General features: G+C 44.3%; 1 protein-coding gene across 1 annotated transcript; it reads left to right on the top strand.

Moving 5' to 3' along the window:
• Positions 1-34,132: 34,132 nt before the first annotated feature.
• Positions 34,133-70,910, top strand: HSPA4 (heat shock protein family A (Hsp70) member 4). Its single transcript, XM_077265850.1, has 19 exons — positions 34,133-34,443; positions 49,800-49,857; positions 50,125-50,265; positions 50,773-50,895; positions 51,478-51,577; positions 51,664-51,797; positions 52,662-52,906; positions 53,363-53,439; positions 55,215-55,366; positions 55,580-55,686; positions 55,831-55,964; positions 58,410-58,591; positions 58,674-58,760; positions 59,323-59,475; positions 60,304-60,429; positions 62,468-62,575; positions 62,785-62,904; positions 67,164-67,325; positions 69,441-70,910. Exons 1-19 carry the CDS (start codon positions 34,337-34,339, stop codon positions 69,639-69,641), a joined length of 2,517 nt encoding a protein of 838 aa, XP_077121965.1. The 5' UTR covers positions 34,133-34,336; the 3' UTR covers positions 69,642-70,910.
• Positions 70,911-72,089: the final 1,179 nt, after the last annotated feature.

Here is a 72,089-nt window from a genome sequence, read left to right as displayed (position 1 = left end):
TAATTGACAGTCATTTTGTATTTCTTCCATTTCCTTACTATTGCACCAACAGTTGTCTCCTTCTCGCCCAGCATCTTACTTACGGTTTTGAAGACCATTCCAGCTTTGTGCGGGTCTATCATCTTGTCCCTGACATCTTTATAAAGCTCTTTTGTCTTGCCCATGTTGTAGAGGTTAGAGTCTAACTAATTAATTGAGTCTGAGGACAGGAGTCTTTTATAAAGGTGACTATGTAAAGCTAGTTTCACACTAGCGTTCGGCAGGGCTGCGGACGAAAGCCTTCTTCCTCTGTGAAGCCCCACCCACTGCCGCACCTCTTCCTTCAGCTCCGCCCCCACTTTTGCATGTGTCCTGCTTAGCCTATCTTTAACATTGGGTACACAGGCCATACGGATGTATTCGGATGCCTTCGCATGCGTCTTGACGCTGCGCTGACCTGCGTCAAATGCTGCATTTTGTTGCGGTCGGCGCAGCTTCAAATCGACGTATGCGGAGGCATCCGCATACATCCATATGGCCTGCATACCCAATGTTATGCAGGACGCATGCAGAGGTAGGCAGAGCTGAAGGAAGAGGCATGGCAGTGGGCGGGGCTTCACGGAGGAAGAAGGCTGCCGAACGCTAGTGTGAAACTAGCCTTAGTTGTCTTTAATGCAGGTAACGAGTTGATTAAGAGCGTCTAACTGGTCTGTAGGAGCCAGAACTCTTAATGGTTGGTGGGGGATCAAATACTTATTTCTCACTGCAAAATGCAAATAAATGTGTATAATTTATACAATGTGATTTTCTGGATTTTATTTTTGATATTCTATCTCTCAATGTTAAAATTAACATACTCTTAAAATTATAGACTGTTCATGTCTTTGTGACTGGGGAAACTTACAAAACCAGCAAGAGAGCAAATACTTATTTCCCCCATTGTATATACCGTATTTTCAGACTATAAGACGCACCCAGGTTTTAGAGGTGGAAAATAGAGAAAATATATTTGAAGCAAAAAATGTGGTAAAATATTTAATAACATAAATGATATACTATTATATGTGGCGTTATTATATATATAATAGTATGTTATTATGTTGTAAGCTATGGGTAGAAGGTGGTGCTGCGGGACCAGTGTGGTATCTGTAAAGTACTATATGAAGTCGCTGGGGGCACAGGGCTTATATTTAAAGCACCACTCCAACACTGAAAAATAATACTGGATTGCTGCTTTAAGATCCCATGGGAGAACTATAACTCTCAGCATGTCCTGCCGTTCCCATGGCATGCTGGGAGTTATAGTTCACCACAGGAGTGGTAGAGTGCTTTTTCACGTGTTGTAATTACAAAACTTTTAATTAATTCTTACTTGTACAGGCTGTGCTCACATCAGTGCAGGTCATGTAGCCAGCTAGCCAGCCATGCTACAAAACCGAAAGTATCTCTCTCTCTCTACAGCTTACAGGACCTGTGGTGAGGTAATGAAGGGCTGGAGCATCACATGACCACACAGAGCCCTCCCTCTTATTACCTCACCACGGGTCCTGTAAGAGGGAGCTGTATTGTTTCTACTGCGGTGTATGCGGGACCTGTGGTGACATAATGAAGAGGGAGGGCTCTGTGCTGTCATGTGTTGCTCCAGCCTGCCCTCTTCATTACCTCACAAGTCCTAGAACAGGGGTGGGGAATCTTTTTTCTGCTAAGAGCCATTTGGATATTTATACCATCCTTTGGGGGGCTGTACAAACTCCACCCACAAAGTACATCCTGACTCTGGCACTGGTTTTAGGACATAATCTTTCATTGCATGCCCTTCAGCTCCTAGGGAGGCGCTGCTCCTACTATGCCTACCCTGCCTGCAGTGTGGACTAACAGCCCAGTGAGGAGCTGCAGGCATGTCCCGTGTCAATAAATGGGGAGCTGGTGAAAGGACTCATAGACTCAGGCAGTTTGATGACCCTGGTAAGGGCCACACTACCCCATCAGTTAATCCCGGGAAAACACGTGGGTGTACGCTGTATCCACGGGGACGCCAAGGACTATCCTGTCACCAGAGTGTCAGTTAAAACAAGCAGGTAAAACAAGCTGGGGTACGGCGTCTCAAGAGGTCAGGGTGGTCAAAGGTTTGCTGTACCCCTTGATAATTGGGAGGGATTTCAGCCTTTTTTTGTCAAAGGACGAAGACAGGAGCCAGCTCAACCCTGTTGAAACCCCACCACAGTCGGAGATGGATGAGTTCCCCTTGTATGTCCTGGCTGGGGACGAGGACGAGATGGACATCAGTGAGACTGAAATTCCTGAACTCTGGGTTTCTGGCGGGAATTTTGGGATTGCCCAAATGCAGGGCTTGACTGTGAAAAATGTTTGGGAAAATGTGACTGTGATAAATGTGGTTGCCCAAGAGCCAGGGGCTGACACCAGGTTCCCATACTTTGCAGTCAATGGGGAGTTGCTATATCGGGTCACAAAACAGAGAGGGGAAGTATCAGAGCAGCTATTAGTCCAGGGACCCTATAGACGTAGGGTACTAGATCTGGCCCATGCTCCTGTCTTGGGGGGGCACCTAGGTGTAGATAAGACCCAAGAACGAGGTTTTACTGGCCAGGCTGTCACAGGGACATTGTTAATTTCTGCAGCTCGTGGCCTACCTGTCAACTAACTGCCCCTGTATCCAACTTCTGTAGTGCCCTAGTTCCGTTATCAATAATCGAAGTCCCATTCCACCAGATTGCCATGGACCGGGTTGGGCCCATAATTAAGTCCAGCAGGGATCATGAATACATGCTTGTGGTAATGGACTATGCTACACGGTACTCGGAAGCGGTAGGAGATCCTGATAGACCAGGGGACACCGTTTATGTCCAAGGTAATGAGGGAGTTTTGCAAGGCTCTCCAGATTACCCAACTTAGGATGTCGGTGTACCATCCACAGACAGATGGCCTGGAGGAAAGATTCCATAAGACCTTGAAGTCCATGCTGAAGAAGGTCATGGAGAAGGATGGCTGAGAACCAAAGGCCATATTGGATTCCTGAAGCTCACCGTGAGGTGATCTCCCAGGAGGTGAAGAGAATGTTGAGCCTGGGTGGTATCGAGGAGTCGAAGAGCAGCTGGTCCAGCCCTATTGTCCTGGTGTCGAAGCCAAGTGGAGAGTGGCACTTTTGTAACAATTACAGGAAGCTCAATGAGGTGTCCAAGTTTGACGCGTATCTGCTGCCCCGGGTCGATGAGCTTATTGAGAGGCTAGGGTCAGCCAGGTACATCACCAACCTGGACCCAATGAAGGGGTCCTGGCAAATTTTCCTGTCTCCAACTGCCAAGGAGGAGGAGAGAACGGCTTTCTCTACACCTGACGGGTGCTTTCAATATACCGGGATGCCGTTCAGACTACAAGGAGCCCCAGCCACCTTCCAGAGGGCTATGGACCAGATTCTAGGCCCTCAAAAGAAGTACGCCGGCCGCTGCTTATTTGGACGACATTGTGATTTTCAGCCCGGATTGGGGAAGTCACCTGCAGAAGGTCCAGGTGGTACTCGATGCACTAAGGAAAGCGGCGTTTACCATGAACCCAAAAGAAGTGTGCCCTCGAGAAAGAGGCAAAATACTTGGGTCATATCGTTGGAAGGGGCGTGATAAAGCCGCAAGTAGACAAAGTGGAGGCAATCCAGAAGTGGCCACAGCCGGTCTCCAAAAAGCAGATCAGGGTGTTCCTCGGGATTGTGGGATGTTAGCGGCGATTTATCCCAAACTTCGCCATGATAGCTGCCCCCATGACTGATCTTCTCAAGGGCACAAAGTTGATGATGGTCAAATGGTCCTCTGAAGCGGAGATGGTATTCCAGGAGTTGAAGATCGTCTTGTGCCGACAGCCAGTCTCGGTCGCACCAGACTTCACGAAGGAGTTTGTGCTCCAGACAGACGCCTTCGAAGTCGGCTTAGGAGCTGTGCTGTCCCAGGTAATAGATGTTAACAAGCACCCAGTCCCATACCTTAGTAGGAAACTCTCCTCCTGTGAGAAGAACTCTGTCATTGTAGAGAAAGAGTGCTTGGCCATCAAATGGGCAATCGACACCTTTAAATATTACCTGTTAGGCAGAAAGTTCAGACTAATATCTGATCATGTGCCCATAAGATGGATGAGGGAAAAGAAGGGGAAGAATGCCCGGGTGACTAGGTGGTTTCTGGCGCTCCAGGACTTCACTGTTCATGTAGAGCACAGACTAGAGAGGTTGCATGGGAACGCAGATGCCCTGTCCAGAGTCCCCTTTTTAGCGAGTGAAGGTGCCAAAACCTCCAGCTTTCGGCAGAGGGGGGAATATGTGACAGTGTCACCGGTGAAGTGATGGAAGGGAGATACGTGTCACTGCGCATGATGGCGTGATCCAAAACCAGAATAGTTCCTTCCAGCACACTACGTGTTGGGACGGTTTACTGCAAGTTATATTATGGGATAAGGTTAACCCAAAAAGCGCTATCATCTATTGATAACAAATACCTCTCAATTAATGAATTACCACATATAACCCATTCTATTGGTCAAGTTATAGAAAAAAAGGTCTGAGAGTATAAAAATCTTATAAAGTTTATTAATCAAAATTATTAAAATTGAATCAGGTCAGAGTAACACAAAAAGCAGGAATGTTGGGGGATAATAATTAGAGAAAAAAATCTATCTACGCTGAAAATGGAATAACATATGCATTGCTAATATAAAGAATATATAGTACACACTATGAAAAAGAATAAATCAATATCATAGCTACATCTAAGTATCAAGCGGTCCCATCAGGGGCCCTAATAAAATATTAAAGATGCAGCAGGTTTGCTCAAACATAGTGCAACAACAATATATATTTTGTGAATGTCTCCATATATGTCTGTCCAAAGGGAATCAGACAAAGGGGAGATGCAATAGTGAGTGCAACATAGCAGAGAAAGTGCAATACGTAGTGTGTGCTATGCAAGTGAACTATAGGTGCATACGTACAAGTATAACTCACATGAAGTAAGAGCTGTAAACCCCAACCTGCCCCCTCAACGCGCGTTTCGCTGGTCTTCGTCAGGAGGCATTAACTACTTAACCAAGTTAACTACTTAAATGCCACTATTAATTTCTGACAGCGGCATTTAACTCGCACTTACCGTTAGCGCGTCGTAAATCCCGCCCATCAGTGACCCCATCACATGATCGCGGATCACTGATGGGTCAGCATGACAACCAGAGAGGTCTCCAGCAGGCCTCTATGGTTGTCACTGCCAGATTGCTATGAGCGCTCATAGCAAGTGAACATTTCTGCTGCACACAGGTGATCTGACCATCGCATGTGTGTAGCAGAGGCAATTGAAATACTGCAGCTTCTAGTCTCCCATGGAGAATATTGAAGCATGCAAAAAGTAAAAAAAGTTTCTAAATATATAACAAAATATAAAAGTTCAAATCACCCCCTTTTGCCCCATTCAAAATAAAACAATTAAAAAATCAAATATACACATATTTGGTATTGCCGCGTTTAGAATCGCCAGATCTATCAATAGAAAAAAAGACAATCCAATCGCTATATTGCGTAACGAGAGAAAAAAATTACAAACTTCAGAATTATGTTTTTTACTCGCCGCTACATTGCAATAAAATGCAATAACAGGCATTAACACCACAATAGTGGCAATAAAAATGGCAGCTCAATGAGCAAAAAATAAGCCCTCACTCAGCCCCAGATCATGAAAAATGCAGACGATACAAGTCTCGGAAAATTGCGCCATTTTTTTTCTGTTTACCAAAATTTTGATTTTTTTCTTCACCACTTAAAAAAGAACCTAGACATCTTTTTTTTTTTTTAAATTCGTTTATTAGTAACAAAATCAGTTGCGTTACATACAGTGTACATTTGAGTTTTGAAACATAGCATATAAAGTATACACGTTAAACATGTAACAAAATATATTTTCTACCCACAACCAGTATTATCTTGTATTTGTTATGAGTGGTGAGTTTATTGTAACATATGTATTACATAGGTGAGAAAAACCTGAAAAAACTAAAACTCTTAAATTAAGCCTATACCTACTCTAATTGCTAACTACTTCGCCGCGTAACCTCGTGCCTGTCCCTCCATGCGATGTCCCTGGCCACCACCAAAGAAGAAACCATCATGACTAGTGTTGAGCATTCCGATACCGCAAGTATCGGGTATCGGCCGATACTTGCGGGTATCGGAATTCCGATACCGAGATCCGATACTTTTGTGGTATCGGGTATCGGTATCGAAACAACATTAATGTGTAAAAGAAAGAATTAAAATAAAAAATATTGCTATACTCACCTCTCCGACGCAGCCTGGACCTCACCGAGGGAACCGGCAGCGTTCTTTGCTTAAAATGCGCGCGTTTACTTCCTTCCATGACGTCACGGCTTGTGATTGGTCGCGTGCCGCCCATGTGGCCGCGACGCGACCAATCACAGCAAGCCGTGACGTAATTTTCAGGTCCTCAATGCCTAATTCTAGGCATTCAGGATTTTAAAATTACGATCCGGCTTGTGATTGGTCGCGTCGCGGTCACATGGGCGACGCGACCAATCACAAGCCGTGACGTCACGGGAGGCAGGGAACGTGCGCATTTTAAAATTACGTCACGGCTTGTGATTGGTCGCGTGCCGCCCATGTGGCCGCGACGCGACCAATCACAGCAAGCCGTGACGTAATTTTCAGGTCCTCAATGCCTAATTATTTTACACATTAATATGGATCCCAGGGCCTGAAGGAGAGTTTCCTCTCCTTCAGACCCTGGGAACCATCAGGGATACCGTCCGATTCTTGAGTCCCATTGACTTGTATTGGTATCGGGTATCGGTATCGGATTAGATCCGATACTTTGCCGGTATCGGCCGATACTTTCCGATACCGATACTTTCAAGTATCGGACGGTATCGCTCAACACTAATCATGACATATCTAAAGGGTAAGATGAGAAGAGTTCCAACGGCCCCAGATTTTGTCAAATTTTCCCGGACAGCCTCTATTCTGATATAGCATATACCAAAAGATGAGTACCAAGTACTCACAGACCACCATAACACAAGAAATAAAATCAATAAAGTTTATTGAAAAAATATTATAAAATTGTACATCATACCATAAGAGGATATCAGAAGACTCAATCCAAGTTCCATATTAAGCAGCGGTTATATACTTATTACATCTTATTGAGCATTATAACTGTGTGTATATCTTAGTGCTGGTCCTATATACGGCTCACAAAAGCACCCTTTAAGGTCATTATGCAATGTATTATGCCCGGATGATGAGAGCTCAAATATAATGGACACCCATAAATAGTTTAGAAATTAAATCAATGCTTACCCGTATATAGGACCAGCACTAAGATATACACACAGTTATAATGCTCAATAAGATGTAATAAGTATATAACCGCTGCTTAATATGGAACTTGGATTGAGTCTTCTGATATCCTCTTATGGTATGATGTACAATTTTATAATATTTTTTCAATAAAGTTTATTGATTTTATTTCTTGTGTTATGGTGGTCTGTGAGTACTTGGTACTCATCTTTTGGTATTAGTATATATCTGTCCACTATCTTTTTGAATCTGTGGAGTATTGCTAGAGAAGCAGCCATAGCAATGCTTCTGGCTGAGATTGGATATTTATGCTTTTTGTATCTATATCTTGATTCTGATATAGCGTACGTTCATACGGAATGACGGAATTAACTAGGTCAATCCAGGCTCTTCTAGATGGACAGGAGTTTCCCATCCATCTGTCATGATATGTACTTTTACCCTGTCCTGTATTTGAATAATATGCCATTTGATGTATGTAACTGTTCTCTGGTTTCTATTAGCTGTAATTTATGTATTTTCTTGTGCTGGGAGTTCACCTGTAACAATGTCTCCTTCCCCCAATACTTGCAGCCCTAAGCTATAATGTAATTAAGCTTTGTCAACTAGTGAAGGAATAGCAATTCTTCCTCACAGCAGGTGGCTAGTCAAATGTACATACTACATAGACTAAGCGGAGCCAACCAGTGTAGAATCTTCTGATGGACCCAACCATTGAATAGAAGGTGTGACCCCTACCCCCCTTCATGGGTGGATCCCAGGAGCTCAGACAATCCATTCTTATTTTGAGATCAGATGTGAGTTGATCCTGGAAGGAGAAGGAGTGGGGATTCTTAGCTGAGGCAAGACCCCACGTCCATCTGGGACTGCGGAAGCGAACGGGGCGAGACTTGAGCTGAGGACATATCTCGTCGTTCGTGAGATTGTTTGGGATCCCTTGGACTCGTGTGGACTGCTTTGTTAGCGGGCACAAGGATTATCGGGAGGTGCCCCGAACCTGTTCCGTTGGACTAATTGTGGACTCTGTAGATCTACCTGCATGTGTTGTTCCAGCGTTCTTGATAATAAATCTGTGGAATCATCCCTTGGCCTGTTGTCCCTTCTTGCTCTGCCGTACACCCCGTCACACCATCTCAACGCTAATACCTTACGCGCCATAAAAAGCGTCTCTCGCAAGAAGATACTGATGTAGTCTCTTCCTCCCACACTCCAAATATACAAACTAGTGGGTCAAGGGGAACAGGAATCAGCAGCAATGATGTTAGTAGTAATGTCACCTCTTTCCAGTATTGAAGAATAATAGGACATCTCTATACCATATGTATAAAGTCTGCATCTGACGAGTGACACCGCATACATTCTGACGTTTGGAACCGACCCATTTTAAAAAGACGTATCGGGGTTAGGTATTATTGATGTATTATAAACAACTGGGTTATCCTGTTATTAACTGACGGGGATACTTTAATCGGAGATTCAAGGATATCTTCCCATTCCTCCCCCTGCATATTAGAAAGCAATCCCCCCCATTTCTCTTTAATAGAATTGACGGTGGCTGCGGCTCCCAAAGATAGCATATAGGTGTATAAGGAGGAGATAAGACCTTGGGGGCCTTGCGATTTAAGGATTCCTATCAAGGGTAAAGAAGATATAGCACGACCTGTACCCGCGTGTCTCATATATGTTTGAACGGCTGATCTTCGCTGTAAGTAACGAAAAAATTGGTATCTCGGTATATCATATTTATTTTGCAATTGTTCAAAAGACGCAAAGACCCCTCCATCATACAAATCACCTATTGAGGAAACCCCATGCCCTATCCAGAAATCTGCAGATGGGTGATTCAATAGAGTGGAGAAATAACTATTGTTCCACAGGGGCATCTCTGCTATAATATCTACATATCCCGTTTTTTTTATTTGTCTCCAGACTAAACGTGCCAGACGGAGCAGGGGTAGCAGTCGGGGAACACTAATTTTCTCCGCCTCCAAAAAGTTTAATGGGCAATCAATTCGAGCCGAGTGAATTAAATGATTTTCCGAGTTGGGGAGGCGATTATTGGGCATCCACTTATTAAGAGCTCTTGCCTGACCGGCCAGGTAGTATAAATAAAAATCCGAGAGAGCCGCTCCTCCCCCCTGCTTTGGCCTCTGTAGTGTACATAATTTAAGTTTGGGCCTAGATTTTCCCCATATGAAAGTGGTAAGTTGAGAATTCAGTGTTGCGAAAAAGGACTTAGGTATTGGCATAGCACTGTGCTGGAGGCAGTAACTGAGCTTGGGAAGTAAGATCATTTTAATTAAATACGACCAGCCACAGATAAAGGAAGTTTGCTCCAGGTCGCAAATTTAAATTTAACTAATTCTAACAGTGGGAATATATTGAGTTGCAAATCAGATCTACTATACTGAGATATGTATACCCCTAGATATTTAAAACTGGACACAACAGGAAGGGGGGATAAAGTTTCGAGACCGGGTGTTGGAGAGTGGGAAAGGGGCATCAACGCGGATTTGTCCCAGTTTATATATAAACCTGAATATCTACTAAAGTTATCTATGGTGGCTATTACCCGCGGCAATGTTTCCTCCACCTGATCCATGAATATTACCATGTCATCAGCATATAGGCCAATGGTGTCTACACGACCAGCTATGTGTATACCTTTAATAGCAGAAGAGGACCTTATTTGTATCGCCAACGCTTCCAATGCCAGGGCGAAAAGGGCCGGGGAAAGGGGGCATCCCTGGTGCGTCCCTCTGTACAAAGAGAAGGGTTTAGAGATGGAACCATTTATAATGATACGGGCTCTAGGCTTCATATAGAGCAGTCCCACCCATTTTAGGAATTTATCACCAAAGCCGTATTTTTTCAAACATGCTGATAAAAAGGGCCATTCAAGAGAATCAAAGGCCTTGGCCGCATCCAACGAGGCCAGTGCCCAAGAGTTATCTGACACCAATGAGCTGTATTGGACTACTGATTGGACTCGTCTAATGTTAATAGAGGTATTTTTACCCTGCATGAAGCCTGTTTGATCTGGGTGTATGAGATTTAGTATAATCGAGTTCAGCCTGGTAGCCAGGATTTTGGTGAAGATCTTATAATCTACATTGACTAGTGATATAGGCCAATAAGATCCACAATCCAGTGGGTCCTTCCCCTCCTTTTTGAGTATGATGATATTCGCCTTGTAAAAGGTGTCCGGCATAGAGCCCTCTCCCTGCATCCCCTGGAACACCCTCAACAGGAGTGGCGCTAAAATATCATGGTATTTCCTATATAATTCAACAGGAAATCTGTCTGGACCAGGAGCCTTCCCAGAGGCCATATCCGTCAAGGCTTACTCGACCTCCTCCAAGGTGAACTCAGCATCCATAAAGGCACGCTGAGCTGGGTCTAATGCAGGGAATGTCACATCTGATAAATAATCTAGGTTTCCCAGAACATCAAAGCCACACTTAGATGTATATAATGACTCGTAATAGTCATGAAAACAGTGAAGTATTTCCTCAGTTGAGGATACTAGTGAGCCGTCTGGTGTTCGAATTTGCAATATAGTGTTGGACATGTTATGTTGTCGTACCACGAAAGCTAAAAATTTGCTAGCTTGGTTTCCCATCTCAAAGTAGGATTGGCGAGTAAAAAATAGTTTACGTTTAGATTTCGTATCTATGTGTTGGTCATATAATCTCTGGGAAGTTTGCCACGCAAGTCTATTACTGTTGGTTGGATTAGATACAAATACAGACTCTGAATCTTTCAGCCATTGTTCCATCTCGTCGTCCTCCCTCGAGGTCTCCCTTTTTATGTATGATATTGTAGAAGATAGACATCCTCTTAAATATGCCTTAAGGGCATCCCAAAATATATTGGTGTTTTGGGGTCCAGAATGGGATGAAATGAAGAATTTCAGTTGGCCTACAGTTCTATCACTCGAGTCAATTAGTTTAAGCCAGAATGGGTTCAGTTTCCAGGCTATACTGTCTCTGGACTGCCCATATTTGAGTTTGAGAATGATCGGGCTGTGGTCAGATATTCCCCTATTACCATGCTCAATGCTGTCTACCCATGTTGCCAACTCCCCCGATCCAAATATGTAATCCAGGCGGGAAAGAGTACGTCTGGTAGATGAATGACAGGTGTAGCCCTTTACCCCCAGGGTGGCGCATTCTCCACAAGTCTAACCATCCACTCCCCTCCATAAATAGAGCCAGTTGGGATGGGGCCTGAAAGGATGACTCCCCAACCAGCTCCTCACCCAATCTCAATTGATCTAAGTGACCATCCATAACTAGATTGAAATCTCCCATACATATGACATTTGCGTCTGGGAAGCCTAGGGCAAAACTCATTGCCTTTCTAAGAATAGATATATTAGCTGGCGGAGGGTTATAAATACATAATATGACATATTCACGAGAGTTAATTGATGCGTGAACAAAGACGAACCGACCTTCAGAATCTCTCCTGGCCTCTTTCACCTCCGACCTGACGTCTCTATGGATTAGTAGTGAAACCCCTCTGGAGTAACTAGTGTGAAACGCGTGTATAGACCATTGTACCCATGGTTTTTGTATACACCGAGCCATATCTCTAGTCAAGTGTGTCTCCACAAGCGCCACTATGTGGGGGTGGTAGCGTTTGATCGTCGAAAATACTTTGATCTTTTTCCGGGGAGACTTAATACCACGCACATTCCAGGTCATGCATATCATTTCAGACCCCATACTCACTCATCAAGACATAATAAAACACAGAAGAGGAACCGCTATCCGGGCAAGGCCTAGGAACAATACGCGGAGGGCAAGAGGACCATTGGCGGTGATTTCTACCTATAGAACAAAATAAACAAACATAGAAAACATGGAAAAAGGAACAGAGCAAAAAAATAAACAGTGTAGGAGTATAGTCCAGTACTCCCATTGGTAAATAAAATCGGGGATACCCTCGCTAGACTCAGCGTCCGGTATTGTTATTAGGTTAACATCCACATCCACATATCTGCACAGATATATTAGGGTTTCTTTGTGTTAGGGATTTTGTGGACCCGTAGCCACTCAGCCGCCTCCTCCGGATCAGTGAAAAATATAGATGAGCCCTCGTGAACAACTCGCAGGTGAGCCGGATAGATCATGGAGTATATGACATTTTGGTCTCTCAGTTGTTTCTTAATCTCCATGAACCGTGCTCGTTGTTTCTGGAGCTCCATTGAAAAATCTGGAAAAATTGATATCATGGCGATGTGAAATTTGATGGGGCTTTTTTGCCGTGCCAGTAGTAGAATGGTGTCCCTGTCTTTGCAGTTGAGAAGACGCGCCAAAAAGGGTCTCGGAGGAGCTCCGGGAGGGAGGGGCCTTGTGGGGACTCTATGGGACCTCTCCACAGCAAATGTTGAGGAGAATTCGCCTCCCAAGGAAGTTTTAAGCCAATCTTCCAGAAATTCCTCCGGTTGCTGACCCTCCGATCGTTCCGGTAAATTGATAATTCGGATGTTATTCCGACGCAGTCTATTCTCTAAATCATCTGCCTTCTGTTTCCAAGCATTTATTGAGCCAGCCACTTTTGTCAATTTAGTCTCCATAGGCACGATGGTATCTTCTATTTGTAACACTCTCGTTTCCACCTCTGTGATGCGTCCTCCCATAGTTTGCATATCTTGTCTAAGACGACCCACCTCGGTGTGCACATCCTCTATTTTTTCAGTGAGAGAGGACCTAGTTAGGGAGATGGCCTGCATTAGCTGTTCAGAGGCTTGCTTAAGGGTTAACTCATCCTGTTCCCCCTCCTCATTACTATCAGAGAGACGGCCTTTACGTTGTGTCTGTGAGGAACTACCCCGAAGGGTCCGCACGCCCTCCGAGGGGTCCTCTCTGGCGAATTTTTTAAGTGTGTCAGCCGCTGCTGACCCTTTGGCGTGCTGCATAACTGACAAGGATGAGAGGGGCAGGAAAACGGCCTGATTTATATTATGGAGTGGTGCCAAAGTCTTATTACAGAGATAGAGATAGCAGGGCCCGCAGGCAGCTGTATATGCGTGAGGTTGTTGTTGTTAGGCAGTCTTAAAGACACTGGGTATGTCCAATATGTCTGGAGAGAGGGGGGGACACCACAGCGCCGACAGAAGAGGCTTATAGGAGGGGGGCCAGACCCTCCAAATTTCAAGCACCAGTGGGACAGATGTCTCTCAAGCAGGGGAACGCAGGGCCCAGTCTTTAAGAGCACTCACTGCTCATCCCCTCAGTAAAAGACCCAGGATGTGTGCTCACCTTCCCAATAGCACTGCAGATATAAGCTTCTGCGCCACGTCTCCACTGTCAGAGAGCGCGCTTATGGGTGAGTCGCCTCCGCTGCCAGCACCGCCCTGTAGTCCTCTCCGTCTGACACACCGAAGCCTGCCGCCTGCAGCATGCACACCGGAGATCCCCAGAGCGCCGGGGGAGACTCCGGCACTGATGAGAGGCCGGCGCCGCTCCGTGCTATCAGAGCACGCGCTTGCAAGATGGCCACCGCTTCACTCCGGTCCTCATGCTCCCTCAGACTTCGCCGACCTCAGCTCTCCTCCGCACTCCTCCCGAACTCCACGGCAGCCAGATATCTTCCACGGTCCAGAGGGACCATAAATCAGTCCAAAGACCCACGCTAAAGAGGGTCTAAATAGCAGGATTTCCACAGGATGACAGGAGCTCTCCTAGGGTGCGTCTGCTTCCCTCAGCTACATAGCCACGCCCAAACCTAGACGTCTTTGATGTCTATGAACTCATAATGCCCCGGAGAATCAAAAAGGCAGGTCAGTTTTAGCATTTAGTGAACATGGTCAAAAAAAAAAATAATTAAAAATGCAACTGTGGAATTGCTCTTTTTATTGCAATTTCACCACACTTGGAATTTTTTTCCCTTTTTCCAGTACACGATATGTTAAAACAAATTGTGTCAATCAAAAGGACAACTTGTCCCGCAAAAAACCAAGCCCTCACATGCCCATATTGACCGAAAAATTAAAAAAATTATGGCTCTGGGATGAAAGGGAGCAAAAAACGAAAACTCAAAAACGAAAATACCTCTGGTCGTGAAGGGGTTAATAATTTCTTTAATGTGGTGGACAACCCCTTTAGCATAGTTTCAGTGTCATGGAGATTCCCTCCTAGCTAAGAATAGCAATTTCAGTCATGAATATCACAAGGAATAGTCACTATACTATTCCAGGATGTTCACACGTTGTATGGCTGAGATCCAGTACATGACTTCAACAAAAAGCATGTGACATTACAGAATAATGAGGGTAATAACTATTTATCAAGGCAGATTAACAAGCACTGTCCTAGATTCATATGCTGATAGAGATTTAGCACAGCTCCCTGTGATGGTACATACTCACTATTTAATTTCTATTTCATGAGCACTTATTAATTACCTATGGAAAAAAGAAAAGTGAAAAACCGAAGATGCACTGAATAAACGAATCTCTTTATCTTGCAAAAAGATCTCCTGAGTGCCAAGTAATTTATTGCTGAAAAACCGAAGATTGTTTTAATAAACAGGAGTTTTCTGAAATAAAAAACACTGATGTAATATTTTGGGAGGATAACTCCTTCACACAGGGCTTCTGTTTACATTTTAAAACACATTTTAAAAGAAAAATGAAACACTTTTTGAACCTTTTTTATGGTGGTTTTCACATGTGGTTTTGACAGTGTTTTTTTTATTTTCTGACAATTTGAACAGGTGCTTTTGATCTGGTTTCTGAAGTTCTACAGAAAAACATATAAATCAAAATTACATAAAAACACAATTTTACAGGCATCATTTTTCCACCGGTAAACTGCCTAAAAAAATACAGCAAAAATATATATGCATAAAAATACTTATTTTAACTAATTCAAGGCTTTTATAAAGCGGTTATAAGGAAAAGCATTTTGATTTTTTAGTAGTTATAATTTAAATTGTAGAAATAAGATGAGATTGGCAGAGCCACGGCATAAAAAACGGCAGAACCGCCAGCTTAGTTTCTTCAGGGGAAATACCGCCAACCTTTTCCTGAAGAGGCTTTGCCTATGAAAACTGGCGTCTTAAAGGAGCCACGTGCACATAATAGGAGATTTCATTTATTTTTAAAAAGATAAAAAATCCTTGGAACCAATAAATGTGCTGAAAAACATACTAATGACGTTTCTACAAATTGCTCAGATTTTTCAATGTGGTTTTCAGCCAAAACGACAAGAACAGGTGAATCATAGGGTGTCTTGTAATCTCAAAGTTAAACAACACCTATCATACATATAACAGTTCAATCTAGTTGTGATGTTAGTCACTATTCAAGGATAAGCCATGAGGCTGTGTAGTCAAGAGGTCAGAGGTAAAAAGCCAAGAAAGTACATCATAAACAGAGGAGACAAAGGCGTAGTCAAGAAACAATCCAAGGTCAATATTTCAAAAAGGTAGCAGATCATGACAAAAGGGCTAGGTAAAAGGATGCTCATGACAAATCCTAGGTCAAGAAGCAAAGATCAGATGATTACCAAAAAGGAGTGCAGAACAAGCACACACTTCAAGAGCAAAGCTACAATTGGCAGCAATCAAAGACAGTGAGCTGGTTAAATAGCCAGGTAATTATTCTGGACAAGAGACTAGGGTTGAGCGACCTTTACTTTTATAGGATCGGGTCGGGTTTCACGAAACCCGACTTTTTCAAAAGTCGGGTCGAGTGAAATCGGCCGATCCTATAAAAAAGTCGGGGTCGGGGTCGGCCGAAACTCGAAACCCAATGCAGTGCATTGGGTTTCCAATGGTTCCCAGGGTCTGAAGGAGCGGAAACTCTCCTTCAGGCCCTGGGATCCATATTTAAGTGTAAAATAAAGAATTAAAATAAAAAATATCGCCATACTCACCCTCTGCCGGGCCCTGGTACTAACCGGGAACCTTCCTTCCTTAGAATCAGCCTTCCATGACCTTGCGGTGACGTCACGGTGACGTCGCGGCTTGTGATTGGTCCGCGGCCGCCCATGTGACCGCTCGCGCGACCAATCACAAGCCGCGACGTCACCGTGACGTCACCGAAGGTCTTGGAAGGGCTGATTCTTAGGAAGGAAGGCTGTCGGAAAGAAGCCGAGGGTGAGTATATTCCTATTATGTATATACTCACCCTCGGACATGCCCTGCTTCTTTCCGGCAGCCTTCCTTCCTAAGAATCAGCCCTTCCAGGACCTTCAGTGACGTCACCAAAGGTCCTGGAAGGGCTGATTCTTAGGAAGGAAGGCTGCCGGAAAGAAGCCGAGGGTGAGTATATTCCTATTAGGTATATACTCACTCTCGGACATGCCCTGCTTCTTTCCGGCAGCCTTCCTTCCTAAGAATCAGCCCTTCTAGGACCTTCGGTGACGTCACGGTGACGTCGCGGCTTGTGATTGGTCGCGCGAGCGGTCACATGGGCGGCCGCGGACCAATCACAAGCCGCGACGTCACCGTGACGTCACCGCAAGGTCATGGAAGGCTGATTCTAAGGAAGGAAGGTTCCCGGTTAGTACCAGGGCCCGGCAGAGGGTAAGTATAGCGATATTTTTTATTTTAATTCTTTATTTTACACTTAAATCTGAATTCCGATACCAATTCCCGATATCTTAAACATATCGGGAATCGGTATCGGAATTCCAATTCCAGATTCAGAAGATCGCCGACTTCATGGCCGACCCCACACAGGGGTCAGGTCGGGTTTCATGAAACCCGACTTTGCCAAAAGTCGGCGACTTCTGAAAATTGCCGACCCGTTTCGCTCAACCCTACAAGAGACACATGGATGAAGCCCTGGCACACTCTGCTCCTGATTGGACAGATAACCTGTCACTCCAGACATTGACAGCTCAGCACGTCCCAGCATCCAATTGGATTGCTTAGCTGTTAATCACCATACTGACAGCTCAGCATGCCCCATTCCTAGATTCAATATGTCCAGACACTCAGATGGGAGGAATCATGATACTAGTCACTCAAAACTTGTGAGATGCTGGATGGAAATTGGCCATTACAATGCCTATTCAGAATAAAGCTTAATGCTAGTTTCACAGCTGTATTTTAATAATAATAATCTTTATATAGCACTAACATATTCCACAGCGCTTTACAGGTTGCATACATTATCATCACTGTCCCCGTTGGGGCTCACAATCTAAATTCCCTATCAGTATGTCTTTGGAATGTGGGAGGAAACCCACGCAAACACAGAGAGAACATACAAACTCTTTGCAGATGTTGTCCTTGATGGGTTAGAACCCAGGACTCCAGCGCTGCAAGGCTGCTGTGCTTACCACTGCGCCACCGTGCTGCCCTAATCGTATTTTAAGATTTATTACATGGCTACAATTTCCATCTTGACCGTGGACCTCCTGACCTGAACGCTGAGCCTCAGAAGCATTTATGTCTAAAGACTCGCTCACATATATAACACAGCTGAGTGCTACACGATGTTTTATCAGCTAGCACTCCGACTAATGTTATACTATGGGGCAATGCAGATCTATTTTTTTCTTATGCTAATTTGGTGTAATTGCAGTAATGCGCATGCCTCCTCAGTGCCATTCTACTTACTGTGCAGTTTCTCACTGGGTCAGGTCATCCCGGTGAGCCTGAGTATTGCAGCGCTGCTGCATTCATCTAGCCATGGAGGGGTATGGCCAGTCTCTGCAGGAATTTAACCCTGCTGTGTCCTGCAGAGATAAGCTTCCCTGGCCTATCCCATGGTAACAGGGCCTTTATCAGGCAGCTCCTCCTACCACTCCCAGCTTAAATGTTTGTTTCTACCCTGGTAGTCCACGTTACTGATCTGTCTAGTGTTGCCATCCTGCCTGACCTCTCCGCTCCTGACCTCAGATACGTTTACTGATCCTGTGATGCCTGCATCAACCTCAGACTCCCTGACTATGCCTCTAATTTGCCCCTCTGTACTTTGACATTCCGGTGAGCTGCTGCAGACTCAGGGATTGCCTCGGCATGACTACAAGTGACCAAGCTTATCCTCACCATCAGAGGCTCTAGCAAATACCCAGTGGTCACTTAGTTATGCCTCTCCTAGGTAAGCATAGCCCATGGCTTAGTGGGTCCACACTCTCCAGAGTTACATTACCATGGCCATGGCCCCTGCTCACTGGACCCAGGGATCCTAAGACTGCACAAGTGAAGCACAAGGAAGTCCGCTCTCAGCTTGAGTGTCAGGAGCAGTTGATGCAGGCCATCAGTGTGCTGGCAACACAGCTGCAGCATCTGTCCACTGCTATTTCCTTCCTACCCTTTGTTTCTACCATGTCCAGCCAGCTCCCTTCTGGACAGTCAGCTTCTACAACGGATCTGCTTTATTCTCCAGTTTCTAGTGGAACTGCTAAGCCCCAGCTACCACTTCCGTCCTGGTTCGATGGAGACCCTAAGGTGAGCCCCGGAGTTAGGATACAAACCCAGCAGCTTCCCTGCACCAGGTGGTAGCCCTTCCCTCTGAGCTATTCAGCTCGCTGGACAGATCCTTGCTAATCCAGATACAAGTACCTTTGTTATTTCTGATTATCTCCACCCTAAGTTCATGATTGCTTCGACCCTGATTGAACACCCTACTTAAACCTGGCATTGCACTTCCACCCTGGCAAGATTATTGAGCTACCAGCCTTTAGTCAAGCTTCCTTTCACCTGCTCCTTCAGTCCAAGAACAAAAATACATTGCTGCTCCTGTGTACCGACCCATGGCTATTACTGACTACGCTACCTGTTGATCCCTTAAACTACATTGCTGCTCCTGTGTACCGACCCCTTGGCTATGCCTGACTACTCTACCTGCCAATGCTACCCCTACTGTTGCAATTCCACTACTCCAACCCAGGCAAGTCCATAACACCCGTTTTCATTAATCAGTGTAAGATCCACTTTAGGGTACCGTCACACATTGAAATTTCCATCGCTACGACGTTACGATTCGTGACGTTCTAGCGATATCGTTACGATATCGCTGTGTCTGACACGCTACTGCGATCAGACACCCTGCTGAGAATCGTACGTCGTAGCAGATCGTTTGGAACTTTCTTTCGTCGCTTGATCACCCGCTGACATCGCTGGATCGTTGTGTGTGACAGCGATCCAGCGATGTCTTCGCTTGTAACCAGGGTAAACATCGGGTAACTAAGCGCAGGGCCGCGCTTAGTAACCCGATGTTTACCCTGGTTACAAGCGTAAACGTAAAAAACCAAACCGTGCATACTCACCCGTCGGTGTCCTTCAGGTCCCTTGCCGTCTGCTTCCTGCTCTGACTAGTGCCGGCCGGAAAGTGAGAGCAGAGCGCAGCGGTGCTGCGATCTGCTCTCACTGTACGGCTGCACTCAGAGCAGGAAGCAGACGGCAAGGGACCTGAAGGACACCGACGGGTGAGTATGTACTGTTTGTTTTTTTACATTTACGCTGGTAACCAGGGTAAACATCGGGTTACTAAGCGCGGCCCTGCGCTTAGTTACCCGATGTTTACCCTGGTTACCCGGGGACTTCGGCATCGCTCCAGCGCCGTGATTGCAACGTGTGACCGCAGTCTACGACGCTGGAGCGATGATTATACGACGCTGCGACGTCACGAATCGTGCCGTCGCAGCGATGAAAATTTCAATGTGTGACGGTACCCTTACACTCCACGCTCACATCATTGCTTTGAACCAGACTAAGATAGCATTTATGGTCTCTTTGCTGTCTGGATAAGCCCTAGCCTGGGCAAACTGTATTTGAGAACATGGTGGTCCTGAGACCCGCAATGTTCAGCGGTTCCTGGAGATGTTCCATTTTGAGGTTCCAGGCTGTACTCTGCTTCCTCGTCTCTCTTGAGTCTAAAGTAGAGCACTATACTGCAGCACTGTATGCCTTATGCTTCCGTACCTTGGCAATGAAGCTGGCTTGAAACAAAGAAACTTTGGTGGCAAACTTCTGTCTGGGTCAAATTAAGGATGAGCTGGCTGGCAGAGACTTACCGTCATCGATGGATGCCATTATACACTTGGCCACCAGGATCCGCTCTAGAAAAATTATCAGCGTCTCCTTGTGCCAGAGGACCTCCTGGACTGGCTCTAAACTTCTGGGCTCCTTTGCTACCTCAAGCTTATGAACCAATGAAGGTTGAGTGTATTACATTTTCTGTACAGGAAGGACTGCTGAGGTACAGAGAGAACGTTTGTATGTATTGCGGAGCCAAAGACATTTTGTTCACTAGTGTCCATTGAGATCGGGAAACTCCAGCAGGGTGCTCTCCAAGACTAATGTCTGAAGTTACCTTCACTTGGCACGAGAGATCCCTCTCCATCTCTGCCCATCTGGATTCCGGCTCCGTGGACAACTTCACACATTTTGATTGATTCAGTTGACTTCAGCTCCCTAAACAATGTCTGGATCATCCCCTCACTTTTGCCTCCATAAACGGACAACTGGCTAAACTGGTTTGATTCATTATGCTGCCAGTTACGCTACAGATTGGTGCACTGCAAAAGATCTCATTCTACGTGCTATCCAGATTGGTGAATTCTTTTCTCTTGGGCTTTCCATGGCTGTGTCTATATGCGCCGGTTATTGACTGGTCCTCCGGTCAGGTACTTCATTAGGTACCGCACTGTGCTTCCAAATGCCTAGACAATGTAAAGCCCCAAACTTTGCCTCCAATCTCTGCATACCTTGCCTTGTTGCCCTGCCATTATCATGCCTTTGCAGACATCTTCCACCTTAACCAAGAACAGGGCCAATACCAGAGACTGGTCTGAGTAGGCAGTGTCAGTCTTCCAGCATTTGAACGGGCCCTCGCGAGCTCTCCAGTGCTACGTCACCCTAATCACAACAAGCAGTTTCTCTTGAAAGTAGATGGCTCATCTGTCGGTGGCGGGGCGGTGCTTCTGCAAAGAACTTCTTGTGGGAAGTTTGTCTCTTGCGTTTTTTTCTCCAAACTGTTTTCACTGGCTGAGCAAAATTATACTTTTGGGGAAGGTGAACTTCGGGCTATCTACTCTTGAGGACTGGAGACATATACTGGAAGGTGCCAGCTCTTCAGTGATAATTTGCATGGACCATAAAAATCTGACCTTCTTTCAGCCAACCCAGCAGTTGAATTCCCGCAAAGCCAGGTGGACATTCTTCTTCACCCATTTTAACTTCGAATTGCACTTCTGTCCTGCGGAGAATGTTAAAGCGGATGCCCTGTCTCGATTTTTTAGTATTATCTAGAACAGTAATGCTATTCATATTTACATGCCTTAGCACTACAGAGTGCAACTTTATTTTTTTGTTATGTACAATTATGTACAGAGATGGCTATTCTTAGATTGCACCTGTTCACACCAGTTTTCAGATTTGGAAGTGCCAGTCAGTCTTTTGTTATTTGTATATTTGCTCTCTGATCGGGCACTCAGCCACGATCACTGTAAGGTAACATCACACATTGGGTAGCGCCATGATCGTAAGTGTCAGGACTCTGAACATTTTTTATTACCTTTTTGTGCATTACTGCCCTTTTCCAAGATGGCGTCATTGGTCTCATGTGCACTGTGTCTTCCTGCTATAAAACTCCACCCCAGCCTTCAGTCTGTGCTAGAGTATTCTGCCTTGCATCCAGCTCCTGACCTCTGGTGACTCCCTGGCTATATACCTGCTCCCGTGAACCTGTGGGCTTATCCTGCTACTCTGCTCTGAGTTCCTGCTGCATACACCAGTTCCAGTAATCCTCCTTCATCTGCTGCTCGTGTTTGCTTCCATCTGCATTTGCTGGACATGTAAGCTGTTTCTGCTCTGCAAGAACCTGAGACTATTAACCAGACCTCCCTGGTTGAGCTAAGATATTATTTGAACTGCCTTATAAGCATATCTATCTGTGTTGTGGACTAAGCAAGGACTTATTCGTGTCAAGTATCCTCAAGAATGATTGTGCTTCACAGACTTTCGCCGTGATTGCATTTTCCTCTGAAGTTTCCTATAGACTGCTGAGCTGCATTTGATATTTTCACCAAGTGTTGTGGACTTGAGTTTCTCTCTGCACCTGTTTGAATCACCGTGTGATAATATAGACTTGACCACTTATAAAACTGTGTCCTGTAGTTGTCTTGTTCCACGCAAAGAGTCTCCTGAGTTATCCCCTATAATTATTACAGGATACTCTAGCCTAAAAAAAAAAAAGGAGACTGCTGGAACAATGACTGCAGAAAGCAGACTAGAGCAGGTGTTTTCCATAATTAGATCACTGCAGAAAGATGTGGAAGGTCTGCAAAAGAAATTTGGAAGCTTTGAACTCAATCAACAAGTGTTTGGGCAGACTTTGCAGGACTTAAGCACCCTCATGGCAGCCCAGGAAAACAAACTTGCTGGCATAGAGTCCCAGTATGGACGGGCTTTTCAGGACATAAGCACGCAAATAGCTGCACAAACGACTTTTCCCTCTGGGCAACCGCCACCAGCTAGCCCACCTGAGTTGCCCCCATTCAGATTTAATGGTGATCGCGACAAATTTCGTGGCTTTGTGAATCAATGTATGCTATATTTTGATATGTGCATGCTGACCGTTTTCCTAATGATAGATCCAAAGTATTGTGTGTAATAATGCTGCTGACCGCACCAGCGCTCGCCTGGGCGAATCCGATGATTCAGTCTCGTGACCCACGGTTAAATAACTTGGATGATTTCTTGGCCGCTATGGCTTTAATGTTTGTTGATCCTAATCGCCGTGCAACTGCTGAATCTGCTTTATTGTCTTTACGCCAGGCAAAACGTTCTGTTATTGAGTATGCTACTGAATTCAGGAGATTAGCGGTAGATACCAATTGGGGCAGTTATGCACAATTGCCTATTTTTAAAAGGGATCTGTCTAGCATTGTAAAAGATGAACTAGCTCGCTCTGAGTCACCACAAGAGCTAGAGACATTTATACAGCATTGTGTGCGCATTGACATTCGCTTTACTGAGCGTAGGCAGGAGAAGTTTGCTGCATATAACCGTATTTCTAACTTTTCCCTTCCTTCCAAAGAGCCTGCAGGTAAAACATCTCGGGAGGTGGAGGAGGTGCCCATGCAAATTGATTCCGTTCAGAGGCACGAGATCAATGAGCGCCGGGAGCATCGCCTTCGTGAAAGTCTATGTTTCTACTGCGGCCAGTCTGACCACTTCTTGATCAATTGTCCTAAGTGTCCTAGACGGCCTAACAAGGTGCTAGCAGCAGTAGGGGAGTATGACAACTGTGATGATGAATCTGACATCTCTGAATGTAGCCTGCCTTTAAATGCTGTATTCCATTCACTTTCTATGACTTCACCCCCCAAGGAGCTTAAGGAAAAGAACTCTCACTGTTCTCTCACTATTAAGATCCTGTGTTCAGGACAGTGGATTTCCAGTGCAGCTATGATTGACTCTGGTGCAGGTGGCAATTTCATGGATATCGCATTTGCCAAGGAACATGGTATTGAAATTCAGCAAAGAGCCTCTCCAATTACCTGTCATGTCGGACGCTGTTCAGACCAGGTCGTCCGACAGACAGCGGTAATTCCGCTTTTGTCCACTATGCGCTCATTGGCGTCGGCTAGATTTTATCTAGCTGGTACGGGGTTAATTTACCTGGTGCTCGGATTGGAAGCTGGGCCATGCCCACTGCCTTTAAATAGTTCTCCTGAACATTGGGCGTCGCCGATTATAGCTTCTGTCTTGTGCGTCGTTATCTCGGTCTGGAGTGGTGAGCTAAGTAGTTGGAGTATCGTTGCTGGTGGTGTATTTCCCTTTGTCTTATTTTCTCCTTCCTATATTTGTATTTGTTTTGCCCTTTGCATTTATAGTGTATTCCTGAGTGACTGCGGCGTGGTGCTTATTTTTCCGTTATCCTTGTCTGTGCTAACTGTGGGTATTGGAGTGTGGTCTCTTCACTGGCGGGGGGGGTGGTGGTTTCAGCCTAGGGTTGAAACAGGAGATAGGGCGAGGGTGGAGGCCCAGACATGCACACCATCAGTGTAAACTCTGGGAGAGGGTCAGTCAGGGTTTCCCTAGTCTGAGGGAAATCGCAGGGGCCCGGGTTATTAGCTCTTTCCTACCTAGGTCTCCCGTGACATTATAATCGGCCAACATTATTTCCATGGATCCCATGATTTCCATAACCCGCCAGTTGGAGGCGCTGTCCCTACAGGTCACTGAGTTGAGGGGGGCAGTGCAGCAACAGGGACTAGCAGTATCTAATGTGCAAGCCGGAGTTACAGGTAAAATTGCTGAGCCTAAGTTTCCTTTGCCTGAAAAGTTTGCTGGGGAACGCAGTAAATTTGTTTCTTTTCGTGAAGTTTGCAAACTGTATTTCTGTATGCGCCGGATCTCCTCCGGTAATGAGGCTCAGCGTGTGGGTCTGGTGTTGTCATTATTAAGCGGGGATCCCCAAGCATGGGCGTTTTCTTTGCCGTCTGATTCTGCTACATTTAACTCAGTGGAGAGGTTTTTTCTGCTCTAGGACACATTTACGACGATCCGGACAGAATGGCTCTAGCAGAATCTAAGATACGCACTATTCGCCAGGGGGAGCGTGTTGCAGAGGATTACTGTTCTGAATTTCGCCGCTGGGCGGTCGATACACAGTGAAATGATCCCGCACTGCGGAGTCACTTTATTCATGGTTTTTCTGGTAGGGTTAAAAAAGCCCTCCTGATGTACGAGACTCCTGCTTCACTAGATTCCGCTATAAGTCTTGTTGTCCGCATTGATCGCCGTTTGCGTCAGGGGGATCATGAGATGCCGCCTGTGGGAGAAGGTTTAGGTTCACGTGAGGTTGCTGCAGGTGAGCCCACGGAACCTATGCAAATCGCAGGGGTATCACATGTTAATCATTGAGCCCCTGTACTCAGGAAGCAGGGAGCCTGTTTTTACTGCGGTAAAACTGGTCATTTTATTAATATCTGTCCTCTGCTGTCAAAGAAAAAAGCAACGGCGGAAAACTTCTAAGCTCAAAGGGTGTGGAGGAGTCCAATCTGAGCTTATGTATATCCTCCATGATGGTTTCTCAGTGCATGCTCCCTGCCAAAGTTGTTGTCGCTGGCAGAGAGCTGCCAATCACTGTTTTTGTGGATAGTGGTTCTGCCACAAATCTCATTGATGAGGAGTTTGCGTGCACTGCTGGTTTTAGGATCGAAAAACTGCCTCATCCTATCCGCGTGGTCACCATCAATTCTGCTCCTCTCCCACAGGGGGAGATTACTGAGTTTGTGGCTGAGGTTAAACTCCACATTGGGGTTCTTCATTTCGAGCAGGTTACATGTAAGGTGCTCAAGAGTCTTCCGGCACAATTGGTTCTGGGTTTTCCATGGTTGTCTACACACAACCCGGTTATTGACTGGAAAACTCAGGACATAATTCAGTGGAGTGATTTCTGTCAGGAGAATTGCTTGGCCACATGTGTTTCTGCTGTGACTTCAAGCGTTCCTGAGTCACTTCTGGATTTTGTGGATGTGTTCTCTGAGAAGGGTTGTTCAGAGTTGCCACCACATCGCTCCTATGACTGTACTATCAGGTTTAAACCAGGGGCCAAATTGCCTAAAGCAAGGATGTTTAACATCTCCGGTCCGGAGAGACAAGCGCTAAAGGATTACATTGCTGAAAGTTTGAGCAAAGGGCACATCAGGCCTTCATCCTCACCAGTGGCAGCAGGGTTCTTTGTTATGATCCTTAGTGGCTGAGGATCACGAATAGACCAGCAAGTGAATAAACTAAGGACAAGCTCTAGGGAGATGGTAACTGGACTGATCGCAAATCTGAACCTATCCAACACAACTAGAGGTAGCCAGTGAACGTGCCTAAAAAATTCCTAGATGTCTCAAGCCAGCCTGAGGAACTAGCTACCCCTAAAGAGAAAGAAAGACCTCGCTTGCCTCCAGAGAAATAATCCCCAAAGATATAGAAGCCCCCAACAAATATTAACGGTGAAGTAAGAAGAAGGCACATACGTAGGGATGAAATCAGATTCAGCAAAAGAGGCCCACTAGTACTAGAAAGCAGAAAATAGAGCAGGGGTCTATGCGATCAATAAAAAACCCTTACAAAATATCCATCCTGAGATTTCAAGAACCCACGCACCAACTAATGGTGTGTGGGGAGAAACTCAGTCCACTAGAGCATCCAGCAAGCGAGGGAATCACATTTTAGCAAGCTGGACAAGAAAACATGATAAACACTGCTGATCAAAAAAAAAAAGAAAAAAAAACTTAGCTTGTCCTGGATGGACTGGGAGCAAGGTAGTCAGAAGGAATCTGAGTAGCACTGATTACATCGACAGCCGGCAACAAGTGGAAGTAAAACAGAGCTATATAGGAACCTCCCAGAGGATAACGAACCAGCTGATAGCCACAGACCAGCAGGATAACAAACAAAGCCACCAGGGGGAGCCCAAAGCAAAATTCACACCATACCACCAGTGACCACAAGAGGGAGCCTGAAAACAGAGTTCACAAAAGTACCCCCCCCTTAAGGAGGGGTCACCGAACCCTCATGAAAACCCCCAGGGCGATCAGGATGAGCCACATGGAAGGCACGAACCAAATCGGCCGCATGAACATCAGAGGCGACAACCCAAGAATTATCCTCCTGACCATAGCCCTTCCACTTGACCAAATACTGGAGCCTCCGTCTAGAAACACGAGAATCCAAGATCTTCTCCACCACGTATTCCAATTCTCCCTCAACCAGCACCGGGGCAGGAGGCTCAACCGGAGGAACCACAGGTACCACATACCTCCGCAACAACGAGCGATGGAACACATTATGAATAGCAAATGATGCCGGGAGGTCCAGACGGAATGACACAGGGCCAAGGACTTCCAGAATCTTATAAGGACCGATAAACCGAGGCTTGAACTTAGGAGAGGAGACCTTCATAGGAACGAAGCGAGAAGACAACCACACCAAGTCCCCAACGCGAAGTCGGGGACCCACACAGCGACGGCGGTTGGCAAAGAGCTGAGCCTTCTCTTGTGACAACTTCAAATTGTCCACCACATGATTCCAAATCTGATGCAACCTATCCACCACAACATCCACTCCAGGACAGTCAGAAGGCTCCAACTGACCCGAGGAAAAACGAGGATGAAACCCCGAATTACAAAAAAAAGGAGAAACCAAAGTAGCAGAACTAGCCCGATTATTAAGGGCAAACTCGGCCAACGGCAAAAAAGTAACCCAGTCGTCCTGGTCAGCAGAAACAAAACATCTTAAATAAGTCTTCAAGGTCTGATTAGTTCGCTCGGTTTGGCCATTCGTCTGAGGATGGAAGGCCGACGAAAAAGACAATTCAATGCCCAACTTAGCACAAAAGGTCCGCCAAAATCTAGACACAAACTGTGATCCTCTGTCAGAAACAATGTTCTCAGGAATCCCGTGCAAACGAACCACATTTTGAAAAAACAGTGGAACCAACTCGGAGGAGGAAGGCAACTTAGGCAAGGGCACCAAATGGACCATCTTAGAAAAACGATCACACACCACCCAGATGACAGACATTCTCTGAAAGACAGGGAGATCTGAAATAAAATCCATGGAAATGTGCGTCCAAGGCCTCTTCGGGACAGGCAAAGGTAACAGCAAACCACTGGCACGAGAACAGCAAGGCTTCGCCCGAGCACAAATTCCACAAGACTGCACAAAGGAACGCACATCCCGCGACAAGGAAGGCCACCAAAAAGACCTGGCCACCAAGTCTCTGGTACCAAATATTCCAGGATGGCCTGCCAACACCGAAGAATGAACCTCGGAGATGACTCTGTTGGTCCATCTATCCGGGACAAACAGTCTCTCTGGTGGACAGCGGTCAGGTCTATCCGCCTGAAACTCTTGCAGCACACGTCGCAAATCTGGGGAGATGGCAGACAAAATCACCCCTTCTCTAAGGATACCAGCCGGCTCTGAATCTCCAGGAGAGTCAGGCACAAAACTCCTAGAAAGAGCATCAGCCTTCACATTCTTCGAACCCGGCAGGTACGAGACCATGAAATCAAAACGAGAGAAAAACAACGACCAACGAGCCTGTCTGGGATTCAGCCGCCTGGCCGACTCGAGATAAATCAAATTCTTGTGGTCAGTCAAGACCACCACACGATGTTTAGCTCCCTCGAGCCAATGTCGCCACTCCTCAAATGCCCACTTCATAGCCAACAGCTCCCGATTACCGACATCATAATTCCGCTCGGCAGGCGAAAACTTTCTTGAAAAGAAAGCACATGGCTTCATCACAGAGCCATCGGGGCTTCTCTGCGACAAAACAGCCCCCGCTCCAATCTCGGAAGCATCAACCTTCACCTGGAAGGGAAGTGAGACATCTGGCTGACATAAGACCGGAGCCGAAGAAAACCGACGCTTCAGCTCCCGAAAGGCCTCCACAGCCGCAGAAGACCAATTAGTCACATCAGAACCCTTCTTGGTCAAATCCGTCAAAGGCTTAACAACGCCAGAAAAATTAGCTATGAAGCGACGGTAAAAATTAGCAAAACCCAAGAACTTCTGAAGACTCTTAACAGATGTAGGCTGCGTCCAGTCATGAATAGCCTGAACCTTGACTGGGTCCATCTCAATAGTAGAAGGAGAAAAAATGAAACCCAAAAAAGAAATCTTCTGGACTCCAAAAAGACATTTTGAGCCCTTCACAAATAAAGCATTGTCACGCAGGACCTGAAAGACCATCCTGACCTGCTTAACATGAGACTCCCAATCATCCGAAAAAAAAAGAATATCATCCAGATACACAATCATAAACTTATCCAGATATTCACGGAAGATGTCATGCATAAAGGACTGAAAGACTGAAGGAGCATTAGAAAGTCCAAAAGGCATCACCAAGTACTCAAAATGGCCTTCAGGCGTATTAAATGCAGTTTTCCATTCATCGCCCTGTTTTATACGCACAAGGTTATACGCACCACGAAGATCTATCTTGGTGAACCAACTAGACCCCCTAATGCGAGCAAACAAATCAGTTAACAATGGCAAAGGATACTGAAATTTGACCGTGATTTTATTCAAAAGGCGATAATCAATACAGGGTCTCAGGGATCCATCCTTTTTAGCCACAAAAAAGAATCTTGCACCAAGAGGGGATGAGGACGGGCGAATATGTCCCTTCTCTAAAGACTCCTTTATATAACTCCGCATGGCAGCATGCTCCGGCACAGACAAATTGAAAAGTCGTCCCTTAGGAAACTTACTACCAGGAATCAAATTTATAGCACAATCACAGTCCCTATGAGGAGGTAGAGAATTGAGTTTGGGCTCCTCAAATACATCCTGGTAGTCTGACAAAAACGTAGGGACTTCAGAAGGAGTGGACGAAGCAATAGACACCACAGGAGCGTCACCATGAATTCCCTGACAACCCCAACTTGACACCGACATAGCTTTCCAATCCAGGACTGGATTATGAGTCTGCAACCAAGGTAGACCCAACACGACGACATCATTCAAATTATGCAGTACAAGAAAGCGAATCACCTCCTGATGAACAGGAGTCATGCACATGGTCACTTGTGTCCAGTACTGAGGTCTATTCGTAGCCAATGGTGTAGAATCAATTCCCCTTAGTGAAATAGGGAATTTTAAAGACTCCAAATCAAAACCACAGCGCCTGGCAAATGACCAATCCATCAGACTCAGGGCGGCACCTGAATCTACAAAATCATTAACCGGGTAAGATGACAGGGAACAAATCAGGGTAACAGACAAAATGAACTTAGGCTGTAAAGTACCAGTGGTGACAGATTTATCAACCTTTTTTTTTGCGCTTAGAGCATGCTGAGATAACATGAGCTGAGTCACCACAGTAAAATCACAACCCATTTTGCAGTCTATAATTTTGCCGTTCACTTCTGGTCAGAATTCTGTCACATTGCATAGATTCAGGTGTCTGTTCAGAAGACACCGCCAAATGGTGCACAGGTTTGCGCTCCCGCAAACGCCGATCAATCTGAATGGCCAGAGTCATTGACTCATTCAGACCTGCAGGCGTAGGGAACCCCACCATGACATTCTTAATGGCTTCAGAAAGACCTTCTCTGAAATTTGCAGCCAGGGCACACTCATTCCACTGAGTAAGCACCGACCATTTCCGAAATTTCTGGCAGTACACCTCTGCTTCATCTTGCCCCTGCGAGAGGGCCAATAACGTTTTTTCAGCCTGGTTCTCAAGATTAGGTTCCTCATAGAGCAATCCAAGGGCTAGAAAAAACGCATCTACACTAAGCAATGCAGGATCCCCTGGCGCCAATGCGAAGGCCCAATCTTGGGGGTCACCACGCAAAAAGGAAATGATAATCTTAACTTGCTGAACGGCATCACCAGAGGAACGAGGTTTCAAAAAAAGAAACAACTTACAATTGTTCCTAAAATTCAGGAACCTAGATCTATCTCCAGAAAACAACTCCGGAATAGGTATTCTAGGCTCTGACATAGGACTGTGAACAACAAAATCCTGAATACTTTGAACCCTAGCAGCAAGATGATCCAGACTGGAAGCCAAGCTCTGGACATCCATGTCAGCAGCTGAACTCAGAGCCACACCAAGATTAAGAGGAGGAGAGAAGCTAGCCACAGCAGCTAAACACACGGCAAAAAAAAAAAAATTCTCAAGGCTTCTTTTCTCCTGCTTCCGCCATGCAATTAACACTTTACTGGCCGGCTGTACTGTTATGATCCTTAGTGGCTGAGGATCACGAATAGACCAGCAAGTGAATAAACTAAGGACAAGCTCTAGGGAGATGGTAACTGGACTGATCGCAAATCTGAACCTATCCAAAACAACTAGAGGTAGCCGGTGAACGTGCCTAAAAAATTCCTAGATGTCTCGAGCCAGCCGGAGGAACTAGCTACCCCTAAAGAGAAAGAAAGACCTCGCTTGCCTCCAGAGAAATAATCCCCAAAGATATAGAAGCCCCCAACAAATATTAACGGTGAAGTAAGAAGAAGGCACATACGTAGGGATGAAATCAGATTCAGCAAAAGAGGCCCACTAGTACTAGAAAGCAGAAAATAGAGCAGGGGTCTATGCGATCAATAAAAAACCCTTACAAAATATCCATCCTGAGATTACAAGAACCCACGCACCAACTAATGGTGTGTGGGGAGAAACTCAGTCCACTAGAGCATCCAGCAAGCGAGGAAATCACATTTTAGCAATCTGGACAAGAAAACATGATAAACACTGCTGATCAAAAAATGAGCAAACAAAACTTAGCTTTGTCCTGGATGGACTGGGAGCAAGGTAGTCAGAAGGAATCTGAGTAGCACTGATTACATCGACAGCCGGCAACAAGAGGAAGTAAAACAGAGCTATATAGGAACCTCCCAGAGGATAACAAACCAGCTGATAGCCAGAGACCAGCAGGATAACAAACAAAGCCACCAGGGGGAGCCCAAAGCAAAAGTCACACCATACCACCAGTGACCACAAGAGGGAGCCCGAAAACAGAGTTCACAACATACAACCACCGGAGGGAGCCCAAAAGCAGAATTCACAACAGGTAACATCACACATTGGCTAGCATCACAATTACCGTAAGGTAACATCACACATTGGTACCGCCACGATCGTGCTGACCACAGAATTAAGTGAATGTAAATTATGGCAGAATTTCTGTTCTCTTCATATTCCTCCTGCTAAAGGGCTTATAAACTTTAATACAGGAAAGATATATATCTTGGTACCGTGTTAGCCAGTAGATAGAAAAATATTTAGAATTGAGAGTCCTCAGTGGTTGATACCTTTTAATGGCTAAGGGCTTGTTTCCACTTGCGAGAAACACGTCCGTGTCTCGCATGTGGAAACTAAGCTCTGGCGCCGGCACATTGGAGCGGAGCGTGTAGCTCCATGTGTTCCTATGCGGCCGCACACTCCGCTCTGGAGTGCCGGCGCCAGAGCTTGGTTTCCACATGCGAGACACGGACGTGTTTCTCGCAAGTGGTAACAAGTCTTTACTAAAAAGATGGTAACAAATGGCAAGCTTTCGAGACTACACAGGCCTCGTCATCAGGCATAGTCTAATAGAAATTCTGAAGAATCGCATATTTCTGCACATTTATTTTTTCTGTGCTAGGTTGTGCATAAATATGTGATTCTTCAGAATTTTTAATAGGCTGCCTTCACACTAGCAGTATTTGGACAGTATTTTACATCAGTATATGTAAGCCAAAACCAGGGTCGTCCATCTAGCTAATCATTATTTGGACGTGTCCGCTCTTGTGGCAAATTTTAGGCCACACCTCTGACCACACCCATTCATAACTAGCCACACCCATATCCACGTCCCAACCACACCCATTTAGCACTGCTGATCACACTGTTTCATAAAGAATAATTATAAACAAAAAAATATGGCCACACAGTGCTCTATACTGTATAATGGCCACACATGATGCTCCATACTGTATAATGGCCACACATGATGCTCCATACTGTATATTGGCCACACATGATGCTCCATACTGTATATTGGCCGCACATGATACTTCGTACCGTGTAATGGCCACACATAGCTACTCCTACACACGCGGCTACGCTCCGTACACACGTGCTCTGCTCCATACACCTCGTACACACGCGGCTCCGCTCCGTACACCTTGTACACATTTAGCTCCACTCCATACACCTAATACACACGGCTCCGCTCCGTACACCTCACACACGGCTCCGTTCCATACACCTCATACACATCCAGCTCTGCTCCATACACCTTTTGCCTTTTGAAAAGATTTTTTATAATTTTTTCTATTTTTTCTCTGGCGCCCCCTTAGGGTCGGCGCCCTAGGCGGCCACCTAGTTCGCCTATACGTTCGGGCCGGCCCTGGCTCCAAGACTTCTCCCGTGCTGCGCCAATCCTCTGGAATGCTCTACCCCAAGATATTAGGACCATCCACAACTTGCATAGTTTTAGACGCTCCCTCAAAACACATTTGTTCAGAGCGGCCTACCACATTAACTAATCAAGGTCATTTTATGTTGTGTGTGTAGCCCATTCACTACTTCCATCTATCCCCGCACCCCCTGAAGATGGCTGGACCTTCATTGTAAATACATCATTGTAAATACACCCCTGTGCTTTGTATCTCCCCACCTCATTGTAGATTGTAAGCTCTCACGAGCAGGGTCGTCTTATTTTGCTTTATTACTGTATTGCTAACATTGTTACTTATGACTTGCGTTTGAAACTGTGAAACTGTAAAGCGCTGCGGAATATGTTGGCGCTATATAAATAAAGATTATTATTATCAACCACTGAGGACTTTCAATTCTAAATATTTTAGAAACTTTAATAAATCTTATCTTCTTTCCGAGGACAGATACAATCCCTCCGTGCTATCCAGCAATGCTCGCGAAAAAGAAAATTATGGCGTTTGGAACCCTACAAAAAAAACAAAAACAGAGCTGTGCTTACAAGGGGTTAAGTGCCTATACCTGCGCACACTGCTGCGGCTCTCCTCAGCCTGCTGCAATTAGCATTTATTAGCATAAATTATGCAGATTTACAGCACTCTCGGAAACATCCCCATCACTAGCCCAGAGCTTATTTCTAGCCATAGTTACGTCACGGCCTCGGAAGGCGGGGCTACTCCCACATCCCTGCAGTATCCGTAGCAACTGCATCAACGTGCGCATGACGCACACATCGGCGGCGTCTCCGAGGAAGCTCCGCCCCTTCCCCTTCAAAGGAAAATCAAAGCGTGAGGAGGGAGCTTAGTCACTAGGCGCCTCCCGCTCATTCCAGTGACGTCACGACTTTATGAGACGCTCATTGGTCCAGCTAAGGCGCAGGGAGGAGCCCATTGGTCAGGTTAGAGCGAGGTTATGACGTAGCACGTATCGCGATATCTGCCGGCGCTGTTCTTTCCTTTACTCCTCCTTTGACAGCGAGATCTTTCGAGATCTTCCAGAGCTCCATTCATCTCCCGCGGTGGAGTGTAGTGCGGCCGTCTCCGCATCCCCCGTGCTGTGCGCTGCCAGGGTGTCGGGCTGCAGTCATGTCGGTGGTAGGCATCGATCTGGGCTTTCAGAGCTGCTACGTAGCGGTAGCCCGAGCTGGAGGAATCGAGACTGTGGCGAATGAGTACAGCGACCGCAGCACTCCGTGAGTATAGCCGGCGCCGCCATGCTGCCCGCCAGCCGCACATGTCCGCGCCTCTCCCCGCTGTGGGCGCCGCCATGTCCCCGTTCTAGAGCCGTCCTCGTCCTGCTGCCCGGTACCGGGAGGGACAGGACGTCTGCTGCTGGGCCTCATTGTGCCAGAATGGTCAGTGTGTGACAGCGGGGACCGCCCCCGAGGAACCGCTCCTGACCAATCACAGTGTCTGATCATCGGGGGCCTACAGTCCTGCATTTAATTCTGCACATTGCCCCCCCAAACCCTGGTGGTGAGACCATGGGGTGTCCGGAGTCCTGGGGGCTCTGGGCTTCATACGGAGACCCTCATTTTCGCTATATACCATAATGGGCAGCTATTAGGTTCAAATCAACAAATAAAGCAAGAAAAAATCCCCCCCCCCCCCCTAATAAAGAGGAATAAAAGCTACTGTATGTCTGCTGCTATAATCTTCCTGACCTGGAGACGCCTTCCTGGGCCGTACTGCTGCACAATAAACACTGTGAAGACACAAAGCCCCCAAATAGCTGAATTGTTGTTGTTTTTTCTTCTGCTTTTTTGAATGGCGTTCCTCGAAGCTACAACTTACCCTACAACATCAGCCCTCATCGGTGTGTCCGCAGTGACGGAAGCACAGTGCGGCTCTTGGAGGAGCTGGAGGGGTTTATCCTAGAGAACTTTAGCTTATGGGATTCATCTACTTTTTTTTTTTCTTCTGCAAATGTTCCCTCAGTTGGTGGAAACCATTGTCCAGAGAGTTTTTTAGACTTGGAAGAGGGTTGTGGGGACTGAGGAGGCCATTACTATGACTGGGCGGCAGTGACGGAGCGCCATCCGATGGCAGATCACCGTGGAATATCCTGTGCCTACACCATGTCGGGACTGACCAATACTGGCAGTGTGGGGCAGGGGTTGTATTCCCACACTACAGCTATGTTAACACGTTGCAATTTTTTTTTTTTTTTTGTAGGTTACCGACTGCGGCAGATTACTTCGCTCCACCGCAGCCAGTAATCTACATTCGTACACTAAGACGCACCCCGATATTTATTTTTTTTTTCCCCAAAATTTTGGGTGTAAAGTGCATCTTATAATCCAAAAAATCTGGTATATAGTTCAATAAAAAAAATTATATAGAATTAATAAATGTGTTTTAAGGTGCACTGCATGCTGGGAAGTGAGGGTAAGGAAGTTCCAGCTCCTATAGTTCTGGCACAATGTTATTGAAGAGAAACTGCCCAATCAAAGGTAGTGAGTGGGAAATTATAGAGCATGAGAATAGACAGATCCTGGGCATATTAAGTTAGTATGTTCACCAAAGGCATATGTAATTTGTGGCTGACGAGGGTAGCAAGAACAAGACTTTCTATAGTCTTCAGCAACTGATAGGGATGCTTTAAAAAAATGAATAAATGCATAAAAAGAAGCTAAAGTTTTGCCTAATCAGTTAAGTGTTTGCTACACTGAAGGGTCCCCCCCCCACGCGCACACGCGTTGTTCCTGAAACCATGTCTGATTAAACGCTGAAGGGTTCTGAATGCTGCTGTCCATAGTTGGGGCAGCAGGAATCGGCTAAGTTCCCTCTAAGCTGTGCTGTGCACACTGGCCCACAGTAGAGAACATCTATCTTATCCCGGGCAGGAGCCCCAATGGCTTTCTGGATGGGCTGACCGTGATAACTGGAGCGAACTGGAGAGCACGTTCTTGGATTGAGCCCAGACCAGAGATCGCTCTTCGCTCTCTGAAAGTTCTCATTCCCATGACTCTGTAGTAGAGTGGGAACACGTCTTTGTGGCCTCACAAACTCTTAGGTACGGGAAGAACTAGGCTCTACATAATTGTATTTTTTTTAACAATTTAGATCCTAATACCTTAGTTTTAAAAAAAAAATGTGATATTTAATATATTAATTTGGAGAACTCCTACTTACATGAGAGTCCGCCACATAAAAGAAAATCTTGTACTCTCCTCAAGCACCGTTCCAGCAATGTCTGCACCCGTTCTCCCAGTGCTCACGTGATATAAGGAAATCCTGAGACTGCCGGGAGACCTTATGCCGACATTGATGGAGCGATGCAGGAGCGGAGTATATATTACTTGGAGAGCTCAGACAATTAAGAAATGGTTGCCCAATTAGTTGAAAACCCCTTCAACCCTGGCTCAGTGACATGTATAGTTTATCCGCCATGGATGCTGGTACATTAATGGTCCATGATGAATGTATACCGTAAATCGTGGTTCTTGGGTGTGTATCAGGGATAAAGATTTGCAGGACCCCGGTCTAGTGACTTTGACAATTGTAGTCCATGAGGGCTGTGCCCTGAGCCCTCTGAAGCTCCTACCTGTTGGGAGCCCCCTGCGCCCCATCTGATTAGTTGGTCCGGTATAGAATCAATGACCTGGACTATGGTTTTGCACATTTAGTGGATACTATGTACCATCGCAGTCAGCTGTGGGGACCCCCGACTGGTGTAGACATCTGAACTCCTCCTAAATCTGTAGGATCGGTGGCAATACCAATCCCCTCAAATACTGCTAATGGCATTTAGGGGTTGTAGAGAGGAAGGGAATTCTCTGGGGTACTGACCCATTGTCTCGGCAGTGGACCCCCTAACTACCGTATGCCCCCATGTCTGCCTTATTCCTCCTGTTTGCCCCAGCCAGAGGAAGTATTTTATACACTGCAATACGTAAGTATTATTGTGTATCATATGAAGGCTCAAGCTCATTTACGTTCATGCCCCATAGGAGGATATTAAGTAAAAAATAATAGTAATGATAATCTCACTTTTTACTCCTAAGTTTCTATATTATGTTAAGAAAATTGCCTAATTTGTGTCACCACCTTCATAACAACCCCAGTTTTAATGTTTGTTCTCAGTGATTGCTGTAGGGGAGAATGCCAGAATTAGTTTGTCATCTGCCTCCTAACAAGTGGAATTAAAAGCAATAAAAAAAACCTATCTCCTTTTCAATGGTACAATTGTAGATGTCAACTCAGTCCTCAAAAATACAAGTGCTCACAAAGTGTCAGAGACAGAAAGTGTACATCTCCCAGAATATAGCGGAAGTAGAAAAACCTAAAAACGCCATATATATTTACCTTCATAATAAACTACCAAATAAAGTTTACATGTCACAATTATAAAAGCTTACCAAAGAGTAAATAAATTTAAAATCAATTTATTGAAGAAAACATAATAAAAATAGATATATATATATATATATATATATATATATATATATATATAACTACAGTATATCCTCCAGACAGTACCTCATGGGATGAGCATGGGAAGCACAATGTAAATACGATCCGCATCAAAAAATGGGTATGGATATATCTTTATATTATATTAAGAGCTTCTGCCCACATATGCAAAAAAATGGACCTATAAATCTCTAGGTGCAGAGCGCATCCATGTATAGTAGTAACAACAATATCAGGTTCCAAATACATAAGCAGACTGAAATTATCATACCTATCTGCTCCCCATATGCCTATAATGACCACCAGTGATACATGGCATGACGAAAAGAAAGGTATATTAAAGTGCTCACCAGATCAAGAGATAGATAGTGTGCGTCCTCCCACGCTTCCTCCCAGCGCCCCGACGCGCGTTTCGCCCTGGCTTCTTCCGGGAAGAAGCCAGGGCGAAACGCGCGTCGGGGCGCTGGGAGGAAGCGTGGGAGGACGCACACTATCTATCTCTTGATCTGGTGAGCACTTTAATATACCTTTCTTTTCGTCATGCCATGTATCACTGGTGGTCATTATAGGCATATGGGGAGCAGATAGGTATGATAATTTCAGTCTGCTTATGTATTTGGAACCTGATATTGTTGTTACTACTATACATGGATGCGCTCTGCACCTAGAGATTTATAGGTCCATTTTTTTGCATATGTGGGCAGAAGCTCTTAATATAATATAAAGATATATCCATACCCATTTTTTGATGCGGATCGTATTTACATTGTGCTTCCCATGCTCATCCCATGAGGTACTGTATGGAGGATATACTGTAGTTTTTTATATATATATATATATATATATATATATATATATATATATATATATATATATATATATATATATATATCTATTTTTATTATGTTTTCTTCAATAAATTGATTTTAAATTTATTTACTCTTTGGTAAGCTTCTGTTTGGATGACAGTGATTCTGCTGCCATCTAGTGGTTATCTCACAATTATAAAGGCAGAAAAAGGACCCCAGAATCAAAGCCAATCCGTGTTTATTGTAACATTAGAAAAATTTGGTGCAATTTGCTTCAAACCTGTTTACCCTGTCCCTCTGTGTCCACTGTACCTTAGCTGCAGGGAATTTCTGTGCATCTCACCTATATGGAGCCCACATATGTCACACCCAGCAGGCTACCTCCATGTTGGACAACCCCTGCTTGCCCAACCTGGCAGTGTCATGGCTGCTGATCAACTGTATAACAAGCTGATTGGATCTTGTTTTAAAGGGACTCTGTCTGCACAAAGTGACCGCTCAAACCAAGTACAGACATTCACGGCACTCGTGGCATGGCAAGCAGTTTACTTGCACCTTAAAAAAAAAAAAATTGTTCACACTTTTCACCATAAGCTAAGCCCTCTATAATCCCACCCAACCCTATTCTCAGACCCAAGTGAAGCCGGTTTCGCATGTCAGTGGCCCCGGTACGTGAGGTGTCAGTTTTCTCACGTACCGGAGACACTGACACACATAGACACATTAAAATCAATGTGTCTCTGCACGTCAGCCTGTTTTCAGTGTTCGTGGGAGCGCACGGATCACACGGACCCATTTAAAGTCAATGGGTCCGTGTAAAACACATACCGCACACGGATGCTGTCCGTGTGTAGTCCGTGTGCCGTGCAGGAGACAGCGCTACAGTAAGCGCTGTCCCCCCAGCGTGGTGCTGAAGCCGCCATTCATTTCTTCTCTCCAGCAGCATTCGCTGGAGAGAAGATAATAAAAATCATTTTTTTTGTGTGTGTTTAAAATAAAGATCCCTGTCACCACCCCCCCTCCCACCCCCTGTGCGCCCGCCCGCTGGAAATAAAATACTCACCCGGCTCCCTTGATGCGTCCTCTCAGCGCCGCAGCTTCTCCTGTATGAGTGGTCACGTGGTGCCGCTTATTACAGTGATGAATATGTGGCTCCACCTCCCATAGGGGTGGGGCCGCATATTCATCACTGTAATGAGCGGTACCACGTGACCGCTCATACAGGAAGAAGCTGCGGCGCTGAGAGGAAGCAGCGAGGGAGCCGGGTGAGTATTTTATTTCCAGCGGGGGAGGGGGGTGGTGACAGGAATCTTTATTTTAAACTCAAAAAAAAAAAAAAAGATTTTTCATATCTTCTCTCCAGCGAACGCTGCTGGAGAGAAGAAATGAATGGCGGCTTCAGCACCAGATGCAGGGGACAGCGCTTATCTCTAGCGCTGTCTCCTGCACGGTCCGTGTGGTACCCAGTCGGCACACGGCTGCCGCACGTGTGCCACACTGATGTGCCACGTGAGCACACGGACACGGATAACTCCGGTACCGGAATTATCTGGACGTGTGGGACAGGCCTGAGTGTCCTGCAAAACGATGTTCCAGTAAAGTCCAAGGAGATAGCTATCCTATTCACGGGTGGAGTCCAGGAGGTACCCAACTCTCAATACAAGGAAGCAAAAACATCAGTCGTGTGTACATGTTGTTCAGAAGAAAGACCCAACACACGTGCAACCCCTAGCTTCAGAACAAGGATGTGTCCCCTTCCTCTGGGTATATATCCTTCCATGGCCGACACCCTAGTCTCTAGCTGTATCCTTGGCTTCCACAGAGAGCTTTGAGCTTGAAAGGGAAGGTACCGCGTTTGTAGATCATTTAATAAATCAATGTAATGTAGCATAACATGCTGTTATAACCAAGTTTTGATTGCATTTAAAACATTTTGTGTGTTATAGGAGTTTAAATAAGGCACTGGGGGCTGACATCTTTCTTTCACAGTAGCAGCATGACACTTAGTGTCATAATATGGCACTCCATGGTCATAGGAGATAACAGACCCTATCTATTATAATGGAGCTGTCACTGCTGTGAACTGGGCACGCCTCTGTGGGCAGCACAATTCACAGTAGTGGGAGTGTTCTGCTGCCATATTCATGGAGCCCTTGGATCTGCTAGCAGAACCATTACTGCTTCCAGCAGAGCAGATCCTAGATTGACAGGAGTAAAATGCAGGAGAAAAGTCTGGGCAGAGTATCAGTGACAGCAAAGACGTCAAGGAGGAACAGTGTACAATCAGCATTAACCCAGCAGGAGCTGTGATTAATCCCTCAGTAAAATAAGGAGCTACAGGTCTGCAGTGAATGGCCAGGCATTGTGGAGGGGGTGAGATACATGTAGTCTGGGTGAGAGAGACTGATGGGAGAGAGAAAGAGACAGTAACTGCTGATGATAGCAGAACACAGGGCAGTCACACACAAAATGGCGCTGCCCTGTGATGCTACTTTTCATTCTGCCCCAGGGATACTAAACGGGGAGGGAAATGGTGATGTCACTATTTACTGCCCCAATTTTCCAGCTAACAGTAAAGCTGGGATGTCTCACTATAGCTGCTTGAGGTCTAAAACAGTAAATGCTCTCCCTAGTGGTAAATATATATAATTTGTAAGAAAATATATAAAATAGAAATGTTTGCAAACATTGCAATAATACATTTTTATTACTATTTTAAGCTTAATTTCACAAATAAACTACAAGAAAACTGGTGGCATCTTCCCTTCCCTTTAACCCTAAAGCTTTAAGGGGTATGTACTAAGTTTAGGAGTTGCCAAATTTAGTTATTTTGGACAGTACTAGTCTTGGCCATGTCATGGTTTGAGGAGCAATTCCTTGGGAGTCCAACTATTGTGCCCACACTTCAAATTTGGGGAAAAAAAAAGAACGGGGTGTCTCTCTTGAAATACAAGTTTTTCAAGGGCAAGTATCTTAATTTTTAGGAATAAATTCCTGGATGGAAATCATTCTTTCAATGGAGGGCAATTGATTTCCTCGCCTCGTTAGGATGGACAATTGGCGAGTCTCCTCAGCTGGCAGATCACGAACATAATAGAAAATTGTGTATTATTTCCATGGTCATAAAGTATCAAATCCCATAAAAAAAATCCTTAATCTCAATTATTTTATTTTAGATATGTTTGTTCTGTTTTTCTATTTTAAAGCATATCGATCAATTCTAAATAATCCTACAACCCTAATGTACCCTAGGTAGCACTGTTCTTCTGTGTCTACCTTACTGCAGAGGTTGTCACCCTGTATGATACAACAAATGGCGCCCCCTACTCAATGGCTGTCCCTTTTGAATCCCTATATGACCCTAATTATGGGTTTTAAAAGATCAAGGGATATCAAGAAGAATCAATATATATTTAGATCACCATGTGACAAGAGTAGGTAAAGTGTAAATTCCTCCTATTCCAATAATCAACAGAAACATATATTGTAAGCACAGTACAAAAATGAACACCTCAAAGATTGGAGTACATTTATATCATAGATTTACCTTACCAATACACCTCAATCACACATACTGATAGACAATCTAGCTACTATATGGTTACTTGTCCTCTGTATGGTATCCCAGCAAATAAAGTGCCTGTGCATTATAAATAAGACTAAGGATCAAAGCAGCAGGCTGTTTACATGTCCTATACCGGCTGTCCGAGCAAATCAAAGTGTCAGTGCTTTGCATATGATACAAGGTAACAAGCAGATACTTTTCTAAAATGTCTCAAGGATCGAAATAGCATGTAGTTGCACTCAAATGCATTGGCAATGCTGACCAAAATTTGTGGGATTTGAAGCAACACCTCAGTATTGGGATGTCAGCCTTGTAGCCCATATTGTACAGTCGCACAGGAATATTATACCCTCTGAGTAATGTAGTATTGATACAGCCCTTGCACTTCGCTCATAGAAGCCTTAGGGACTATCTGGAGGACGCACCACCACCTCATTTGACAGCTCTGACACTTATAGAGCTAGAGAGGGGTGGAGATGGAAAACAGGTAGGAAGGTGCACCTAGATGTTTGGTCACGCCCAGGGTGCACTGAGCGCCTGTCCTTAATTTGAACAGTCATTGTTTGCTGACAGACTGCTTTAAAGGGAACCTGTCACCCCCAAAATCCAAGGTGAGCTAAGCCCACTGCCATCAGGGGCTTATCTACAGCATTCTGTAATGCTGTAGTTAAGCCCCCGATGTATCCTGAAAGATGAGAAAAAGATGTTAGATTATACTCACCCGGGGCGGTCCGAGTCCGATGGGTGTCGCGGTCTGGTCCGGGGCCTCCGGGAAAGGTCAGAGAGGCCCTGCGCACTACAGTACTTTGCTCTGCCCTCAACAGGGCAGACAAAGTACGCCTGCGCCGGAGTCGCAGCGTGAAGACAAGAAGAGGACGTCACCGTAAGAAGATGGGAGGCCCCGAACCAGACCGCGACACCCATCTGACCCAGACCGCAGTGGGTCCGCCCCTGGGTGAGTATAATCTTACCTCTTTTTCTCATCTTTCAGGTTACATCGGGGGCTTATCTACAGCATTCCAGAATGCTGTAGATAAGCCCCTGATGCCAGTGGGCTTAGCTCACCTTCGATTTTGGGGGTGACGGGTTCCCTTTAAGCCCCTTTCACATAGGCAAGTCACTGTCTCCATACAGCATGTACAGTGTGGAAAATAAGTATTTGATACTCGGTGACCTACCACATTTTCCCACCTACAAAGAATGGGGAGGTCTGTAACTCTTATCGTAGAGACAAAATCTAAAAATAAAAAAACAGATCATTGTCTGATATTTACATAATTTGCATTTTATTACATGAAATAAGTATTTGATACAATAGAAAAACAGAACTTCATATTTGGTACAGAAACCTTTACAATTACAGAGGTCAGATGTTTTCTGTAGTGCTTGACCAAGTTTGCACACTCTGCAGCAGGTATTTTAGCTCACTCCTTCATACAAATCTTCTCCAGATGTTTCATGGCTGTCTCTGGGCAACATTGAGTTTCAGCTCCCTCCAAATGTTTTTTATTGGGTTCAGGCCTGGAGAATGGCTAGGCCACTCCAGGGCCTCAAAATGCTTCTTACTCTTTAGTTGCCCTGGCTGTGTGTTTTGGGTCATTGTCATGCTGGAAAATCCAGCCACGACCCATCTTCAATGCTCTTGCTGAGGGAAGGAGGTTATTGGCCAAAACCTCTCTATACATGACCCCACCCATCCTCCCTTCAATACGATGCAGTCGTCCTGTCCCCTTTGCAGAAAAGCACTCCCAAAGTATGTTTCCCCCACCATGCGTCATGGTTGGGATGGTGTTCTTGGGGTTGTACTCATCCCTCTTCCTCCAAACACGGCAATTGGAGTTGATACCAGTATGTTCTATTTTGGTCTTATCTGACCACACAACCTTCTCGTATGCCTCCTCTGGATCATCCAGATGGTCATTGGTGATCTTCAAAAGGGCCAGTACATGTACTGGTGTGAGCAGAGGGACCTTGCATGCCCTGCAGGATTTTAATCCATGACTGCGTAGTGTGTTACTAAAGGTAATGTTTGAGACTATGGTCCCAGCTCTCTTCGAGTCATTGACCAGGTCCCTCCTGGGCTGATATCTGAACTTTCTCAGAATCCTCCTTACCACACGATGCCTCCTTTCTTCCATTTACACACAGTCTTCTCGGCACAGCGCTCCTGCGCAGGCTTACTTCTCTGCCCTGTCGAGGGCAGAGCAAAGTAGTGAAGTTTGCGTGCACCGGGGCTCTTTGATCTTTCTCCGCACCTATGCAGTGTAGTACTTTGCTCTGCCCTTAACAGGGCAGAGAAGTAAGCCTGCGCAGGAGCGCGATGCCAAGAAGATGCGTCATCCACACAAAGCAAGCAGGAGGGCAGCATCACAAGAAGATGGGAGGCGCCAGACCAAGACCAGCGACACCCCTCGGACCGGACCGCCCCCAGCTGAGTATAATAAGTTATTTTTCTTCTCCTGCAGGTCGGGTTGGGGGTAGATATACAGTATTATAGAATGCTGTATACCAGCCCTGAAAGGTGATGGCCATATCTCATATGGGCCTAGCACAGTGACAGCTTTTCTTTAAAGGGAACTTAACAGGTCTGTGAGAGCCAGAATTTGCTGGTTGGTAGGTGCCCAAATACTTATGTCATGAAATTTAATTACCGTATATACTCGAACATAAGCCGAGAATTTCAGCCCTTTTTTTTAGGCTGAAATTGCCCCTCTCGGCTTATACTCGAGTCAATTCCCAAGGGTCGGCAGGGGAGGGGGAGGGGCAGCTGTCTAATATTACTCACCTGCTCCTGGTGCGGTCCCTGGATGTCCCTGGTTCTCCGGGCGCTGACAGCTTCTTCCTGTATTGAGCGGTACCATGTGACCGCTCATTAAAGTAATGAATATGGAACCGCATATTCATTACTGTAATGAGCGGTACCATGTGACCGCTCAACACAGGAAGCAGCTGCCGGCGATCGGAGAACCAGGGACGTGCAGGGACCACGCCAGAACAGGTGAGTATGGCGGGGGCAGTGTGCTATATTCACCTGTTTCACCGTCGGCGCCGCTGTGTCTTCTGCGTCCTCTGCAGTGACGCTCAGGTCAGAGGGCGCGATGACGCAATTAGTGTGCGCCGCCCTCTGCCTGAGCGTCAGTGCGGAGGACGGGGAAGACACAGCGGCGCTCGGCGGTGGAACGGAGGACAGGTGAATATACCAAGTGCATCTTATGGGGTCGTAATCAACATTTGTGCAGCATTATGTGGGGCATATTTTATTATGGAACATCTTATGGGGCCCATCATAAACTGCTTGGAGCATTATATGGGGCGTATTTTGAATGGAGCATTATATGGGGCCCATCATGAACTGTATGGAGCATTATATGGGGCTCCTGATTCAATATGGATATTGAAAAACACTTAACCTATTGATGTCTCAATTAATTTTACTTTTATTGGTATTTGTTTTTATTTTTGACATTTACCGGTAGCTGCTACATTTTCCACCCAAGGCTTATACTCGAGTCATTAAGTTTTCCCAGTTTTTTTCTGGCAAAATTAGGGGTCTCGGCTTATACTCGGGTCGGCTTATACTAGAGTATATATGGTATTTAAAAATCATACAATGTGATTTTTTTTTTTTTTTTTTTTTTGGTTCGGTTTTTCAGTTTTAAGTGTACGTATGATAAATTACAGTCCTCTCCATATTTTTTTTGTAAGTGGGAAAACTTGCAAAATGTCAGTGTAACAAATACATGTTTTCCCCACTGTATATACCCCACTTTTCTAAGACTGGCGCTAGTCTTAATGAAAGGTTCTCTGGAGTGCAACGCACCAAATTCATTTCTGTGCACTTTTTTAGTGGCCTGCACCACGGCTTAATAAACACCATCGCTTTTGCTGAATTTGACAGGTGACGGTGTAACCATGCTTTGTCCCACCATAGCTCTGCCCATTATAGCAAGAGCTTCTTCAAATGCCAAGTCACAAAATTGCTGTGCCTTTATAATATGTTCTACGCCAGAAACCTGAAAACCCTTTGCTGACTCGGCCACTTAGTGTTCGTATTTCCTGCAGCAGGACCACAGGAGAAGGACTACATTAGACAGTGCTCATATAAAGCCATGCCTGGTCTGTGTAGTGCAGGACAGGTTATCCAGGGCGGGAGGCCATGTTTGTATGGCTAACAGAGGAGTACCTAACTGCTGACTGTACACCCTAAGGCCTCATTCAGACACCCTTGTTTAAGCGCTTACGTGAAACATGGTACCAGTGTTTTGGATCAGTGCGTCATACATGGATACAAGCTGCAGAAGATATGTAGGGGATTAGGAGGATGGCCATTTCCTACCTCGGTGTCTTTCTAATTCACCATGTGGCTGGAACATTGCCACTCGACAAGTTAGGAATTGTTTCTCATTGTGTCATCTAATAAGCCTTTTATCCCTTAGATATTCAATTCTGCAAGTTGCATCAACACATTCAGGAGAAGCCAGATCTGGGACAGGTCCGTGACTCAATGATATGGCGTATACCTGATAAATTGGGCAGATCTACCTTTACAACTCCAAGTCAAACCGCTAAATGACTGGAGTATTGAGAATATTTGGTCTTACATTCTGATACGACCTGTAACATTTGATTAGAGCTTGTAATTCCGATCACCAGTGGTGGTCATCTAGGTCTTCCAGGTGACACGAATGCAGAGTTCCTGACAGTGTGTGGAACCCAGCTCTGCTCCTGGGCCGTTTGGCCACGAGCTGGACACATTTTCATTGAAATAATGCTGTGTACTGCCCAATGTTCCCAAATCTGTAGCAGAAGTTTTTGCCTTCTGAACATGACTGTTCACACTGGTGTCAAGGCTGCTCTGCTATACAGACATTGTAGCTGACTTGTTGGGTTATCCCGTCCCTTCCGATCAGTGTTAGATTTTTTTTATTTCTACTCTGCTCATTAGCCATTTATTAGATTACTTCTTATGAGATCTGCTGCCAGCAAGCAGCAGATTTTCATGAGCATGGATTTGAGTTTTTGTTTTGTTTTTCTAATCTGACATTTACTTTTGATGTAAAGGCTCTGAGAAATGCCTGTGGCCTGTGGCCAAGTGATTCATTCTACATGCCTGCCTCACCAGATGCACATGAGAAGCACAATTGGTACTGACGAAATGACCGGGCCTGTATAGAACTGTTAGAGATGAGCCAGCATGCACAGATAAGGTGCTAGCCGAATGACTTCGGCGTGCTCGAAAAATTTGTTACAGTCCCCACGTGTGCATGTCTTCCAACCATTCGACAGCCGCAACACATGCAAGGATTGCCTAACAGTTGATCAGTTTTGCAATGGCTTTGCTCCAAGCCATCTAAAATTGGTAACATAGGTGAGCTTTTCACCAAAGATATGGCTCTCATTGAGCCATGCAGGGTTAGTTCAGTGGATCAATTGGGGACTTCTGGGTCTTGCATTGGCATGGATTTCCTAAGCTACATGTGCCTGGATTGTGGCTTAATTTGTACCACAGCACTGTTTTTCACTCTTGAACCATTTTGTTAACGTTCATGCTTGACTGACAGTTTGGACCAGCTGCATCACTGCTGTTTATATAAGACCACCTTGCCTCTACAGCATTGGGGCTTGCTGGATCAGTAGCTAAGTTCTGACTTCAGCAATCTGTGAAGCTTCAGATAATTAGACTGCAAGGTCCTGTCCTGATGTTTATTACAGGTCACCAGAGGAAGTGGAGTAGACTGGTATATGGTAAATGTGTATTGTATACTGTGGGTGGGTGGTGTCACACTGGTTACATAGATTTCAGAAATAGTGCTGCTAGCTGGGTTATTTCTGAAACGAACTGCATGATGTATGAAGCGGTCTGGTAATATTCCCATTGTATCATCTGTGACATTCCTTGGATGTTGTGCGACAGTCTGTTCATCGTCAATTGCATAGCAACACTATATAGTTGCTGTTTGTCCTCGTAAAACTATCACAATCTCAAGTTGCCTTAGATGCACTATTTTGTTACCCTGCTGGTTTTACAATTGCTGCTTTCTGCAATATTAAGGTGAGACCCAGAGGAACCTAATATTAGTTTCCATAATGTTTTATTACAATTACTGCTGAGTTACATAACCCTGAATGAGCTACAAAATTCCCAAGCAGATACTCCAGTATCTGTCCATACAACCACAGTAAGCCGTACACTCCATATAAGTGGCCATTATGGGAAGAGTGGGCAGAAAGAAGGCTTTAATTACTCACACAAATTGTAAGGATCAGTTTGAGTTTGCCAAAGGACATGGAATGCTCCCCATATGTATGCAGGAAGGTTCTGTGGTCAAATGAGACCAAAATTTTATTTTTTGTCCAACTAGGTAAACTGGTGCCAAACCAACACTGCTTCTCACCCCAAGAACACCATCCCCACAGTGAAGCATGGTGGTGGCAGCATCATGCTGTGGGGATGTTTTTCATCAACAGGGAATTGGAAAATGGCACAAGTTGAGTGGAAGATGGATGGTGCAAAATACAGGGATATTCTTGAGCAAAACCTGTTTGTCAGTTATTTCAGACTGGGACAGAGGTTCACCTTCCTAGAAAAGAATGACAAAAAGCATACTGCTGTTGTGACACTCGAGTGGCTTAAGGGGAAACGTGTAAATATTTTGGAGTGGCCTGGTCAAAGCCTACAGAACATCAGATGTTATATACAGGATAATGTGGCTTGGTATGTTTTACTGTGGAGCTGGAGCATCAGATATTTGATCAGTCCCATATAATATGAAATGTCCTGTAGCCAGGTGCTAGATCTCTCCAGTGCTGGTCACTCAGCTGATGTTCAGGGAGTTACTGTAGTAGCTTGAACTTTCATACAGACCGGGTCACGCTGGAGAAGATGAACTGCTTGAAAGATCAAGCTGCTGCTGTAAGTCGCACTCCAGTACGGAATCCTACATTGGTTGGGCTTATAGATGAGCCATCCTGTCACTTCCCTTCTTCACTTTACAGATGGAAGCGTCCTGAGCTGCAAAACTTGCTAAATCACAATGCTTTTATACAAGTGTCTCTCATCTGTCCCACTCCCTGGTTGCTTCCAAGGTGTATTAACCCAACTTTAAAGAACGGAGCAAATAACAATTTCACGATTTTGGCCAAAACCAGAATCTGGCTAAGGAGAGGCGACTAATGTAATCGCTCAGCCCTACTTGTAACCAGATTTCAGAGATCTGCAAAGTTTTCATTTTGCCCTTTGGTGGCATACAAGTGGTAGGACAAATTTAAATTTTTTTTTTTTTTTTTTGAGGAGGTGGGAGTCACCCAAGATGCATAATTTTGAAAGAGCTCATCTCTGAGATTTCATTTGTATGCTATCTTTGTTTATTGAAGTCACGGACTGAGTGACCCTTGTTATGTGATTCCACAAATCTGCTCTGTAGAAGCTGCTAAAAGCTGATGACTAGGGTTCTTTCACACTGCGCTCAGGCACCCCTATCCAGTGGCTCCATTGAGGATGGGCCAGTGTGGCCATAGACTATAATGGTGGCGGCAGATTGTACATGTGCTCTGTGGTGCTTCATTTTCGGGAGTGAATGTCTGAGTGTCCACCTGCAGTAGGTGTATACGTACAGAAATGACGCACGACATGGCACACATTCGCTCTGTCACCACCATTAGTGTATCTTGGAGGCCTTTAAGCATAATCCAAATCTTGTTGTTGGCCTCCTAAATTGGCGAGGATCTCATGTATTGATGGTACTTTTATTATCTGCAGGTCCTGTATTTCATTTGGTCCTAAAAACCGATCTATTGGAGCAGCTGCAAAAAGCCAAGTAAGTAATTTTGTGACCCTGTAGGTACTGCACGTACGCTACATGGTGGCGTTCAGTGCTCCTCTCTGCCTCCCTTCACATCGCACTGGATAATGAGGGCCGTTTCTCCAGGAAATGTAATTATACTACATTGCTTCTCCTTTGTGGCTTCATTTAGTAAAATCTGCCGACTAAGTGCAATAGTTGCCAAATGATCGCCTGCACACGCTTCCTTCTGCTGACGGCTTGGGAGTAAAGTCGCTGAGTAACTTTTCCTCCTTCCTGCAGGTCATTTCCAATGCAAAGAATACACTGCAAGGCTTCAAGAGGTTTCATGGCCGGGCCTACACTGATCCCTTTGTGCAGGCGGAGAAGCCTGGTCTGGCCTATGATGTTGTGGAGCTGCCAACGGGCTCAGCTGGCATAAGGGTGAGCGAAGAAAAGCATACGTGAACACGTTCTGAGCTAGAGAGATGGGGATGGTTCTCCAGATCCTGGTCATATGTGTTCTCTCCCAAATAAAGAGCAGTTTGGTGTCACTAGTCCCTAGAAATGGTCATATGTTACATACTGGATCACTGACTGGAATGATATTGTACATGGACTTGATCACTTCCACATTCTTCACTTAAGGACAGAACTTCTGCTCCCAGCCATCAGTACTTCGGTTATCCATGGCAGGGTCCTGATTGAATAGAAAGCATAGGCTTGTAACCCCATAGAATCCGTACCACACCCTGTGTGCATGCGCACCTCTTGAGTGGGATGGGGACCCAGACCCCCAGTGGTCTACTTGTAGTTAAAGGCCACTGAAATCACCATTTTATTAAGGTTTAGTTGCCCTTTAAGTCTTAATCCAGGGGTGTAATCTTCCATCTCCATCCATGGTGTTAAAATGTGACTAACCGGCTAATTTTTCCGTGCCGTGTCTTCTAGGTCATGTATTTGGAAGAAGAGAAGAACTTCACCACGGAGCAGGTGGCTGGGATGCTGCTGACCAAACTTAAAGAAACTGCAGAGAGCGCCTTAAAGAAACCAGTAGTTGACTGTGTTGTTGCTGTAAGTAATTCCCTGCATTCCCAAACGTTTCAGGATCTTTGTGTATAGGTGAAGAATAATATAACTTAATCTTGGGAAGGCGACTTGTAGCCATCTGTGTAGTCGTGCCCCACAGTAGCCCTGTCCTACCCTAGCTACACTCATTTCGACAGAACTGGGAAAAACTGCCGTGAAGATGCCAAGTCAATTTAGGTGCAGCTTCAAATTTCTTAAAAGCTTTGAAAATGTAGAAATTTTATATGTCAGAATTCTGTCATTTATGCTTTGATATATTGGGTCCCATATATGTTAAATCTTGATTTACACTCATGTTTATTTATTTTTCCCTATAATAGTTTGTGGTTGGTCAGGTAGCTCTGTGTCTGTCTTGTTGATGATTTGTGTCCTCAACTTTTGGACGTTGCAGGTATGGATTGTGAGCATCTTGCTTGTTTGGTAAAGCTCAGAATGTAAATCTAACCAGACAAGCCATGAGGTGTAGAAGTTAACAATTGACTGCAGTTCTCCACCTTAACCCAAGCTGTGACTCTGGGTCAATACAACAGGAGTAGAATGGTTAATAAAGCTTGTTTGTTGGTTCAGGTTCCATGCTTCTTCACTGATGCAGAGAGGAGATCAGTAATGGATGCCACGCAGATCGCAGGGCTCAACTGTCTACGATTAATTAATGAGACTACTGCAGGTAATAAGCATAAAAAAAATCACTATCTCCGATATCTGTAATGATGTACTGCATATTTTATTGTTTGTTTTTTTCTGTTTATTTAGTTGCTCTTGCCTATGGAATTTATAAGCAAGATCTGCCTGCCCCAGAGGAGAAGCCAAGGATTGTAGTGTTTGTGGACATGGGGCACTCTGCGTATCAAGTGTCTGTCTCTGCTTTTAACAAAGGGAAACTCAAAGTAAGCTCCATCCCTCTGCGTGTGTAAACGCCTCTTATATATCATTTATCTATTTTTCCTTCTCTGTAGCAGGTGATTACATCCTACCATGGTCAGTTAGCTTTGTGTCTCTTGTTTTCCTGTAAAAGCCATGTAGCCATTAAATAGCTGTAGCATACATATCTGCAGTTAAAAAAAAAAACTATATATATACTTGTGTTTTTTTTTAACCTTTGCAGTTTTACATTAATTTGTAAGCCTGAACGTGCAGAACAAATGTGCCTTGAAGTCTGCAGAAGGACACCTTGAGTTTGGTGCTGAGACGCAGATTTCAGGAATGTGTCACTCAATTGGCTGTGTGCTGCTGTTTCCATACAATTGTTTTTTGTTTTTTTTAGCAGGAGATTATAGCTCTGCCAGGACTACAGCTCACGTGAGCCCTGGTCCGACCGCCGCCTCCTGTGATAAAGAGCTCACTGTCAATAGAAAATGTACACACAACTGTGTTGTGGGCAGGGCGAGCTGTCTTGAGCTCTGCTACATGTAAAATCTGTGTCCAAACTGCTGCACCCAATAAACTACATAATGTCATTAGAATCGGGGTCTCTTTTCCTACATTATGCTGCTCTTAGACGACGCAGCAACAACCTGTGACTGATTCCCTTTTGTATGGTTGAAGTAATATTTTTCTTCTACACTTTATAGTTTACTTGCCACTTGATTGTGATTTGTGGTACACCAGGAGACATTGCTAAGCTTAAGAGGCAAAGATCAAGCCATTTAGTTCTAATTTTAATGGGTTATATATTATTCAAAGTGAAGGCAGAAACTTTCTTTAATTACAGAAGGATAGCCATGAATTTCTGCTGTTTTCCTGTTCCTTAGGTTCTAGCCACTGCCTTTGATCCAGTTGTGGGTGGAAGGAAATTTGATGATGTTTTGGTTAATTATTTCTGTGAAGAGTTTGGCAAGAAATACAAGCTGGATATAAAGTCTAAGATAAGGCCTTTACTGCGGCTCGCCCAGGAGTGCGAGAAACTCAAAAAGCTGATGAGTGCGAATGCTTCCGAGCTGCCGCTGAATATTGAATGTTTTATGAATGATATTGATGTCTCTGGATCCATGAACAGGTAATGTTGTGCACTTTAGTTGATTTTAAGTTACTCTTTTGTTGAGTATTTTTAAGCTAGGGATAGAAATGACGTATTATTCTTAAGATTGTCGGCAGCTCCAGTGAGAGTTACTGACCATCTCGCCTCCTGTGGTGGTCATACAAGTAACATCTAGGTGCCCATACACTTGGTACAAATAGCTCTCATGTCGTCAACACAAGGAGGCTCATCTGGGCATCTTGTTTATGTTCTTTAAAATATATAATGGATCGAGAAAATCCAACTTGCTCTACCGGTCACTTCCCTTTGTCTTTTGCCATAATAATCCCCTAACATGCTGGATTGGTAACCGATACCGGTGATAACAGCTTGTTCTGCAGACCCTTTCCTTTTAGTTTATGGCTCCATTGTACTATTTTGGAGTCTGTTGTAATTTGCTTTCATACTTCAACCCTTTTTCACCTTCTATTTAAGGGGTCACTTTGAAGAAATGTGTGATAGTCTTTTATCTCGAGTTGAGGCTCCACTCCGCAGTGTCCTAGAACAAGCCAGTAAGTAACCTGGATCCCTAAAGCTATAGAACAAAATTGCTTTTATTTGTAATGAATTAAGTTAAAGAGGTTGTCGGCTACTAAGGTCAACCTTTTCGTAAACTAATTGTTTGGCCCTGATAAAATAATAAAGCCTATACACACCTCCGGTATCGGCACTCACGGTCCTGGGGCAGGGATGTGGTGGAATGACACGTGATGCCTGGCGCCCAGTCAGCGCTGGCTTCGCTGTCTCCACCTTCGGACAAACTGAACATAAGAGGAAGTCTGAGAAGAACTGCTGCCCTGGCTTCCTTTTCATGCTCAGTTCGTACAAAGGCGAAGACAGTGATGCCAGCGCTGATTGGGCGCCAGGCATCACGTGTCATTCCACCGCATCACAGCCCCGGGGCAAGCAAGTGCCAATACTGCAGGAACGGCACGGAAGAAGAGTTTATCGGGGATGAACATTTAGTTTAAGAAGGGGTTATCCTAGTAGTGGAAGACCGCTCTAAAGGTTTCATGCTCCATTGCTTGTTAATGCAATAAAGCTTTTCTCTGTCATTTTTGGGAATTGATGCAATCTTAAAACTTGCGTCCCTATTTTCCTGGTCAGCATGTGTGAGGCTATGCAGAAATATGTAACACATGGATATTTGTTTTTATTATTGGGAAAATTGTTTGTATTCTGCAAATCCTCTATTTATGCATGTCTCCTGCTTTGCAAGTGCCTGATCTTAAAGATCTGACACATCTTGTCATTGGAGAATCAATCAGTCCATTGCTCGCTTTAAAGAGGATCTGATACTTTATACTTTGAAAAGCCATGTCCGAATGGCTGTATAATGCTTATTATGAAAGGTTAACAGATCTGCCCATTTTTAGCTTGGTTGGCATCTCCTCCCTGTTGCTGAGGTCCCTCACACTAAGTATAAGCTGCTGGTTGGATGGGTGGAGACTGACTGCACTTTGTAAGTGAGGGATCTCATGAGACCATGTGGGCACATTAAATGATCATTTACATTTCAGGATTCTATAACCTTTCTGACCTTGAGTACACCGGCTTCATTGGGCTGAAAATTTCTTTCTTAATTATGCAGAGCATGTTTTGAAATTTGAGAACAGATCCACTTTTAGGTTTTTACACAGCTGGAGGGAAGCATGAATCGCTTATTTTAAGTGAGTATAGTGTTGAAACAGCAGGGGCCCACAGCTACTAGTTTCACAGATAATGCATTTTGTTGCCTGTTTCATCACAGGAGGGAGTGTTTCTGCCATGTCTTTAGCCTTTTGAGCTCCTCATAAATCAAGTCAGTGACCTAGGAGATCCGGCAGTCCCTGGGCTTATGTCATTGGTTTGAGTTATGATGAACTCAACTGACTGGTGACTCGGCAGAAACACTTACTCCTGTGATAAAACAGACAAGGCAAGTAAATATATTCCCTTACACAAACACAGATGTGAGCTCCTTCTGTTTCATCTGTATATTCACTTATGGTAAGTGGTAAGTAGAATTTTCTCCCAGGACCCATTGAAGTAACCATGGTCACAAATCTGAGTGGATTCTAAATTTTCCGTAACACTGAATTTCAGTGGATTTTTCCTGCTGTTTTCAAAGGGGGGAAAAAGCAACTGACATCTGACGCTCATCTGAGGAGCTGATTTCCACTTCTCATGTAGTCAGTCAGCATTGAATGTGGTATCCTGACCTGTTATACTAATCTGTATCTTTGCATCCTGCCTTTCAATAGACTTTTGTAGAGATTGCATTTTTTGTTTTCCTTGCCTTGTGCAGAACTGAAGAAAGAAGACATTTATGCTGTTGAAATAGTTGGTGGTGCCACCCGAATCCCAGCCGTCAAGGAGCGAATAAACCGATTCTTTGGTAAAGAAGTCAGCACTACACTGAACGCTGACGAGGCGGTAGCCCGAGGCTGTGCTTTACAGGTGAGTGACCGGCCGCCGAATACATCACCTGCGAATAGTGCTGTCTCAGCTTGTCTGGCTGGGGGTTATCAGATCACCTTGGAATAAGTCATGAAACATATGTAATTATTATTAGATATAAACGGTCTGTTGTAGCCATCTGCGATCAGTTTTTACTCCCACCCACCAAGTAGTATTCTAAAAAAATCTATATATATTTTTTTTACTTTGCAGTGTGCTATTCTGTCGCCAGCGTTTAAAGTTAGAGAGTTTTCCATCACTGACCTGGTACCATACCCAATATCCCTGAAGTGGAATTCTCCAGCTGAGGAAGGATTAAGGTAAGCTCCGAGAGATAATTTGTTGGCATGCTGTTCCACTTCCTCTTAAGCTAAAATGATTTGGACTTTTGAATACCTCCAATCCATAAATGATTTTGGTAAGTCTTGGTAATAATGTGTAATTGACTTTGTGGTTTTTTTCAGCGACTGTGAGGTGTTCCCAAAGAACCATGCTGCTCCCTTCTCCAAAGTGCTAACGTTCTACAGGAAGGAACCTTTTAGTTTGGATGCTTACTACAGCGCGCCCAAAGAGCTTCCATATCCTGACCCTTCTTTAGGCAAGTTTTACTAGTTATGTCTTTAGCACTTGTAATGCGTAGTTGACTTATGAGACTGATAAGCTATGCTAACTTCTGCATTTTTTTCATATAATTTGTAAAAAATGTTAATCACAAATGGTTCCTATAAAGTTTCCCGGACCCCACTTTCTAAAACTCTTGCAGAAAGAACACCCTAAGATCTACAAGTAGAAAGTTTCACTGGTTACCAGAGAATATAGACTCTCACTTTATAACTACACCTCATAGCAATAGCCCTTGGTCAGGCTTTGGATGTCTGTAGAAACCAGCCTAAGCTTCTTTTGGGGACCTACAAATTTGCCGTGCGTTATGTATCCTTTTCTGCAGAATTCAGATTTTCATCTCTTCTAATCTGTGCCATCCAAGTTTAGTATGAAAGTAAGGAAGTTCTGAAAAAAAATTCAATTCATAGGGGCAATGTTCATTAACTGAGCTTGCATATAAAGCCGTGGAGTACATGGCATTCACTTCTACGTATTGCAGGTGTCTATTACATCGGTCACTTAACGCCATGTCTGGTCACACAGCAGAGTGCTGGTAATCCCAGTGTGTGAGGCCACTGAAGTTATCCTTCCCCCTCCTTCTCATTTCTGGGAGTCATTACTAACAGGACTTCCCTCCTCTTTAATTTGCCTGGAAGTCTTTCCTTTTCCATGGGATTTTCTGTCTCTTTCCCTATGTGCCACCTTTGCCCAAGCGGCTCCTGCAAGCAACTGCACACCATACCGGGGCCTTTCACTATACCAGCTTGTGTCTTTGACGTACTACTGGCTTTCTAGATCCATTCGATGATGGGCATTAAAGATGAGCGAATTTGATTGGGTCCCTGCTTATTTGGCAAGCTATAGCGCTTACCGAATAAGCTGCAGAGGGAACCCGGATACCTGGATCGCTCCGGCTGTTCGGCATGGAGAGCCCAACACACAGGCACTCCATGCATGCCGAACAGCTGATCAGCCAGCACATGCCGTGTATCCGGGTTATATATGTATCTGGGCATCAATAGTGAGTTGGTGCAGTGTGGGAGTTCAATAACCAAGGACCCTGATAATTCAATATGTATACTGAAGAAGCGATATAGGGGTGACGGCGTTCACCTTGTTATCAACAGAAAATATTTATATTTTAACTGGTTAGCTGATGCAACTTGGGAGCGCAGCGATAAAATAGCAATTGAATGCATCAGGAGCTATAAAACGAGCGGTACAATGTATTAGTCGTGGGAGGAATTGATGTCTTAGGAATCTTTGTGGGGGAATCTACTTGTCCCACTGTGGCATAAAATTAAAGCTGTTGTAGGGGCAAGTAGTAATAGCTTGACAGTCTGAAATCACCATAGCACATGAATACTGATCAACTCTAGTTTAGGGCTGGGTTGTCCAGGGTTTGAATTGAGGGCACAGTGCAATAAAAAGGACGATATTCTTTGGTATTTTTACATTGAGGATCTCTATATGTGCATACTGAATAGGAAGCTATAGACTGGGATCACTTCCAAAGGATAGTATGCACTAGTTGGAATGGTCTCAGACTACATATACTCTAGTGTTAATAAAGTACCCCACGAAAATACAGCAATACTAACGTGTAGGCTATTGGTTTTAATATTGGGGGGGGCAAAAACGTGGTCAAAAGTAATATATCGCACTTCCTTTCAAACAATGCAGACATCTACACCGCAAATTTCCCTTTAGTTTCCCTGCATTACCCTTTCTGTTGTCCTCCTGGATGGTGACTTTTCGGGGAGGATATTTGCCTCCAATCAGGGTTCTCTTCCCCACTGCAGGGGGTTTAGCTCAATAGCAGAGGACTCAACTGGCATGCAAGATAGTAGGATCGGTGCCTGTCTTTTCTTCCTTCCCTCAAGATAGCAGTCAGCACCCCCTACAATCTAGGCTATGTGCTGGGTGATCCGTAAGGTAATGTCTGATTACTCGCCCTATGGGACTACCTTATCCCATTCTTCTAGAACATTGAGAAAAGCAGGAAGATTTGTCAATCGGAACGTGATTGCAACGATGCATATGGCTTTTTGGTGGTAATGGGATTGCTTGCTTGAGCAGGCAACAGCAAAATCCTAACTGTGCTCATTGTACACTATTAGGATTTCGCAACCTGTTGTCACACAGTATTTTCAGAAATAAAGCTGTAGCCTGGAAAACTCCTTTTTAAATGAGTAGAGCAGTGGTCGAGCGGCCTCACTCGTCTCATTTATTGCCTGTTAGACTGCAGGAGATGGTTATAGACTGAGTAGAATGGTGCGTCTGCTCAACCACAGCTTTGTATTTTGGATCTTTTATCACCCATCCTTTGAATAGGTGATGGCTTGGTAAGTTGGGACAACCCATTTAAGAATGATTCAGATTACCTGTGTGTGAACCTTGATTATCAAAGACTCTGATTTTAACTGTTCGGCTTTAACAGGTCAGTTTCATGTGCAGAAAGTGGTTCCTCAGGTTGATGGATCCAGTTCCAAGGTAAAGGTTAAAGTACGCGTTAATGTCCATGGTATATTTAGCGTTTCAAGTGCATCTCTTGTTGAAGTCCACAAAACGGATGATTCAGAGGAACCTATGGATACAGACCAAGCTGCAAAAGATGAGGAGGTACTACTGTTATGCAGTTTTCTACAATTAGAACAGTCCGTTGAACTTTTCCGTTACTAATGCTTAACACATCTGTTGATAGAAAATGCAGGTTGACCAAGAGGAGCAAAAGCAAGAAGAGAATCAGTCGTCGCAGGCTGAAAACAAGCCTAGTTCTGAAGAAATGGAGGTGATTAATACATTTTGAGATTACACTCAATATAGTTATACCTGGGACACAAGTATTTGGTGTTGGTTGGTAACTTAGACCTAGTACTATGTTGCAATCTATCTCTATTTTAAACTGTTTGTCCTATACTTGCCTTTGAAAAGTCACCTCTTGTTTCCCAATTGAGGTCTTCTGTGGATCCCACCGCTTTTGTTTTATTTTGTCATTGATGCCATTCTTCACTTTTGCATATTACACACAGGTTGGGATGTGATTGGACAGTGCAGTAGAATTTTTAATAGATTCCCACACAGTGTTAAAATTGGCCTTAAACTACTGGATCACTCATCTGTCATCCTTTCATTGTCCAGTATCTTCTGCTTCCAGACTTGTACACGAGAAGTTCAGAACTGATTATTAAAAGGATTTGACGGTTTAGGGAATCTTTCTCTTGCAACATGATAGTGTGACACACTATCTTGGAAAGTCTTTATCTAATGAAGTCCATAACTATGAAATACGGTAATTCAAGGGTGGAAACACACTGTTGTATGCTAAAAGCTTCTGTTTTGCTTTTTCTTAGACAGCTCAAACTTCACCTAAGGAGAAAAAGAATGATCAGCCTCCTCAAGCCAAAAAACCCAAAGTGAAGACCAGCACCATTGACCTGCCCATCGAGCACTATCCTCCATGGCAGATAGGAAGGGACTCCCTAAACCTATTTATTGAGAATGAGGTTTGTGTTTCGTATACTCATCTAACAATGATTTAGAGACCGAACGTGCCTGGAGGATTTGAGTCACCTCAACATACCTGGGGACTTGTTTCTGCCTCTTGGTTATCCTCTTCAGAGCCCGGGAGCTCTGCCATCCTTTCTCGGGCCCTGGATTGAAGAGGCTGGGAGCACATATCTGTATATATTGCTAGTGAGACTCCATAAACGTAGGGACCAGCATGTGTTGGTCATGGTCTGCACCTTATGGTGCTCATGCCGAACATTTAGCAGATATCAAGAAATATTCATTATGGAGAAAGAAGTGCTGCTAATAAATGGGTCTAAAGAAAAATCCCTTTTTAGTCTCAAATGTTTGATGGATAGTGGCTTGTTTTGTTTGGGAGTGGGGGGTTGCGCCAGGATATTGATTTGCCTTGCAAAACTTGTGACGTGGTTCCGTATTTCGAGCTGACAAGTAGTTATTTTGGCTTGTGCACAGGGGAAAGTCTTAGCCCTCAATTTCCTTGCCTCCATTTGTAATATATGCTCTTTTGGGGATTTATTTAGGATGGGTTATAAATGCGTGTGATCGCTGAGGGTCAGATTCCAGCCCCAAAGTCACTTTTGTGAACGGAGCATTGTGCACAACAATGACCTGTGCTCTGGTCTATTCTATGGGATGCATGATGGTGGCTGATCTCATAGATGGTAAATTGTGGTGGTCACCCATACACACTAATTAATGTTGTCTAGAGGAAGAATTTTGGAACTCTTTTCCATTGTTGCACTGTAGAAATTTAAGCATGGACAGGGACCTATGGGGGCTAAATGTTGCTTTCTCTCTCTTAGGGAAAAATGATCATGCAGGATAAATTGGAGAAGGAACGAAATGATGCAAAGAATGCGGTAGAGGAATATGTCTACGAGATGAGGGACAAACTGTGCAGTGTTTATGAGAAGTTTGTCAATGAAGATGTAAGTGCCTTCAGTTATAACTCTGTGCTGGCGATCCACCTTCTCAGGAAATAATCCAATAATTTGCCTTTTATTTATCGAGACTTAAGGCTTATTTCTTGCAGCCATACAAAGTATCAAAGCAGTTTGCAATTGCTATATGCATGTTCAAAATGCTGGGGTTTTTTTTATTTGTTTTTTTCTGACCTTGGGCCTCTTTCACAATTCCGTCTTTCTTTTTCCGTCACAATGTGTCGTTTTGTGAAGAAAAACGGATCAAGCAAATGTTTCTGCTGGATCCGTTTTTTTCTCATAGACTTGTATTAGCGACGGATTGTGACGGATGGCCTTCCATTTCATCCATCGTGCACTGGATTCGTCGTAAAATTGCTGTCCGGGCGGAAACAACGCACAGAGGAATGTTTTTTTTCTGTACGTCAGAAAATCGCTCAGCGACGGATCCTGCGCTGTCCGTCGTTGGCTATAATGGAAGCCTATGGACCCAGGATCCGTCGCTAACTGTCAAAAGCAGGAATCCAGTGACGGATGCCGTCTTTTGAAACTAAGCATGCGCGGAAGAATTTCCAGTCAGGGAAATTCTCTCTCGCTCGCTCTCTTTTTACTGTTGATGCTGCCTATGCAACATCAATAGTAAAAAGATATAATGTTAAAAATAATTTTAAAAAAATCTTGATATTCCCACCTTCTGGCGTGCCCCACAGCGTTCCCGATACTCGCAATGCTCCCGTTCTCAGTAATGCCTTGTGAGACCATGACCTTTGACGTAGCGGTCTCGTGTGATGCTACGTAATCAGGTCATTCTCGCAAGGCATTATTGGGAACCGGAGCATCACAAGCATCGGGAACGCTGCGAGGGACGCCGGAAGGTGAGAATATCAAGATTTTTTTATTTTAACATTAGATCTTTTTACTATTGATGCTGCCTAGGCAGCATCAATAGTAAAAAGTTGGTCACACTTGTCAAACACAATGTTTAACAAGTGTGACCCCTGTCAATCAGTTTTCCAAGCGATGCTACAGATCGCTTGGAAAATGCTACGGATCTGTCGAAAAAACGGATCCAGTGTATCCGTTTTTTACAATCTGCACAGGATCCGTCTTTTCAACATTTTGACGGATTGTGACTGTAAAAAAACGGAAGTGTGAAAGAGGCCTAAGGGCAAGTGGCAGTATAAAACATACATTTTACATGTCTGTTGTAAAACCTACATGAAGAACTGTCTTGTTTTTTTTTTTTTGTTTTTTTTTGGTTTTGTTTTTTAAAGGAGTGCTTAAATTATCCACACGCAGCCTGATAGTTCGTAATACACCTTTGCAAACCATTAATGTCCCAGAGTGTTGATGGGAGATCAATCGAGAGTCTGCAGGCCATGGTATCATGTTTAGGCCACACAAGCTGCTCACAGTAGCACAATGCAGTCTGGCTTTATGTTGTCCTGGGACGATTTAGAGAAATGCCCATACCAATGGTTTCACCACCAAATCCAATTGTAAAGCCAAGCTATTATTGTACTTGGAAAGAAGGCTAGTGGGGTTTTGTTACTGTACATTATGCCACCCCACCCCCTAATCTTGGAAGTTGGGTTAGTGTGACTCTCCTCTTGAAGACCTGGCATTGCCTATGTGGTCTTCAAACCAATCTCTGGTTATCGTTGCATCAAAGACAAAAGCTGCTCTCGTGGCTGAAGAGGTTAGACCTACTTTGTCGTCTTGCTCTGCACAATGATAGCCTTTGACTCAATATCGCATTATGAATACATGGTATAGTTGCCCTTTCAATGTTTTTTTCTGGCAATGCAGCCAATATTAGTTTTCTAGACTGAAGCCTACTGTTCCTCAAACTTCTCCAGCCTTCTGAGATGTCTGCGATATGTCAGCGGATTATAACCCTAGCTTTCAATAGGAACCTCTAGTGTTAGTGCGTTTTAGTTTCCGATAGACCACCCTGGCGTCTCTGAATCTGTCACTCTGATCGTTCTTAATGACCTATCTGTACACTTCCTTTTGTATCACTGTTATATTCCTTTACTATTTTAAGGATCGGAATAGTTTCATTCTGAAGCTGGAAGACACTGAGAACTGGTTGTATGAAGATGGCGAAGATCAGTCAAAACAAGTGTACATAGACAAAATAACAGATCTAAAGGTAATACTAAACTATATTGTACCACATTTGCTTACATGTTCATTATAAGGAAAAAATCACAACTTTAAATTCTGAAGCCTGAAATATTAGTGTTGGTGTAAATCTTGTCATTCAGAATGAGCCTCTTGCCAGCACTTGGAAATGAGCAGTGTTGCCTCTTGTTATATCAAGCTCTAAAGAGCGTGTCAATTTCTTCATGTTACTTCTAGAATCTAGGCCAGCCTATCCAGACACGTTACCAGGAGTTTGAGGACAGACCAAAAGCCTTTGAAGAGCTTGGAAAACAAATTCAACTTTACCTGAAAGTTATTAATGCTTTTAAAAATAAGGTATGTGATCCACTCTTAAAGTTAGACGTGGCCTAGAAATGAATGATAGTAAAATTTAGTACACTTTTATTTTCACAAATACTACATGGAGACAGTCTTATAAAAAATCACAGGGAATATTGTATTAATGTATTGCTGACCTAATCGATCTCCAGTTGGTGACCGATTGATCAAAGGCGCATGACTTAAGTTATTTCACAGCCGGATGCAGGACAGTGATAAAAAGGGAGAGCGGACAACATGGCTGACCTCCTGAGACACACAAGTTTTCTAAATTTAACCCCTCTGTGACCTTAGACGTACTAACCCGTCGAGGTGACCTGGGCCTATCTGACCCTCGACGGGATAGTACATCATAGCCGATCGGCCGCGCTCACGGGGGGAGCGCGGCCGATCGCGGCCGGGTGTCAGCTGCATATCGCAGCTGACATCCGGCACTATGTGCCAGGAGCGGTCACGGACCGCCCCCGGCACATTAACCCTCGGCACACCGCGATCAAACATGATCGCGATGTGCCGGCGGTGCAGGGAAGCATCGCGCAGGGAGGGGGCTCCCTGCGGGCTTCCCTGAGCCCCCCGCAGCAACGCGATGTGATCGCGTTGCTGCGAGGGTCTTACCTCCCTCCCTGCCTGCTCCAGACCCGGATCCAAGATGGCCGCGGATCCGGGTCCTGCAGGGAGGGAGGTGGCTTCACAGAAGCCTGCTCAGAGCAGGCACTGTGAAGCAGCCTGCACTTCTCGCAGATCGGTGATCTGTCAGAGTGCTATGCAAACTGACAGATCACCGATCTGTATTGTCCCCCCCTGGGGCAAAGTAAAAAAGTAAAAAAAAAAAAATTCCAAATGTGTAAAAAAAAAAATCCAAAATAATGAAGAAAAAAAAAATTATTCCCATAAATACATTTCTTTATCTAAATAAAATAAAAACAATAAAAGTACACATATTTAGTATCGCCGCGTCCGTAACGACCCGACCTATAAAACTGGCCCACTAGTTAACCCCTTCAGTAAACACCGTAAGAAAAAAAAAAAACGAGGCAAAAAACAACGCTTTATTATCATACCGCCGAACAAAAAGTGGAATAACACGCGATCAAAAAGACTGATATAAATAACCATGGTACCGCTGAAAGCGTCATCTTGTCCCGCAAATAACGAGCCGCCATACAGCATCATCAGCGAAAAAATAAAAAAGTTATAGTCCTGAGAATAAAGCAATACCAAAATAATTATTTTTTCTATAAAATAGTTTTTATCGTATAAAAGCGCCAAAACATAAAAAAAAATGATATAAATGAGGTATCGCTGTAATCGTACTGACCCGAAGAATAAAACTGCTTTATCAATTTTACCAAACGCGGAACGGTATAAACGCCTCCCCAAAAAGAAATTCATGAATAGCTGGTTTTTGATCACTCTGCCTCACAAAAATCGGAATAAAAAGCGATCAAAAAATGTCACGTGTCCGAAAATGTTACCAATAAAAACGTCAACGCATCCCGCAAAAAACAAGATCTCACATGACTCTGTGGACTCAAATATGGAAAAATTACAGCTCTCAAAATGTGGTAACGCAAAAAATATTTTTTGCAATGAAAAGCGTCTTTCAGTGTGTGACGGCTGCCAATCATAAAAATCCGCTAAAAAACCCGCTATAAAAGTAAATCAAACCCCCCTTCATCACCCCCTTAGTTAGGGAAAAATAAAAATAAATGTATTTATCTCCATTTTCCCATTAGGGTTAGGGCTAGAGTTAGGACTAGAGTTAGGACTAGGGTTATTGCTAGGGCTAGGGTTGGGGCTAGGGTTAGGGTTGGGGCTAAAGATAGGGTTAGGGTTTGGATTACATTTACGGTTGGGAATAGGGTTGGGTGTGTCTGGGTTAGAGGAGTGGTTAGGGTTACTGTTGGGATTAGGGTAAGGGGTGTGTTTGGATTAGGGTTTCAGTTATAATTGGGGGGTTTCCACTGTTCGGGCACATCAGGGGCTCTCCAAACGGGATATGGCATCCGATCTGAATTCCAGCCAATTCTGCGTTGAAAAAGGAAAACAGTGCTCCTTCCCTTCCGAGCTCTCCCGTGTGCCCAAACAGGGGTTTACCCCAACATATGGGGTATCAGCGTACTCAGGACAAATTGGACATCATCTTTTGGGGTCCAATTTCTCCTGCTACCCTTGTGAAAATACAAAACTGGGGGCCAAAAAATAAGTTTTGTGGGGAAAAAAAGATTTTTTATTTTCACGGCTCTGCGTTGTAAACTGTAGTGAAACACTTGGGGGTTCAAAGTTCTCACAACACATCTAGATAAGTTCCTTGGGGGGTCTAGTTTCCGATATGGGGTCACTTGTGGGGGGTTTGTACTGTTTGCGTACATCAGGGGCTCTGCAAATGCAACGTGACGCCTGCAGACCAATCCATTTAAGTCTGCATTCCAAATGGCGCTCCTTCCCTTCCGAGCTCTGTCATGCGCCCAAACAGTGGTTCCCCCCCACATATCGGGTATCAGCATACTCAGGACAAATTGGACAACAACTTTTGAGGTCCAATTTATCCTGATACCCTTGTGAAAATGCAAAACTGGGGGCTAAAAAATCATTTTTGTGAAAAAAAAAAAAGAATTTTTATTTTCACGGCTCTGCGTTATAAACTGTAGTGAAACACTTGGGGGTTCAAAGCTCTCAAAACACATCTAGATAAGTTCCTTAGGGGGTCTACTTTCCAAAATGGTGTCACTTGTGGGGGTTTTTAATGTTTAGGCACATCAGGGGCTCTGCAAACGCAACATGGCATCCCATCTTAATTCCAGTCAATTTTGCATTGAAAAGTCAAATGGCACTCCTTCCCTTCCGAGCTCTGCCCTGCGCCCAAACAATGGTTTACACCCACATATGGGGTATCAGCGTACTCAGGACAAATTGCACAACAATTTTTGGGGTCCAATTTCTTCTTACCCTTGGGAAAATAAAAAATTGGGGGCGAAAAGATCATTTTTGTGAAAAAATATGATTTTTTATTTTTACCGCTCTGCATTATAAACTTCTGTGAAGCACTTGTTGGGTCAAAGTGCTCACCACACATCTAGATAAGTTCCTTAAGGGGTCTACTTTCCAAAATGGTGTCACTTGTGGGGGGTTTCAATGTTTAGGCACATCAGGGGCTCTCCAAATGCAACATGGCGTCCCATCTCAATTCCAGTCAATTTTGCATTGAAAAGTCAAATGGCGCTCCTTTCCTTCCGAGCTCTGCCATGCGCCCAAACAGTGGATTACCCCCACATATGGGGTATCAGCGTACTCAGGACAAATTGTACAACAAATTTTGGGGTCTATTTTCTCCTGTTACCCTTGGTAAAATAAAACAAATTGGATCTGAAATAAATTTTGTGTGAAAAAAAGTTAAATGTTCATTTTTATTTAAACATTCCAAAAATTCCTGTGAAACACCTGAAGGGTTAATAAACTTCTTGAAAGTGGTTTTGAGTACCTTGAGGGGTGCAGTTTTTAGAATGGTGTCACACTTGGGTATTTTCTATCATATAGACCCCTCAAAATGACTTCAAATGAGATGTGGTCCCTAAAAAAAAATGGTGTTGTAAAAATGAGAAATTGCTGGTCAACTTTTAACCCTTATAACTCCGTCACAAAAAAAAATTTTGGTTCCAAAATTGTGCTGATGTAAAGTAGACATGTGGGAAATGTTACTTATTAAGTATTTTGCGTGACATATGTCTGTGATTTAAGGGCATAAAAATTAAAAGTTGGAAAATTGCGAAATTTTCAAAATTTTCGCCAAATATTCGTTTTTTTCACAAATAAACGCAACTTATATCGAAGAAATTTTACCACTATCATGAAGTACAATATGTCACGAGAAAACAATGTCAGAATCGCCAAGATCCGTTGAAGCGTTCCAGAGTTATAACCTCATAAAGGGACAGTGGTCAGAATTGTAAAAATTGGCCCGGTCATTAACGTGCAAACCACCCTTGGGGGTGAAGGGGTTAATGTGGAAACCAAATGGATTCAATGGTCAAGGGAAATGGAGGAGGAATTGCTGCAATTATTTTATTTTTATTTTGTTCTTGGTGTATTTCCACACCGGTAATGTGCAGCAAGTCTTAGACATGTGAACTTGGTCTTAATGATCTTCTGCTTTGTGAGCAGGATACCATCAAAATTGTAAGGAAAATCATGGATGCACAAAATTCCCAGGTCCCTGTCATTGATGTAATAGCATGATTTTCTGTTTCTGGCTGCAGGAAGAAGCATATGACCATTTAGATGCTGCTGACATGGAGAAGGTTGAGAAGACCACAAATGAAGCCATGGAGTGGATGAATAACAAGATGAACCTGCAGATAAAGCAGAACCTTACTATAGATCCAGTGGTGAAAACAATGGAGATACAAGCAAAAACAAAAGTGAGTGGTTTTCTTTGTTTGTTTGTTTATTTTTTTTAAATGAATGTTTGCCTAGATGCATGATGTTCAGCTTTTCTAATGTATGACATTTGGGATATGCCTATCCTGTATATTATCAAGTATTAGTAGGTTAGACATCACGTGCGTAATCGGTGATGCACAGGTTTCTTCTTAAAACCAGAGCTTCTCAATTGTCTGAGACCTCACCAGACTGATTAAGATGAGATTCAGGCCTCACTATCTGTAGTGGAAGTCTATACTAAAATTAAAGGGGTTTTCTGCTCATCATGATATTGATAACAGATCGTGAGGAATAGGCAATCCATATCAGATCGTTGGGGGTCCTACACCCTCACGGATCAGCAGTTACTAGCTCTGGCAGTGACCGGGTGCAAACGGGAGAACCACAGCTCCATCACCTCAGTTTCTAATATCTGATCCCAGAAGTGGCCACTAAAGCGATCAATATCCTACCAGTGGAAACCTGCTTTAAAGGGAACCTGTCACCCCCAAAATGGAAGTTGAGCTAAGCCCACCGGCATCAGGGGCTTATCTACAGCATTCTGGAATGCTGTAGATAAGCCCACGATGTAACCTGAAAGATGAGAAAAAGAGGTTAGATTATACTCACCCGGGGGGCGGTCCCGCTGCGGTGGGTGTCGCGGTCTGGGGCCTCCTTTCTTCTTATGATGACGTCCTCTTCTTGTCTTCACGCCGCAGCTCTGGCGTTGGTGTTTTGTTCTGTTCTTTTGCATCCTGAATTTAGTAGATCAGTAAAATAGGAATAAAATTAGTTATGGATGTTGCTCAACTTTAGATTTCTGCAGCCATCTAACGGACTGTGCAGCATATGATCTCTTCCATAAAAACCTGCCTGGACTACTGAGGTCCATCTTAGTCTACGTTCACATTTGTGGTCTGCGCCGCAGCGGCCGCATGCGTCATGCGCCCCTATATTTAACATGGGGGCGCATGGACATGCGTCGCACTTGCGTTTTGCGCCGCATGCATCACTGCGGCGCACACGTCCGGGCGCAGAGGACGCAGCAAGTTGCATTTTTGCTGCGTCCAAAATCAATGAAAAAAAGGACGCATGCGGCGCAAAACGCAGCGTTGTGCATGCGTTTTGCTGCGTTTTTGTTTGCGTTGTGCGTTGCGGCGCTGACGCTGCGGCGCACAACGCAAATGTGAACGTAGCCTTACAGTTTGTGAAGTACTGCTGTAAACCATTGAGTGAATAGATTCTTAACCTTTTCATGAATATGGTGCAGGTTAAAGGCTTCAGACTGTTTTTAAGTTTACACCTATTGGCTGGATTCCTGTCAAAGCCAATTGTTGAGTGGGACAGATAGTGTCTTATACATATGATTAAGGTGGTTAAAGATGTGGTCATACTAAGCCAGAATTTGGCTTCATATATCTGCCATATTTTATTTCCAGCTCTCCAGACAAATTCAAACCTATGGGTTTCCCGTGGGCTAGAGACCAAATTCAGAGGGATCACATCCAGAGTCCACTGTCTTGGATATTATCAACTGAAGTGTTAACTTTTTACTGTGCAAATGCTGCAAAGCAAAAACACGAACATGGTCCACTATTGTAAAGCACCTGCTTAATGGTAGGGGTACCGAGTAGTGATGAGTGAATTTACTTGTTACTCGAGATTTCCCGAGCACGCTTTAGTTTTCAGCGCCGCAGCTGAATGATTTACATCTGCTAACCAGCATAAGTACATGTGGGGATTCCCCAGCAACCAGGCAACCCCCACATGTGCTTATGCTGGCTAACAGATGTAAATCATTCAGCTGCGGCACTGAAAACAATCTCCGAGCACTAAAAAATACTCGGAGGACACCTGAGCGTGCTCGGGAAATCTCGAGTAACGAGTATATTCGCTCATCACTACTACCGGGGTTCCGGTATTGTGCATGCAATGGGGAAAAGGCAGAACAGGCCATAGGAAGCTACGCAACCCATAAATGAATTTGTGTGGATTGATAGTGTGACCAACTCTAATGGCAAGGATTGGCAGTGATGAACGGTGAGCGGGTGTGTAGGGAAAACAGGTTTTACAACAGTTTATTTCAAATTTTCTCTCTCATCTATTTATTTCAGGAATTGCTGAGCACATGCAACCCAATTGTCTCCAAACCAAAACCCAAAGTGGAGCCTCCAAAAGAGGAGCAGCCAGCCGGAGAGCAGAACGGACCAGTAGACAGCAACGTAAATAGCAGCACGGGGCCGCAGGGTGCAGAACAAAATGCAGATTCAGCTTCCGATGCAGAAAAGAAACTTCCAGAAATGGACATTGAATAAATTCCATAATCAATTTATATTATCAAACAGTATAACAAAGCTTTAAGTTGTTACCTTCATATGGCTTGGAACATTGATCAGAGAAAAAGTGATGACTGAAAACTTCTCATAGTTGATTAGTATATCCCTATGATTTCCTGCATTTTTTTATTTTTTTGTTAAATCTATTCCCTTTGACATTTGTATTGGTTTGACAGTCCTTCTTTTTCTGTTGTACGTTGCTTTAGAGTAAGTCCTTGTTACTACAGTTTTAGCGAAGGCTGTAACTTGCACATTTTCCGATAGGCTTGTGTCTGGAGTTACGCCGGGTCTGTAGCTTACCTTAAATAGTACTCAAGGTCTACCAATAAATTGAATAGCTCTGAATAGTATTTTATTACGATCGGAGCAACACTTCGGTATCATCTGCTTTTCGGTTCCTCAGAAGATGCTTTGGTTTGCATCGGTTTCTGTATGCTGCGTATCTTCCCCATTGACAGCTGGTTACTGGCAGTAATCTCAGCCTCTTGCATGGAAGCCTGGGTGCTTGTTGGGGCTAGCAAGAAATGGGTGTCCTAAAACCCAGCACTAGCTGCAAACTTCTGATAGTAACGTTTCTGTGCATTGTCCTAAGAGCCTAACTGGTTTGGTCCACAAAGTATTCTATTTTTTCCATACATCCATGTAAAGTCATAGCCTTGGTAAGTTCTGTCCACGATTCAACTCTGATGATCTCATAATGGTAACAACTTTCTTTACGAGAGCTTTCTATGCGGATGCGAATCCCATACTTCGCCAAGAATCCTCCTTTGCAGTACTGTTGCGCATTACGTCCCCATCTCTTCTTGTGTGCGGCAGAGTTGCTGTAGAATTGCAAATTAATTTGGTATTCACTTGAAGGGTACGTGCGGATTTCCTTGCACCCATGCAATGCAGCTTGTTTGTCAATCATCCTTCATGTTATTTTAAACATGGGACAATATTTCGTATTTGTTTTGTGGTATACATTTCTAGTAACCATTACAGTCCCAGGAGAGAACTGGATCCTGTACGAAGCACATGAGGGTTGTGCAGCGATGTTGTACTACTAGGGGATTGCCTCCAGATCACTTTAGTGCAACATTTAAGCATAATTTTTATGTTTGTTAAAGCTCATATCCCATAGAAGAAAAGACAACTTGTATTTTTTTTTTTATTATTGTTGTTAATGTTGTTATAACTAAATCTCTTTAACATCTGCAGCGAATCCTGTCTGGAAAAAGAAAAAAAAAATAAACTTGCTGGGTTGCAGTTGTGGTGTTTTATTCATTGTACGCTTTGTTACTCCACCATGATGAACGTCTTTGGATATTTTGATGCTTTGTTGTCGCCCTACACGGCACCCAGACAAGCATGCGCCCCCACATTTCCAATCTCCCTCTGTTCACATGTCTGTGTGGGATTCTCTTCCAGTTCCATTTTAGGAGCAGAGAAATGGAGTTACTGATGCAAACAGGTTATTAGGGCTTGCTAACATACTGCGGTTTTTCCTACATGTGCTTCACAGGTTAAAAAAAAAATGCTTTTCACAATATTAACGAAAGGCTACTTATTTTTTTTCCTTGGAAATTTGAACATCAAAGTGTGGTTTGTTTGCTTTTTTTTTTTTTAAGACATCTGTAGCGTATTTTTTTTTTTTCAAATGAATGGAAAAAAATTAAGTAGAAATGCATAAAAAAAGACAAGTATTCAAGACATGAGCCTGGGAAGGAACTAGAGAGCATATCTAGACTTTCATCCTGAGAATCCTGGTAGTTTGACCACTTAGAAAGTCATGACCCATCAATGCAAAATTACTTAATTTCCTTTCACAGTGAGCCCTCAGATTACAATGGCCTTGGGTTACAATTCTACGAACCCGCAATGGTCTTTTCTAAACTACATTTTAAAGTATATAAACACACTGATGGGCTGTGTGACTGACTTCACTATCCAGACACTCATGGGCATTACTCTGGGTAACAATATTCCTAAACTGCAAGCACTGATTGTCTAGTAATGTCACTCTTCAGTTGTCTGTGTACAGTCCTGCTATAAACCTGTCCCTGGATGTGCTGCATTTTTTGGACACTCGTTGAGGGTGACTTTTATTTTCTGGTACATTGTACAGAACCTTTTAAAGGGAACTTGTCAGCAGGATTTATCAATATAAAGAAAAGGAATGGCGCAATTACACTAATTGATACCTTTTGTTGAAAGAGTCATATTTATTCATTGTTTTCTTTAAACCACAGTTAAGTCAAGATCTAATTAATGCACCAACTCTGGTGCTATTTTATTGATGACCTGAAAACCAGGTGTGGAATCTCACACTGCTCACCCAATGATGGAGGTGGTGGGACAAAATTTCAAAATGGAGGCAGGTCACTGAATTATCCACAGAAGACATCATCAGAAGAAAACTTAAAACTATAATTAAAAAAAAACCAA

Source organism: Ranitomeya variabilis, chromosome 5 (assembly GCF_051348905.1).
Source record: "Ranitomeya variabilis isolate aRanVar5 chromosome 5, aRanVar5.hap1, whole genome shotgun sequence".
NCBI classification, from domain to species: Eukaryota; Metazoa; Chordata; class Amphibia; order Anura; family Dendrobatidae; genus Ranitomeya; species Ranitomeya variabilis.
The sequence above is the reverse complement of the archived record's forward strand: the minus strand, read 5'-3'. Positions and strand labels throughout refer to the sequence as shown.

Coding starts and splice junctions, on each gene's coding strand:
- HSPA4 (XM_077265850.1), top strand. CDS start 34,337: ATGTCGGTGGTAGGCATCGATCTGGGCTTTCAGAGCTGCTACGTAGCG. Junction 50,896..51,477: donor TAGTTGACTGTGTTGTTGCT/GTAAGTAATTCC, acceptor TTGTTGGTTCAG/GTTCCATGCTTCTTCACTGA. Junction 67,326..69,440: donor AGATACAAGCAAAAACAAAA/GTGAGTGGTTTT, acceptor TATTTATTTCAG/GAATTGCTGAGCACATGCAA.